Source organism: Rhinoderma darwinii, unplaced genomic scaffold (assembly GCF_050947455.1).
Source record: "Rhinoderma darwinii isolate aRhiDar2 unplaced genomic scaffold, aRhiDar2.hap1 Scaffold_517, whole genome shotgun sequence".
In the NCBI taxonomy this organism is placed as follows: domain Eukaryota; kingdom Metazoa; phylum Chordata; class Amphibia; order Anura; family Rhinodermatidae; genus Rhinoderma; species Rhinoderma darwinii.
In genome coordinates, this window is record NW_027464065.1 from 150632 (window position 1) to 222720 (window position 72089).

Consider the following 72089-nt stretch of genomic DNA (forward strand, 5'->3'; position numbering starts at 1 on the left):
AGAATTTATAGAGCACTGAAAGCAGATCATTATGTTTTATCATCTAGAAGAAATTATATTTTCCATCTACTTTGTTAGACAATAAATACATAGTATGCCGCTTTACAAGTTGGTGATAGAATTCAGAATTTATAGAGCACTGAAAGCAGATCATTGTTTTATTATCTGGAAGAAATTAAATTTTCAGGCAACACTGTTAGACAATAAACACATAGTACGCCGCTTTACATGTTGGCGATAGAATTCAGAATAGCTCCTGTTGTAGGTCAATAAATATAAAGGGCTTATGCTGGAACAACTATGAACCTATTGAGGTTGCAGCATATTTGGACTTTTTTTTGTTTTTGCCTCCCAGCCATAACTTATTTTAAATTAATGTCTACTTTTCTATTTGAGGCCTTGTTTTATTTCTGCAGGACAAGGTGTAGCTTTTTGTAGGCATCACGTCCCCGCTAGAAAACGTTCACTTTCCATTAGTACTGTTAGGCCCTGTTCACACAGAGTTTTTTTTGCAGGCATAAAAAAATTTTTTTGCTCGCGAAAAAAAAACTTCTCCACCTCCCATTCAAATCAATAGGGGGCAAACACTGTGGTAAAAACTGTGTGAACAGGGCCTTAAGCTATAATTTATTGGAATACATGCGTATTATTGTTAGAATATTTTTTGTGCTTTTTTAACCTAATAGTTCATCAGATCTGTACCTATAATATGTTGCCCTTCAGGAGTTTTCTCATGAACAATCATCACTTCCACATGTCTCCTGTTAAAGGGACACTAAATCTTAAAAGGGCACAATCAATTAAATAAATCCATATATAAAATTATCACCTATAGATAAACCTGCAAGACTTCCAGCAAACTGCAATAACAAGCGGTTGAAATTTTGCAGGAAAGAAGGAGCCTATTCCTACCGCCCCCTCCATCCATCCATCCATCTGCAATGGAAATGCTAAGAAAATGAAACTTGTGAACACACTCCCTGTTCACACAGAGTTTTCTGCAGGCAGTGATCTGCCTGCACACTGTTTACCGCGTTTTTTGCTCGTGCCCATTGAACGCCACGGGCAAAAACGCCATTAAATACGCTTTCTCTGCTTCCCATTGATGTAAAAAAAAAACTCTGTGTGAACAGGGCCTAAGCCCTTATTCACACTACAGGGTTTCCCGGCCGGGTGACGGCCGTTCATAAATCGGCTGTCACACGTCTGCATTAGGAACAATAGACCCCTAATGGGGCTATTCACACGACCGATTTTTTTGACGGCCCGGGAAACCTGGCCGTCAAAAAATGGGACATGCCCTATTTTCGTCCGTTTACCCGGCCGCCCGGCTCCCATAGAAGTCTATGGGGCTGGGTAATACACGGCCATCACCCGAATGTGTCCCGAGTGATGGCCATGTATTCCGTCGCTCGCACTCTCTCTCCTCCCCCTTCTCACAGTGCAGAGTGCATGTGAGGAGGAGGAGGGTCTTTTTTTGCTCCCTGTAGGAGTCGGAATCCCCAATCCTACTGTCCATATATGGACACAGCGACGTCACTTACTTCTGAAGCGGAATCCCCGACCCCGTGGCCGGGGATTCCGCTACAGGAGAAGTGAGTGACTACACTGTCCATATATGGACACAGCGACGTCACTCACTTCTGAAGCGGAATCCCCGACCCCGTGGCTGGGGATTCCGCTACAGGAGAAGTGAGCGACTACACTGTCCATATATGGACACAGCGACGTCACTCACTTCTGAAGCGGAATCCCCTACCCCATGGCCGGGGACTCCGCTACAGGAGAAGTGAGTGACTACACTGTCCATATATGGACACAGCGACGTCACTCACTTCTGAAGCGGAATCCCCGACCCTATGGTCGGGGATTCCGATACAGGAGAAGTGAGTAACTACGCTGTCCATATATGGACACAGCGACGTCTCTCACTTCTGAAGCGGAAACCCAGAGCCTCTGGCAGGGAATTCCGCTACAGGAGAAGTGAGTGACTACACTGTCCATATATGGACACAGCGACGTCACTCACTTCTGAAGCGGAATCCCCGACCCTGTGGCAGGGAATTCCGCTACAGGAGAAGTGAGTGACTACACTGTCCATATATGGACACAGTGACGTCACTCACTTCTGAAGCGGAATCCACAACCCTGTGGTGGGAGATTCCGCTACAGAAGAAGTGAGTGACCACACTGTCCATATATGGACACAGTGACGTCACTCACTTCTGAAGCGGAATCCCTGGGTCGGGGATTCCTCTCCAGGAGAAGTCAGTGACTGCACTGTCCATATATGGACATTCAAGTCAGTGACTTCTCCTGGAAGGGGGGGGAGGATGGGTGAAACAGGGGGCTGTGTGGCATTACCTACAAGGGGCTGTGTGGCATTACCTACAGGGGACTTGGTGGCATTACATACAGGGGGCTGGGTAGCATTACCTGCCGGGGGCTGCGTGGCATTACCTGCTGGGGGCTTGGTGGCATTACCTGCAGAGGGCTGGGTGGATTTACCTACAGGGGGCTGGGTGGCATTACCTGCTGGGGGCTGGGTGACATTACCTGCAGAGGGCTGGGTGGCATTACCTGCAGGGGGCTGGGTGGCATTACCTACAGAGGACTTGGTGACATTACCTGCCGGGGGCTGTGTAGCATTACATACAGGGGGCTGGGTGGCATTACCTGCCGGGGGCTGGGTGGCATTACCTGCAGAGGGCTGGGTGGCATTACCTGCAGGGGGCTGGGTGGCCTTACCTGCAGGGGACAGGGTGGCATTACCTGCAGGGGGCTGCGTGGCATTACCTGCCAGGGGATGGGTGGCATTACCTACAGGGGACTTGGTGGCATTACATACAGGGAGCTGTGTGGCATTACCTACAAGGGGCTGTGTGGCATTACCTACAGGGGACTTGGTGGCATTACATACAGGGAGCTGGGTGGCATTACCTACAGGGGGCTGGGTGGCATTACCTGCCGGGGCTGCGTGGCATTACCTGCCGGGGGCTTGGTGGCATTACCTGCAGAGAGCTGGGTGGCATTACCTACAGGGGGCTGGGTGGCATTAAATGCCGGGGGCTGGGTGGCATTACCTGCAGGGGGCTGGGTGGCATTAAAAACAGGGGGCTGGGTGGCATTACCTGCAGGGGGCTGGGTGGCATTACCTGCCAGGGGCTGCGTGGCATTACATACAGGGGCTGGGTGGCATTACCTGCAGGGGGCTGCGTGGCTTTACCTGCCAGGGGCTGGGTGGCATTACCTGCCGAGGGCTTGGGTGGCAATACCTGCAGAGGGCTGGGTGGTATTACCTGCAGAGGGCAGGGTGGCATTACCTGCAGGGGCTGCGTGGCATTACCTGCCGAGGGCTTGGGTGGCAATACCTGCAGAGGGCTGGGTGGTATTACCTGCAGAGGGCAGGGTGGCATTACCTGCAGGGGCTGGGTGGCATTACCTGCAAAGGCTGGGTGGCATTACCTACAGGGGACTTGGTGGCATTACATACAGGGAGCTGGGTGGCATTACCTACAGGGGGCTGGGTGGCATTACCTGCAGGGGGCTGGGTGGTATTACCTACAGGGGGCTGTGTGGCATTACCTACAGGGGACATGGTGGCATTACCTACAGGGGGCTGGGTGGGATTACCTGCAGGGGGCTGGGTGGCATTACCTGCCAAGGGCTGCGTGGCATTACATACAGGGGGCTGGGTGGCATTACCTGCCGGGGGCAGGGTGGCATTACCTGCAGAGGGCTGGGTGGCATTACCTGCAGAGGGCTGGGTGGCATTACCTGCAGGGGGCAGGGTGGCATTACATACAGGGAGCTGGGTGGCATTACCTGCCGGGGGCTGGGTGGCATTACCTGCAGCGGGCTGCGTGGCATTACCTACAAGGGGCTGTGTGGCATTAACTACAGGGGACTTGGTGGCATTACATACAGGGAGCTGGGTGGCATTACCTACAGGGGGCTGGGTGGCATTACCTGCCGGGGCTGCGTGGCATTACCTGCCGGGGGCTTGGTGGCATTACCTGCAGAGGGCTGGGTGGATTTACCTACAGGGGGCTGGGTGACATTACCTGCAGAGGGCTGGGTGGCATTACCTGCAGGGGGCTGGGTGGCATTACCTACAGAGGACTTGGTGACATTACCTGCCGGGGGCTGTGTAGCATTACATACAAGGGGCTGGGTGGCATTACCTGCCGGGGGCTGGGTGGCATTACCTGCAGAGGGCTGGGTGGCATTACCTGCAGGGGGCTGGGTGGCCGTTCCTGCAGGGGACAGGGTGGCATTACCTGCAGGGGGTTGCGTGGCATTACCTGCCAGGGGCTGGGTGGCATTACCTACAGGGGACTTGGTGGCATTACATCCAGGGAGCTGCGTGGCATTACCTACAAGGGGCTGTGTGGCATTACATACAGGGGACTTGGTGGCATTACATACAGGGAGCTGGGTGGCATTACCTACAGGGGGCTGGGTGGCATTACCTGCCAGGGGCTGCGTGGCATTACCTGCCGGGGGCTTGGTGGCATTACCTGCAGAGGGCTGGGTGGCATTCACTACAGGGGGCTGGGTGGCATTAAATGCCGGGGGCTGGGTGGCATTACCTGCAGGGGGCTGGGTGGCATTACCTACAGGGGACTGGGTGGCATTACCTACAGGGGGCTGGGTGGCATTACCTGCAGGGGGCTGGGTGGCATTACCTGCCAGGGGCTGCGTGGCATTACATACAGGGGCTGGGTGGCATTACCTGCAGGGGGCTGCGTGGCATTACCTGCCAGGGGCTGGGTGGCATTACCTGCCGAGGGCTTGGGTGGCAATACCTGCAGAGGGCTGGGTGGTATTACCTGCAGAGGGCAGAGTGGCATTACCTGCCAGGGACTGGGTGGCATTACCTGCCAGGGACTGGGTGGCATTACCTGCAGAGGGCTGGGTGGCATTACCTGCAAAGGCTGGGTGGCATTACCTGCAAAGGCTGGGTGGCATTACCTACAGGGGACTTGGTGGCATTACCTACAAGGGGCTGTGTGGTATTACCTACAGGGGACATGGTGGCATTACATACAGGGAGCTGGGTGGCATTACCTACAGGGGGCTGGGTGGCATTACCTACAGGGGACTTGGTGGCATTACCTACAGGGGGCTGGGTGGCATTACCTGCAGGGGGCTGGGTGGCATTACCTGCCAAGGGCTGCGTGGCATTACATACAGGGGGCTGGGTGGCATTACCTGCCGGGGGCTGGGTGGCATTACCTGCAGAGGGCTGGGTGGCATTACCTGCAGAGGGCTGGGTGGCATTACCTGCCGGGGGCAGGGTGGCATTACATACAGGGAGCTGGGTGGCATTACCTGCCAGGGGCTGGGTGGCATTACCTGCAGCGGGCTGGGTGGCATTACCTGCAGGGGGCTTAGTGGCATTACCTGCAGGGGCTGGGTGGCATTACCTGCAGGGGGCTGGGTGGCATTACCTGCAGAGGGCTGGGTGGCATTACATACAGGGAGCTGGGTGGCATTACCTGCCGGGGGCTGGGTGGCATTACCTGCAGAGGGCTGGGTGGCATTACCTGCAGGGGGCTGGGTGGCATTACCTGCAGGGTACTGGGTGGCATTACCTACAGGGGGCTGGGTGGCATTACCTACCCGGGGGGGCTGTGGCATTATCTACAGATGGCTGTGTGTGGCAACAAATTTAAATGAAATTCATCCGATTTTAAAACAGACAGGGAAAAGAATGGATGCAGAACGGGTCAAAATCGGCCGTTAAAAATGGCAACACGGCCCGGAACGGAATCGGAACGGATGCAAAACGGATGCAAACCGGCCGGGAAAAACGGCCGACACTCGGACCCTGTCGTGTGAATGAGGCCTTAGGGTTCATTCAGACGAGTGTGTATCACGTCCATGTGATGGGCGTTAAAACAACGGCTGTAACACAGACTCATGTATTTCAATAGGGCGTGTGAAGGGTCCGTGAAAAAATAAGACATGTCCTATTTTCCTGCGTGTCAGACATCCCTCCCTAGACTCTAGTCTATGGGGGATCTGTGATAACGCGTCCCTCACAGGTGAACCTCGGACGTGAAAAACTGCACGTTCGTGTGAAGGTCGTTTAAGGCTGAGTCCAGATGCGGCGGTTTTGCGGTGGATTTGCCATGCGGGTTCTGCATCACAAATCCGCAGCAATTTACAGTACAATACAAGTTGATGGGGCAAGCTGCGTATTTTTAAATCCGCAGCATGCTCATTCTGTTGTGCCGAAGCCTCGGATTTTCACTGTGGATTTCAGCCTTTGCATTGCATAGGCTGAAACCAGCAACAAATCTGGTGCTAAATCCGAAACAAAATCTGCATGTAACATATGCAGATTTTCCAAGAATTCATATCAAAATCTGCCGCGTAAATTGTCCGCCAGGTCTGAACGTGCCCTTACGGACTGCAAGTTCCCCAGCCTTCTGGAAGATAAATCTGCCTAGATATAGTGCAATTTGGTAGTGAGGAGGGGCATTTATTTAGTGGGATTTAGTATTCAGCAGATCTCTATTATAGCTCCACATGGGTTGTTACCCAGCTTTCCTGGGATCCTGAAAGGCAAACTTTCTAGCTATGGCACGATTTGTTAGTAAGGAGAGGGATTTATCTAGGTAGATTTAGTATTCAGCAGATCTCTATTATAGCTCCACATGGTTTGTTACCCAGCTTTCCTGGGTTCCTGAAAGGCAAACTTTCTAGCTATGGCACGATTTGTTAGTAAGGAGAGGGATTTATCTAGGTAGATTTAGTATTCAGCAGATCTCTATTATAGCTCCACATAGTTTGTTACCCAGCTTTACTGGGATTCTGAAAGGCAAATCTTCCTAGCTTTGGCACAATTTGGTAGCAAAGAGGGGGATTTATCTAGGTAGGTTTCATATTCAGATGTCTCTATTACACCTTCACATGGTTCGTTACCCAGCTTTCCTGGAATCCTGAAAGGCAAATCTTAATAGAAGCCTGTCAGAAACACTATTTACAGCAATACATTAGTATTAAAGTATACACTGCTAGCGATCCAACGATCACTGGTTCAAGTCCCCTAGAGAAACTAATAAAAAAAGTCAAAATCAGTTACGTTTTTTTTATGTACAAAGAAATATTAAAATATTAAAAATTTTCCAATATTACCCTAAAGCATTGTCAAAAAATAAAATAAACATAATTGGCATAGCCGCGTCCGTAAAAATCTGAACTATTACAATCTAACATTATTTAACAGTGAACGCTGTAAAAAATAAATAAATAAAATGCTAGAACCGCTGTTTTTTGGTCACCTCCTCTCCCACAAAAAATGGAATAAAAAGTAATCTAAAAACTTGCTTGTACACCGAAATGGTACCATTAATAACTAAAGCTCGTCCCACAAAAAATATGCCCTCATATTGCTCAATGGACGGAAAAAGAAATAAGTTATGGCTCTCAGAATTTGGCGACACAAAATACATTTTATTTTTTAGTCAGTTTTTTCTTTGTAAAAGTACTATAACATAAAAAAAGTTATATAAATTGGTATGTTTTTTTTTATTTTCCATCCCACAAATATTTTTTTTCCCGTTTTCTAGTACATTATATGGTACAATAAATGATGCCATGAAAAACGACAACTCGTCCCGCAAAAATGAAGCCCTCATAGGACTATATCGTTGGAAAAATAAAAAAGTTATGGCCAGGGGCGTAACTACGAAAGACTGGGCCCCATAGTAAACTCTTGACCGGGGCCCCCCAACGGCGTGCCATAAGCAGCCCCCCTTATAAATAGTGCCCTCTGTAGAATGTGCCATACAGCCCCCTGTAGACAGTGCTGTATAGCCCCGCCTATGGACAGTGTCACACCCCATTTGTAGATAGCGCCCCCACCTCCCCTTGTCGATAGTGCCATACAGCCCCCCTGCAGATATCGCCATAAAGCCCCCACTGTATATAGCGCTATACAGCTCCCACTGTATATAGTGCCACACAGCCCCCCTCTCTTCTATATAGTGCCACACAGCCCCCCTTTAGTAGATAGTGCCACGCACAGACTCCTGTGGATTGTGCCACACTCAGCCCCCTGTAGATAGAGCCACAGCCCTCCCCCTCTTAAATAGTGCCATACAGTTCCCCCATCTGTATAGTGCCACACAGCTCCCCCTTGTGTATAGTGCTACACAAAAAGAGAAATGTATTACAGAAAGTCGATCTTACCTGCAAACGCTGATGCTGCTGCAGAATCAACTGTAGCCTCTGCTGCCGATGTGGCCGTCACGATGCAGGACCTGTGAGTGACGTCACAGATCTGCACTGTCACAAGCTGGGCGTTCTGAAGAGAAGAGGATGTTACTTCTCTTCACAGTGCCCAGCTAGTAAAAGTATTAAAAACGCCCCGATGTACGCACCTAATACACGCCCACTTGGACTTTTACTTTTAAACACACCCACTTGGACTTTTGCAAGCCTCATTTGCATAATTACAAAAATGGTCATAACTTGGCCAAAAATGCTCGTTTTTTAAAAATAAAAACGTTACTGTAATCTACATTGCAGCGCCTATCTGCTGCAATAGCAGATAGGGGTTGCAAAATCTGGTGACAGAGCCTCTTTAAGAAGGACGTTCCACATTATTAAGCAGGCCACAGGTTTCAAGCAATATGGGAAAGAAAAAGGATCTCTCTGCTGCCGAAAAGCATGAAATAGTGCAATACCTTGGACAAGGTATGAAAACATTGGATGTTTCAAGAAAACTTAAGCGTGATCATCGTACTGTGAAAAGATTTGTGGCTGATTCAGAGCACAGACTGGGTTCGTTCAGATAAAGGCATAATGAGGAAGGTTTCTGCTAGACAAATTAATAGGTTTAGGAGAGCAGCTGATAAAATGCCATTGCAAAGCAGCAAACAGGTATTTGAAGCCGCTGGTGCCTCTGGAGTTCCGCAAACCTCAAGGTGTAGGATCATCCAGAGGTTTACAAGTGTGCATAAAGTTTTTATTCGGCCACCCCTAAACAAGCAGAAACGGTTGCAGTGGGCTCAGAAATACATGAAGACTAATTTTCAAACCGTGTTGTTTACTGATGAGTGCCGTGCAACCCTGGATGGTCCAAATGGATGGAGTAGTGGATGGTTGGTGAATGGCCACCATGTCTCAACAAGGCTGCGACGTCAGCAAGGAGGTGGCGGAGTCATGTTTTGGGCTGGAATCATGGGGAGAGAGCTGGTAGGCCCCTTTAGGGTCCCTGACGGTGTGAAAATGAACATAGAGTTTATGACTGACCACTTTCTTCCGTGGTACAAAAAGAAGAACCGTGCCTTCCGTAGCAAAATTATCTTCATGCATGACAATGCATCATCTCATGCTGCAAAGAATACCTCTGTGTCATTGGCTGCTATGGGCACAAAAGGAGAGAAACTCATGGTGTGGCCCCCATGTTCCCCTGACCTCAACCCTATTGAGAACCTTTGGAGCATCGTCAAGCAAAATATCTATGAGGGTGGGAGGCAGTTCACATCAGAACAGAAGCTCTGCAAGGTTTTTCTGACATCCTGCAAAGATATTCAAGCAGAAACTGTCCAAATACTCACAAATTCAATGAATGCAAGAATTGTGAAGGTGATATCAAAGAAGGGGTCCTATGTTAACATGTAACTTGGCCTGCTAAGTTTTTTCGATTGAAAGAGGTTTTGATTTCTGTAAATATGACCTCCTGATGCTGCAAATTCAACAAATTACCATTTTAGTTCTCTTTACAACCTTTAAAATGTATTGATCTCTGTTGTGCATAATAATTTGAAACAGTGCATTTTGAGTTTTTTAATTCTAAAAAAAATCTGTTATCATTAGGAGATTTGTTCAATAAAATTAGCATTATACTCCAACGGTTGATGGCTTGAAGATTATACTGACTGTCTTTTGCATCGACTATTTAGGAAAATCAGCGAAAAATAACATTTGCATAATAATTTGGAACGCGGTGTATACAGTACCACAACCAAGCTCAGTACATAAATACAGCAGTAGAACCAAGCTCTGACATATATACAGCACCACAACCAAGCTCAGTACATAAATACAGTACTAGAACCAAGCTCAGTACATAAATACTGCACTAGAACAAAGCTCTGACATATATACAGTACCAGAACCAAGCACATATAGCTCCCCCTGTATATAGTGCCCCACATAAAGACCCCCCTGTAGATAGTGCCCCACATAGACGCCCCTGTATATAATTGCCCCCATCCCCACATATAGACTCCCCCTTGTAGATAGAGGCCCACATCCCCACATATAGACCCCCTGTATATAGTGGCCCACATATAGACCACACCTGTATATAGTGGCCGACATATAGACCCCCCTGTATATAGTGGCCCACATCCCCACATATAGACGACCCCCCTGTATATAGAGCCACCACTATAGATAATGCCACTCACAGTTTTATTAGAGAAAAACAAAAAAAACGTTACATACTCACATGATCCCGTTCCCGCACTGTCCAATGGCAATGCAGACCTGCTCTATTCTGAGAAGGTCTGCTGGAGCTGAGCGACGCGTCGTTCAATAACGCTGATTGGCAGGGCAGAATGATTTTCCCCGTCAATCAGCGCCTTAAAAGCACGGAAGCGGCGCGATGATGTAATTGCGCTGCTAGCGTCGTTGAAAGGCGCTGATTGACAGGGCAAGTAATTTTGCCCCACCAATCAACGTCATTGCAAGGCGCTGAATGGTCGGGCACAAAACATGCCCGTCCATTCAGCGCTAATGCATGTATTTTCTGTCGCTAGCACCTGGGCCCCCTCCGGTGCTAGCAACGCCTACGGGCATGAGAGGGCCTGTGTCGTCCCGGCCCATACTTGTTGGAGCCTTGGCGGCGCGGGCCTCGTAGTAGCGGTTCCATCCGCTGTAGCAGCCATAACGGCTGCGAGCGGCGCCACTTGGCATATGGGGGGGCGTGTCGGCTGGCGGTACAGACCCCCTCAACCAGCGGGCCCCGTAGCGGCCGATACCGCAGTAGTTGCGCCACTGGTTATGGCTTTTGGAAAGTGGGGAGAAAAAAATTAAAATCTGAAAAATGGCTGTGGTAGGAAGGGGTTAAAAATGTGGCAAGCCTGGATTTCATATGTTTTTTTCGTCAGTGCAGTAATTTACACTTCTATAGACTAAGTTTTGAATTTACATAGGTGCACATTTTAAGTATTTTACACTGATTTTATTGTACTAGTTTAAAGAGGCTGTCACCAGTTTAAAACTGCCCTATCTTCGACCTGATCTAATAGATAACTTATGGTCCGTGTCATACACTTCTCTTTACTACGCCCACTTGGTGAAAAGTAAAAAAAACGCCCACTTGTTCATTAAGAACGAATTTGCATAACACTTAAAATGCTCCTCTTTGTAAAAAATAAACGTTTTTTTTAAAAAAAACAACACAAAAAACGTTACTTATCTACATTAAAGCGCCTATTAGATTAGGTAGAAGACAGGGCAGTTATAAAGTGGTGATTGATAAAATTATTATATTGACTTCTTCCTTCATAGGGGAGCAGGTTGGCGATAAGCTAGAATCGGTCCTGTATATAACTGTTTAACAAACAGCATGGCTGAAAACTTCTGGAGTCTTAAAACTCTAGAGAAGATGAAAAGTTACGTAAAATATACTGTACATAGAGACACGCTTGTTAATATGAAAAGATCAGGACTAGAACTTGTGTATTTACTGACTGAGGAGCTGGTGTACGAGCTTGGATTACTTCAAACGCATCATACATTGTCTCACCATGGCGACAGTCTGCTTGGTTTAAACACGTTGAGCATATTTAGACCCAATCAAATCTGTCCGTTTACAGTCGCTCCACCCCCTCACGCAAACGTGCCGTTCTCTACAGACGATTGGCTGCTGTCGGCTAACGTACTGAAGATTGGTGATTGGTGTATGGCTGTCCAATCCGTGGTCAGGTGACATTTGCCGGGCTGCCTGCTAATGTACGGGACATGGCGCACTGGACCCGCTATGAAAGAGAGCAGGAGAAGGATGTCAGGAAGCTGATCTCCAGTCTGACCGGCCTGGACGATGAGAGCGGCAATAACTACCAGCTAGCGCTGCAGTACGCCGGGTCCAACTTCAGGTCTGTGCTTATTGGTAGCACACTATCCGCTGCTGTTGTGGAACTACAAGTCCCAGCGTTCACGTCATTAATAATGGGAGGGGAGACGGTGACTTGCTCCTAGTTCTGTATCACCTCCTTCTGTCTGTTAAATGAAGTGTTATTGTTGTAAACAGTTCTACAGCTTTATAATACCATTTGTATTTCAATTCCGAAATATTTTCAAGATCTCTGTTTGCTGTCCGTAAAGTGGAACGATATTGTTGCTGTGTTGCTCTCTGATGGCCTGAATGGTGTAGTTTTCTACACTATTCATAAAATTGGCCACCCGATGGACCCATGAAGTCAATAAGATCCATTAGGATCCATTCCGCAGTGAATCTATCATTGAAATACCGAACAGAACCTGATAATTCCCACAGCTGAAGGTTTGCTGCAACGCATCAGCAGCACAAATCACCTTCCTAGTCTTGTGTTTTGCTACAATGTATACTTATAGAATATCGCCAAGACTTGATGTATTGGGTCTGTATGCGGTTTCTTCGCATGAATGTATGGCCCCATTCACAAGACCGTACCGTAACCACCCACATTTGCGGGGCCACACTCCCATATAAAGTATGGGAGCACGGTCCGTAAAAACCAAAAAAATACGACATGTCCTATCTTTTGCGGAGCCTTTCTATTGCATGAACGCCTTCCCGTAAATATATGGGAAGGTGTCCGTCAGCCATAGAATTGAATGGGTCAAAATTTACTGCTATGTGCATGGAGCCTAAGACTATGTTCACAAGACGTTTTTGCCTATGTTTGATGTACGTCAGGAAAAATTACCAACGTATACGCTAAACGTGGGCTTTGACAAATGCCTAACAATGGCATCCATTACCATAGAGTATAATGGTATTAGTTAAACGTATACGTCAAGAACTGGGGTCCTGATGTATCCATTATACGGGTATTGTTCTAGTCTATGAGTGACGCATGCCACTATTAGGCTATTATGGTATCCATTTAATATATTGAAAAGCACATGACATATATGTTAAATGTATACCTGTGACATGTCATCCAGTGGCATACGTCACCCATAGGCTCCTATTTTTAAAAAAAAACTTATTTAGTATACATATGTAGTATCAACCCGTGTGCATGGGGCGTACAAAAATAAAGCAAAAAGTTACTTAATAATTATATGCACCCCAAAATGGAGAAAATAAAAACTACAACTTCTCCTGCCAAAAATAAGTAATTCTACAGCTGGGCCAACAGGTAAACCAAAAAGTTATGGCTCTCGTAATGTGGCAATGATAAGGTCCCAAAATAGGCTGGACCTTAAGGGGTTAAGGAAGACCTAGACACAAAGATTTGGCCACAATCAGATGAACGTTTGGATATCGGAAGGTCAGACCCTTTTAATATGTCCATATATTTTGCCAGCTGGACAAACCCAGAGATCTAGGTTGTGCCTAGAAATTTACTTTTTTTGTTTATATGTTAATATTCCTATGGGGCAGATTTCCAATGCATTAATGCCAGCTGTCTGACAAAATTACATTACAAAGAATGGAAGACAAATGCTAGATGTTTCAGGGTCTGCTGACCTTTCCTCAATGCAAACCCCAATTGTATATCCTGGTGATGTTCAGCATCATACAGCTCCTTGGGTTATATGACGCATGGCACACTGTAAAATTAGGTGGGTGAACCCAAGAGTAGGTCTGCAGCATTTCTAGAAATCTGACTGTATTATAGATATTGATGACTAATGTGCCACGATGTCCTCCTGTGATCCTACTCTTTAAGGCCTCATGCACACGACCGTAAAAACTCCCGTTATTACGGGTCGTAATTACGACCCGTAATAACGGGCTCATAGACTTCTATTGGCCACGGGTACCTTCCCGTTTTCTTACGGGAAGGTGCCCGTGCCGTTGAAAAAGATAGAACATGTCCTATTTCAGGCCGTAATAACGGCACGGGCAGCCCATAGAAGTCTATGGAGCTCCCATAATGACGGGTGGCTGCATGTGTGCACCCGTCATTACGGCAGCGTTGCTAGGCGACGTCAGTAAATAGTCACTGTCCAGGGTGCTGAAAGAGTTAACTGATCGGCAGTAACTTTCAGCACCCTGGACAGTGAATTCCGATCAGAATATAGAGCAAACTGTAAAAAAAAGACGTTCATACTTACCGAGAACTTCCTGCTTCCTCCAGTCCGGTCTCCCGCCGTTGCCTTGGTGACGCGTCCTTCTCGACATCCGACCCGACATCCCTGGATGACGTTTCAGCCCATGTGACCGCTGCAGCCAATCACAGGCGAATCACATGCTGAAGCGGTCACATGGACTGCCGCGTCATCCAGGGATGTTGGGCTGGATGTCAAGAGAGGGACGCGTCACCAAGGCAACGGCCGGGTAAGTATGAATGTCTTTTACTTTTACCTCGGAAAGGGCTGCCCCTTCTCTCTATCCTGCACTGATGGAGAGAAGGGGCTGCCGATTAGTGCAGTGCAATTTTGCATAGAAAACGTGCCCGTAAATACGGGTGGAATACTGGTGATTCCGGAACCCGTATTTACGCCAGTATTTACGGGTGGGAAAAAATACGGTCGTGTGCATGAGGCCTTAGGTATAGAAGAAAGGTCCATAGACAGATGTCTCGTTCAGTGCTGGTGGGACATCTCCTGTGCAGATCTTTCTCTAGGAAGCTACTTCCACTGGTCCTATTCGTTTGGGTTCATCACAGGTCTTGCAAAAGGGTGATCATATGGATGTTACCCATAAATATTGTACACCTCTGCATTGTGACTGACATGTAAATAGTTTCTCATCTGTATGTCTTCATTTCTTTGTAGATTCCATCATTATCTTGATGTAAGCAGCCACAACATACACAGGACCCTAGACGGGTAACTTTTTATTTGTTATAGCGTGCATATACACTGCTATGAAGGAGCATAAAAAATGAGCTTTGTTTACAGGATCTATGAAAAGTTTGTGATCCATTCAGATCTGAGTAAAGCTGAGAGCTGGAAGCGACTGACAGGGGAGTTCTTGAATCTTCCTCTTCCCAGCATAGAGGGGACACAGGTAACTCCCATTGTGTTGTCTTCTGTTTATTTCCTGAATTTCAATGACACAGACAGACAGATGTTTAGGAAAAAAATGAAATGTGTTATTTTGTGGAGCTAATGTGATTTGTTCTTCAAAAAGACATTAACGATAATATATAATAATAATATAAAGCAGTGTAGGGCAACAAATATAGACATAAACGGTAATCTGCCACCCATTGATCCTGAAAATCCAGCCCTGGGAAAACATTGTCCTAGTACCTGGTTAGTGGGAATTGACCTGATATTTTATCACTGTGGTGTTCCTCCCTCTCTTTGTATTTTTTGTATATTTCATCTGTTCTTTTTTTTATTTTTCTCAGACAGATGCTCATTATGCCATACTGTCTCTTCTACTTTGTTTTACTTACTCACCCAAAAATGGCTTTATTGAATTAAAAAGCAGATAATTGGAAACCACTTTTACCCTTTCACCTATGACAGCACCCCTGGAGAGACGTCCCATCCGCTGGACAGGAAACCTGAGGATATAAAAAGGACACACCTCTCCACACACACCAGTCAGGTTTCCTGTCCTCCGGCTACCTCTAGCCGGATAGTTCCCGATTCCTCAGCTGAGGAGGATCCTCAACTAGGAGAAGGGGAGTACAGCTCCTTAGATTCCTCAGGTGAGGATGAGGGAGAAAGAAATTTGTTCCCAACAGAGGACGTAGACTTACTCCTTAAGACGGTAAGGGCTACTATGAACATAGATGATCCTAAGGAACCTCGGTCCGTCCAGGACATAATGTTTCAAGGCATAGGACCTAAGAAGAATTAAACCTTTCCCATTCATAGGAACATAACTAACCTCATTAAAAGAGCATGACAAAATCCTGATAGGAAAGCAGGTATTCCCAAATTCCTCAAAAGGAAGTATCCCTTTGAGGACGAGGTATGTAAGGACTGGGATAACACACCTAGACTCGATGCTCCAGTAGCTAAGATTTCAAGGAAACACTCCTTTCCCTTTGAAGATCTAGGCTCCTTGTCTGACCCTATGGATAGGAAGGCCGACTTCTTTCTAAAAAAAGACCTGGGAAGCTTCTACGGGGGCCTTTAAACCAGCCATTGCAGCCACCTGTGTGGCCAGATCTCTGAAAATTTGGCTCGCACAATTAAAGCTTCATCTAGAAGACCAGACCCCTCGGGATCAAATCTTATCCTCCCTTCCAACACTTTCCAAGGCCACAGATTTCTTGGCAGATGCCTCAGTAGACTCTGTACGCCTTTCCGCCAGATCAGCAGCCCTGTCAAATTCGGCTAGACGAGCTATCTGGCTGAAAACCTGCAAAGGGGACACCGGATCCAAAGGGAACTGTGCGCTATTCCCTGCTCGGGAGATTATCTCTTTGGGCCCCGCTTGATGACCTTCTGGAATAAGCATCAGATAGCAAGAAGGGGTTCACTGCACAAGCAAGGCCAACAAGAGATTCCTTTCGTCCCAAAGGGCTAATAACAAAAGACCTAACCCTAGGGGACAGGACTTTAGATCCTCAAGATTTACGAGGAAAAATAAGTCCTTTCTCTTTAGGCCCCAAAAGGACCCTAAAAATAGGGACCAACAATGACGCCATAGAATCCATGGTGGGGGGGGTCATCTTTCCCGGTTTTTCAGGGATTGGCAGAAGATTTCAGCGAATCCTTGGATTCTAGGAATCATAAAAATGGGGTACGTGACGCTTACTACGACGTACCCATATGTCTTCATCATCAAAGATATCTGAGGGTAGCAGCGACAATCAACGGGTCCTTAATTCACCTACAATACAGAGCCCTCCCCTTTGGCATCTCACAAGCCCCAAGGGTATTTTCAAAACTAATAGCGGAAATTACCTCTTACATCAGGACGAACGACTTCCTCCTGATCCCATACCTGGACGACTTTTTGTTGGTTGCAGAAACATCTCAAAACTTGACCCTCCAAATACAAATAGTTTGCGCTATACTAGCAAAATTAGGATGGAACATAAATTTAAAAAAATCAAATCTAAACCCATCAAAAAGATGTGTATTCCTAGGAACTCTGCTGGACTCCTCCAAGCAGATGTCCTTCCTTCCAGAAGACAAAATCAGTCCCCTGATAGGATATCCGAGATCTACCTAGTCCATATGACCTCTTTCAGGAAAGATGTCTGTCCTGGGCCTCATGACATCATGCATCCCAGCTGTACTATGGGCTCACTTCAGATCCAGGGCCCTTCAGTGGGACATTTTAAATCAGTGGGACAGGAGCAGTCTCTCCCTAGATCAACCCCTACACATCTCATCCGCAGCAAGGCTGTCTCTCAGATGGTGGTTGAACAGAGAGAACCTCATGCTGGGTATTCCATGGAAGCTAACCCCTACTCTCAACATTACCACAGATGCGAGTCCTTGGGGATGGGGAGCTCATTACGACTCCTCTTTTCTTCAGGGTCAGTGGGATCAACAGACCATTCAGGGATCCTCCAACTTCAGGGAACTGGCGGCAGTTCTTCAGGCCTTCAAGAGATCCATGCCAGCAATTTTAGGTAGACACTTAAAGATCTATTCCGACAACACGCCCACAGTGTCTTATATAAATCGGCCTCGCTGATGGACCTATCCTCACAGATCTTTTTTCCTGGCAGAACACCACCTATTGACCCTATCGGCTGTCTACCTGAAGGGAAAAGACAACCAGGTGGCAGACTTCCTAACCTTAGAAAGGCTTCGCCAATCAGAATGGTGCCGAATACAACCGTATTTCAGAAAATTATCCTCATATCGGGGACCCCATCAATAGATCTACTCACATCCAAGGAAAACAGAAAGACCCAAAGATTCTTCTCCCTAAACCCTTTAGACCACCCAACAGAAATAGACGCATTCTCACAGTTTTGGAGTCAAGAGAGGGGTTACGCCGAACCTCCTCCCTAGAGTAATAAAAAAGGTCAGGGAAGACAAGGCCAGTGTGATATTAATAGCCCCCTTCTGGCCAAAGAGACCATGGTTCACGTGGTTGAGGAAAATTTCTTCAGACCAACCATGGGTTCTCCCAAACATGTCAGATCTCCTATATCAAGGCCCAGTAATACACCCTGACATTCAGAAACTCCATCTGACAGCCTGGAAACTGAAAGGCTAATCCTTAGGCAAAGAGGATTCTCCGAATCCGTCATTTCCACCCTACTAGCCAGTAGGAAACCGGTTACCTCAAAAATATATCTGAGGTTCTGGAAAGCATTCTTGAATTTTGCAGGCAAGGATATTAATCCTTTAACCAAACCAGATATCCCTTTTAATATTGGATTTCCTCCAGGCAGGGTTAAATAAAAATCTTAGGCCTACTACTTTAAAGGTTCAGATTTCTGCTTTAAGTTCCTTCTTTAATTCTAAATGAGCAGAACACCCCTGGATCAAAAGATTCCTAACCGCAGCCTGCAGACTCAAAAACCAGATGAGATCCCCAGTTCCTCCCTGGGACTTAAATCCGGTTTTCCAGGCTATGATAAATCCACCATTTGATCCAATGGACTCCATCTCCATGAAACTGCTGACACTCAAAATGACGTTCTTGTTAGCCACTACATCAACCTATAGAGTGAATGAGATTCAGGCCCTCTCTGCCTTCCCTCCACATACCCTACTGTTAGACGATAGTCATCTTAAAAACCTTACCAGGATTTCTTCCTAAAGTGGTCTCTCCCTTTCATTTAGACCAAGATATTGTTCTTCCCTCCCTCTGTGATTCCCCAAAAAATCAGAGGGAACAACAGTTTAACTGCCTAGACGTAAGAAAATGCCTAGTCCAGTACCTAGAGATTACCCAGGATCTAAGATCCTCAGAAAATTTGTTTGTCCAGTTTCTGGGTCATAACAAGGGTTCGGCAGCCAGTAAAGCCACTATAGCGAGGTGGATTAAGCAGGCCATACAATTAGCTTACATAAATCAGAAGCTCAAGCCCCCAGAGTTTTTCAGAGCTCACTCCACCAGGGCTGTGTTCACTTCGTGGGCAGAGAAAGCAGAGGCATCTCTAGACCAGATATGCAAGGCTGCCACATGGAGTTCTCCTCACACCTTTTTCAAGCACTACCGATTACAACTGCATACAGCCTCTGACTTGGCCTTTGGTAGAAAGGTGCTATAAGCTGTGGTCCCACCCTAAATACTGATTTCTATTTTACATCTCCAGGGGTGCTGTCATAGGTGAAAGGGTAAAAGATTGATTACTTACCGGTAATCGGTTTTTCAAGAGCCTATGACAGCACCCCGCTGTTACCCTCCCTATGGTATGGTTTGTGGCAAATGAGCCATCATTAGGTAGATCACATTGAGTTAGGAGGTGGCTGGGATTATGTAAACGACGTAGCTTGCTGTGCTATGCTGTTTCTGCAACTCCCATTCGCTTCTATGGGAGTTACGGAACAGCATAGCTTGGCTATTTCCGTACTCTGGCCACCTCCTAACTCATTGGCCGGAGAGCAGCGACAGTGGGAGACGGTATTACGGGGTATTTACATTGTAAAGATAAATGCAGGTAGAAGAGGTGGGACCTGGTTCTATCTTTCGTGTCTATTCCATAAATGTCAGAGATGGGAATACCCCCTTAAAAGGTTTGACCCCAAAATACCCTACAATTATAGTTAAAATTCTCAATTCCCATGCTGTCACTCGACTCTGGTTCACCTCGAGGGCTGGATATGAACGTACTACGTTGCTTCCGTCCATTTGCTACTGCAGGAGTTTGTCACTTTGCTAAATGTCACTGTAGCATGTTGTGATATAAAAGGGTAACTAAACTTTTGAAAAAACCTTTGACTAATGACGTGTCAGAAGTTTTGATCGGTGTGGGTCCGAACACTAAGACACCCACCAATCGCTAAAACGAAGCGGCAAAGTTCTTGGGTGAGTGCTGTGCCGTTTTTGTTTCTGATCGCCTTTCCTTGGAGTGGTGTACGGGCTCAGTAGAAAGTCTGAATCTGTACACCGCTTACTCGTCTTTCCGAGGAAAGCCGATCAGAAACGCAACGGTACAGCGCTCACCCAAGTACTTCTGCTGCTTAGTTTTAACTATCAGTGGGGGTCTCAGTGCTCGGACCCACGCCGATCAAACCTGACCTGTGACATGTTAAAAGTTTAGTTACCCTTTAAGAATTTTAACTACAAGTATGCAATGCCAAATACTTTTGTGTGTATCTACAATATTTTTTGTCTTTTTTGACAAAAAAAGTATTTAACATTGCATATAGTTTCTGGCTAACACGGTACTACACTATTTTTACCTATGAGTAGATTACAAAAAAAAAACCTTTTCTTCTCTTATAGGTATGGATAAATGTCAGACAAACCCTTTTTAATATCTGCGTAATGAATGTTTTGTTTTAATGTTATTTAAAACCTAAAAAACAAGACCGATACTTGAGAATATACAGTCAAATCGATGTAAATCGTTACATTTTCCTGACCTGTTGTGTGGATTAATCATAGAGGAAGAGGAGCCATTTGATTGGGGAAAATACTTGATGGAAGGGGAAGACATTGGTCTCAGTGCAGACGACACACCGGTAAGTTTTATCTCCTCTTATGTCCATGTAGACTTCGTATTGCGACAATATTAGTATGTGCACTCCATTGTTCCATAAAGGTCAATGATAAAAATGTATCACTACACATTCTGCCAACCCCACAAAAAAAATCAGCTGTGCGCTTTGCATGTACTAAAACATTTGTATCCTATGGTAAAGTGGAATTTGTGGACTGACTGCTAGTTAAATATGATTTCAGGAGTGGTCTGATATTAGTGAGGAGGAAGATGATCAAGAGACCCTTAGTAGGGAGGACTCAGGAATTCAGGTTGATAGGACCCCACTAGATGATGGGGAAAAGAAGAGTGCTGCTCCTGTAGTATCATGGAAAGGTAACTATGTGCTATCATTTGGTCTGTCTGTCTGCGCAAACTCCTGTGCCCCTGTCTGCTATTCATCTCATGATATTTTGGATGGTCATCTTATAATTCAAACGGTTATCCCACCACCTGTTCCGCTAATTAAACCTCCTAAACGCGTTATAAAGTGAATTTAATGAGCTGTATTGGCTCCCAAAATACATTTTCCATCTCCTTTTTTTTAGGTTGGTATTTCCCTGGTGATATGCACCACACAATAATCCCATAGTAGCACAGACCCCACTAAAACTTACCAACTAGAATAAATCCGACAACAATTTCTTTGGCTAAAAAATGGCCACGAAGTTTATTAAGGGTAACATAAAATAATAATTAAAAACAGAATAACCATATATTGAAATCTTGAAAACGAAATATCAATATTAAAAACCAATAAAATAAAAAGTTCGCCCAGCATTAGCAGGGTGACAAACCCCTCTAAAAATAACGACAAGAAGGAAATCAAAGACCTGAAGGAGGGAGGGTGGGCGTCGGTCCAAATCTTCAAAACGAACTGCTTGATCACGACGGAACAGCTTTTTTTATGGCCCATTTTCCAGCCTTTGAAATTCAAATGTCCCATCAGCTGGTGCCAGCAGAAATTCTTCCTGGAGATAGAAAGTTCTGGAACCTGCTCATGCAAATGCATAGCTGACTCAGGTCCAATCACCTGGTGTAAAGGATCTGCCAGGCACAGCTTCGGGGTTAACGCCCATAGATAATCAGTCTGCACCTGCTTCTATGTCTGTGAGACTGACTCCATCTTCCACCACTCGGGGTGGCAGGCTTAGGAGTAGGAGAACCTATCACAGCCTGGCCAGACGGAGCTAGCTCCCGCCCTCTGTCTATTTATACCTGCCTTTCCTGTTCCTCCTTTGCTTGTGATTCTTCTCGTGTGGTTTCCTGGCCCTGCTGCAGCTTCTTGTACCATTGTCCTTGCTTCATATTGACCCCGGCTTGCTGACTACTCTTCTGCTCTGCGTTTGGCACCTCGTACTCTCCTGGTTTGACTCTGCTTGTTCACTTCTCTTGTTGATCACGGTGTTGCCGTGGGCAACTGCCCCTTTCTCCCCCTAGCTCTGTGTACCCTTGTCTGTTTGTCTGATGTGCACTTATTGAGCGTAGGGATCGTCGCCCAGTTGTACCCCGTCACCTAGGGCGGGTCGTTGCAAGTAGGCAGGGACTGAGTGGTGGGTAGATTAGGGCTCACTTGTCTGTCTCCCCACCCCCGTCATTACACCTGGAACCAAAGAATAATCTGCCCGGAGACAGAATCATCTGGAACCGCCTCGTGCCACCACCACAGCTTACACAGGGGATGCCAAGACGGTAAGTATCATTCTAAAAATATAGACATGAAGGGAGAAAAGAGGGAAGGGTAAGAGAAAACATACACAAAAACACATCTTTCCACTATAAAACCTTAGGAGGTTCGTGCCACCACGTGTCCCCCAAGCGATAGCTTGTGGGGCCCCTAACAGGATGGATCTTCTGGAGGCACACGTGACGGATCTTGCGAGGCACTTTCCTACAAGCCCTATAATTCCGTTAGTCTGCCTCTGCATCATAGTCCCTTCCCCTGCCGCCATATCGCTGCCGGAGTATGATTCTCCCTCCCTGCTCTGCTCACTACAAACCATTATAAATAATCTCATGACGTCCTGAATATCGGCATAGCAGGGATCCACTACTGCACACAGGATGCTATACTGTGAGAAAGCTCAATCAAAGACACTAGGCAAAGAGCATCTAGTGAATTCATCCGCCGCTAGGTGCTCTCTAGATCCGGACGCACGCTGAAACAGACTTCACATATGTATCCAGCTATAGCATTACTGGACGGAAGTGCACAGCGGCATACTCGCAAAACCGCAAGGGGAGCCATCTACGAAACTAGGTCATGTCTATGGATTAATACAGATTTTGTAATGCGTTTAAATTGATACATAACTAACTTTTTGATATGGGATCGTTTTATTAGCACTTGCTGTGGTGGGACAACCTCTTAGGCCTCATGCACACGACCGTGGTGTTATTCTGGTCCGCAAATTCCAGGACCGTGTTCCGTGGAATGTCATCCGCAGTTCATCCGTATGTAATCCGCAGTTCATCCGTATGTAATCCGCAAAAATGCGGATGAAAAAAAAAAAAAAAGGACTTTTAAACAGGATGCCAAAAGCTTGGTCAAACCCCCTTTAGAAGGTCACATGATCGCTCTGGAGCCATTTCCTGCTGCATTTTTCCTGATCTTTGCTTTGTGCGAGTTCAGTGAGATTGCGCTGCTGATATAGCTGTGGTTTTTGTCAGTTTTACTCACTGCGAACATGTCTTCTGATGATGTGGATGATGTACTCCTGCACTGGCTCCTCTCCAGGCGATTTGGACAGCAACCACCAATGCTGGACGAAGAACCGAGGAGGAGGAGGAGATATTGGGTTCACCCCATTATCTCACAACGGCTTAGGAAGGGGCATTTTAACATGCTGTACTCAGACCTGCGGCAGCACCCGGACAAGTTCCTCAGCTACTGCCGTATGTCCGTGCAAACTTTTGACTGTCTGCTGGCGGACCTTCGTCCTGGACTGATCTTCCAGGACACTACCATGAGACGTTGCATTTCTCCAGAGGAACGCCTGATGGTCACTCTGAGGTAAGAAAACCTAAATCCCCTTCTACGACATGTCTCTACCCTGCAAACAATATTAGTATACTTGTCCCCTGTTCATATTGCCGCCTTGCCACCGTGTTGCAGATATTTTTCCTGTCTGTGCATATTTTGTTATATATGTTTTTTTTTTTTTTTTACAGATTTCTTGCTACCGGCAACTCCTTTGCATCGCTACATTTCCAGTTTCTGCTGGGCTGCTCCACTATTTCGAAGATTGTCAAGCTTACCTGCGAAGTCATCTGGCAGCAACTTCGAGCAGCAGTTATGCCAAAGCCCAAGCCAGAGGACTGGATTCGGATTGCCGATGGCTTCTTCCAATCAGCACAGTTTCCCAACTGTGTTGGTGCGCTAGATGGTAAGCACATCCGCGTAAAAAAGCCTGCTCACTCAGGGTCTCAGTATTTCAATTATAAGCAGTTTTTCTCGGTGGTGCTGTTGGCCTTGGCTGACAGTGACTATCGGTTTATAATTGTCGATATTGGGGCCTATGGAAGCTCTGCGGATGCTGGCATCTTCAGGGCTTCCAGAATGGGTGAACGTCTAGCATCTAACCAGCTCGACCTTCCGGAACCTAGACAGCTTCCAGGATCTACAGGACCACCAGCACCCTTTGTCATTGTGGGTGATGAAGGTTTCGGACTGTCCCCTCACCTGATGCGTCCATTCCCTAGGCGTGGCTTAGATGAACAGAGGCGCATTTTTAACTACCGCCTTACACGTGCAAGACGGTATGTGGAGTGCGCCTTCGGAATTCTAAGCAGCAAGTGGCGTGTGTTCCAGAGCTCCATTCAGATGAATCCTGAAAATGTGACAAAGGTTATACAAGCGTGTGTTGTCCTCCACAATTTTCTGAGGATTCATGAGTCGGCAGTGGACGCAGAGCTGAACCATTTCTCTACTAATTACATCCCTTTGGACTACACACCACATAGAAGACCTGGAGTGTCTGGACTGGCAGTCCGTAATTTGTATACAGACTATTTTGTATCACCTGAGGGAGCAGTTCCTTGGCAAAGGGATGTGCTTCGTCTGCCAAATTAAAATTTGAGAGGGACTGTTGTATTTCCGGTTTATGTTACAAATGTTAGTAGTTAAAGTTGCAGTAGTAGAGTAGGGACTCGCAAGAGAATGAGGACCCTTGACGCGGGTTGCGAGCTAATGTATTTCTGTTTTGTTTTTTTTAATTCTTTATTAATTAAAAAAAAAAAAAAAGCGATTATTTGCATTTGGCAGAAATGCAGACCAATACCTCATTATGTTTTGCAATAATAATAAAGACAAACACATAATTAACTATAAACTTATTTTATTTCTTGCATAAAATAGTGTCAACAAACATAAACAAAACTATGTTATATAAGTAAATTATAAATTGTAGAAGGATTGCGAAGGTGCAGGTTCATGATGTGGTCGTGGAACTGACTCCCCCTGCTGCATGTGCCCATACTGTTGCTGAGAAGGTCCTGGCATGCCATAAACTGAACGATCGTCACTGAATAGCGGCATTGAGTCTACATATGACGGATGCTGGATTCCTTGCGCGGTTGCTGCAGGTGCTGGAGGGACAGAGTTGAAGGTGCTTGCATCACACCCCCGTCTATGAAACTCGATGGCCTGATGCATTGCACGTGGGTCAGGATGTGTCGCAAATATTTCCACGACTTCCATTAGTGCTGTTTGGCACCTTATCTGTCTGGAAATTGGCACTCTTTTAAGAATATTAGAGAGAGCGCGACAGAAGGTGCCCTCTTCAGTTTCAGTAGCTCTTTTCTCCAAGTGCTCTAATACACGCAAGTCGACTTCCTGCCTTGGCTCTGTACGTGTTGGACCTTTGGCAGAACGTCGACGTTTACCTCGGGGTATAATTTCTTCGTCCGCGGCACAGACTGGATTATCCACTGTTGTTGGTTCCGCTGTCACAGGAGTGGAAGTGGACCTAGCAGTCCCCAAAGCTACGTCAGGCTCTTCAATTTGAGTCTCATCAGAGTCTTCTTCTTCCTCCAGATTATCCTTGGTTCTGTTTGAAAATGAAAACATAATGTTAGGGAATTTTTGTAGTAATTTAACGTCATGTCTACAGCTGGCCAAATACACTATGTATGCATCACTACATGCAGAGCCCTAACTAGGAAAGACAGGGCCGCATAGCAAACTTTTGACTGGGGCCATCCCTCCACTGGGTGTAACCCCCCCCCCCTTGTAGATAGTGCCTTTTTTGCTGCCCCCACCGCTGTAGATAACGCCATACAGCCCCACACTGTACACTGTATGGCATTATCTACCGGGGTACTATATTGCGTTATCTATAGGGGGACTGTACGGCGTTATCTAGTGAGGGGGCTGTGTGCCGCTAACGCCATACAGGCCCCCCTCCCCGCCCCCCGGACAAATGCCACCTATAGTGTGTCCTACAAATACATGCCTTATCGCTGGCAGCGATAGGGTGAAGGGGGGACAGAAAGTCCCCTTAAGTTCTGCCGTCTGCACATCTCCCAAAAATTGAAAGGAGCGCTGGTTATGTATGCGCACAAGCACGACTTTGGCTCCATTCATTTTGAGGGAGCTGGCGAAAGTACGAGGTTTGGGATGGAGAAGTTCAGGGTACTTTCTGTCCCCCGTTCTCCCTGTCAATGCCAGCGATCACACATGTATCCCCGATTCAGTGGTTAGGGGATACATGTCTGTTGTTTAATGTCAGAGCGGGGAGATACCTCCCTGCTCAGCCGTAGTGTTCAGTTGCGTCCCGCTGTAGCCGTCATAGCGGCTGCTAGCGGAGCCTCCGGACATGGTGGAGTCCCCTCATGCCGCGGTCCCCGTAGCACTCGCTACGGCTGCTACAGCGGTACTTACACAACTGGCTACATGGGCAGACTACAATGATCAAAGTATATAAGCAATACTTACGGGCCAACCTGCATTACATCAAGAAGAAACGAAAGTTGTTTGGTGTACATGTATGGCTTTTTTTTCAGACGTCCGTCTCCGCTCTTCCCCTTGTCATTTATCTCACGCTTTAATTGGTCTCGGCACGTGTTCCAGCGTGTTTTGACGTTTTCGACTATGATATCAAATAAACCAATCACAGATCAACATTTTAGAAGAGTACATTACTAGATATTAGGAAATGTTGTTTATTATATGAAAATGATGCTGCAAACAAATCTGCACCTACATTTGCATATTTGACAGGTAATTCCGACGTTGCAGAAACTACAGCAGACTTGCCACGTTTTCCATGTGCCCACACGACAGCGTCCGTAACGGCTGAAATGACGTTGCTGGTTTCAGGAGAAAACATCACCCGTAATTTCAGACGTAAAGGCATGTGCTGGCGCTTTAACGCAGCGTCCTTTACGGACGTAATTGATTTTCATAGGAGCCCATGAATAACGGCTCCAATTATGGCACAAGAAGTGACAGGTCACTTCTTTGATGCGGGCGTCTATTGACGCGTAAATATACACGCCGCTTGAACACACAAACGTCAGCCCATTGCTTTCACTGGGCAGATGTTTGTCAACGCTATTGCGGCGTATTTAGCGTGCGTAATAGAGGTCAAACACCCCCGAATTACGTCCGTAATTAGTGTGTGGGAACATACCCTCATAGTGACATGTCACGTTTTGATCGGTGCTGTTCAGAGCCATGAGACACCCACAATCTCACGTGCACTTCTGCAGCTTCATTTCAGCGATTGGTGGGTGTTTCAGTGATCCAACTGCCAACAATCAAAACGTCAGGCATGTCATTATGACATGACAGGAGTACTCAGAAACCGCATCAAGGTGTGAAACTTACCCATGCGCTTCTTTTGCACTTTAGTTGCCTTCTCCCACTCGGTAAGATGCACCTCACTGCAGACCTCCTGCCAGGCAAGATCTTTCATATTCCTGTCTGCATATTCTTCCACCCGCTTATTCCACAGACAGGGCTTGTGCTGGACCAGGATGATTAGTTTCTCAACGTTTATTGAAGCCATGCTGCTCTCTGCTGCTCTCTGCTGCTCTCATGCACTGTCTCCAGACTTCACGACGACAGAAGTCATTCCCGGTCGTCGCCTAGCAACACTTCCGCAAATCCGCAAACTGCGGATGACACACGGCGGTGTATCCGAAATTTCCACGGGCCCATTGACTTCTATTGGCATGTCCGCACCGCATTTGCGGCCCATAATAAGACATGTCCGGAATTTCTGCGGCACGGATGTGCGGACATGCGGAGAGCCGTGAAAACACGGATAGTGGGTATAGCCACATAGAAATGAATGGGTCCGCAATTAACCCGTGGATTTGCGGTTGAATTGCGGACGCAAAAACACGGTCGTGTGCATGAGGCCTTAACCCCTACCCGCACGAGTCAGTAACTATACATCATCGCGGGAGGTTACTTCCCTCACGAGGACGTATAGTTACTGAGTTGGTCGGGATTCGGGAGGTCTGCTGTCACCGACAGCTGATACTCCACTCTTGCCGGCCAGGGGTCCTTTGCTGCTGATTTAGGCAATTAACCCCTTAAATGCGGCGATCGTTTTAGGGGTTTCTAGCATATCGGCAGACCCCGCTCTGAAATCGCGTGGTTTGCCGATCGTTAGCATGGCAAACACGGAGGCCAAACAATGGCCTCCGTGTCTGCCATGCACAGAAGCCTATCAGGACCAACCTTCTGGCTGGTCCTTATAGGCTTCCTCTTAGAGTGACAGGAAGTCACTGTCTCGTTCCTAATGCACACCGTCCCCGACAGCTGATACTCTAGTGTTGCATCGCCGCTGATTTCGGCAATTAACCCCTTAAATGCGTCAATTGCCGCATTTAGGGGGTTTGTAGCACATCGGCAGCCCCCATGCAATCGTGGGGTTTGAAATGTCAACCGGAGGCCCGACAACGGTCTCCGGGTCTGCCATGCATGGAAGCCTATGAGGACCAGCCTCAGGCTTGCTGTCAGAGTGACTATGATGTCAGCTCATTAACATTAGCCCATGTTTTTATGGTATAGAATGAGAGCTTGTCACAGCACTGAGTAGTAATACAACCTTCAGCACTCCAGCTGTTGCGAAACTACAACTGACAATCAAAGGACTTATTATTCCAGACAAAGACTGTCAGGGCATTCTGGGAATTGTAGTTTCACAACAGGCTGGAGTTCCGAAGGTTGCTGACCGCTGTTATACTGTTTTAAGTCTTAACCCACATCGATATTACAGAAAAAAAGTGGGACATATAATAAGATTAAAAACACAAAAAATGGCCATGCTCACAAATTGGGCCGGTATAATCCCAACAGGACGCAGCCAGGTCAAAAATGCTGCTGAAGGAAAGTGCTCAGGTGTGTTAAATAATAGCCACTCCCACTAGAATTGAGGGGAGTGGCGTGTGGTGCATGGGATATGTAGTAAAAAGTAAATGAATAGTGTATCATGTGCAAGTAGTAATAATATGTGTGAAATATAGGGGGCAGTACTGAAAGGGTCAGGAACGTGAGTGATGCATGAAGTGTCGGTGCAGTGTGTAAAACATGGAGGGCTAATGCGTAAATCATGAGGCACAGCCTATATAGCCTGGTAGCAACCTATTTTTTGTGTTTTTAATCTTCTTATATGTCCCACTTTTTTTCTGTGTTTAGCTTCAAGTTTGGAACGAAAAGTTCCAGTTAGGGACTCGCAAGTGTGGGGATCCGTGACGAGGATTGCAAGCTTGCGTTCTTTTTGCCAAAATTACAACCAATACCCCATGTATTTTCCATGTTTACTTGTATTATATTTACTACTTTTTGGACGCAGCCAGGTCTTCAATGCTGGGAGAGCATGGTGTGTTGCGGTCTGGCATAGCAAGCAGGGCAGCCCGCTCTATGTACGACGAAGGCATCCCGCCGAAACGCGCGTCGGGTCTGACGGTCTCTCGTTACAGGGTTATCATTACTATGGGTATGTCATTGTATTTACTTCCCCCATGCTGCTTGTTTCCATGAAATACTCACTTGGAGCATTATTTATTTATATGTCCTTATCTGCATAACAGTCTCATGGTAGATTGGTGTTTGGCAACAGACTTGCTATATACCTGTCATTATCATATATCCGTATCCATGCATGCTACTTGATCACAATATATCACCATTGCTGTATCTTTGTTCTGACTATGTTACTTACTAGTCTGGTTGCCTCACCTTAGTTCATGTTACCAAATTTTGGTCCCACTTCTCTGTATTTACATTCCCTGTAATCTTTGAACGTTTTTATCCATGCTTTGCATGACTAATTTTTTATCATTGTTATATATGTCAATAAAGTTTGATTATTCTGCTCTATTTTTTGTGTTAATTGTACCCCATTCTTTGTAGGTGTTATATCAGTTGTTGAGGGTCAATGCACAAGTTACACTTGGTTTTACGTAAGATCTTGTGTTTAGCACTGATGCTATGATTTTTTACATTCATTAAACAAGATCATTTCCTGTCTGTACGAATAGGTTTTCGTTGCATATATACAACAGCAGAACCAAGCTCAGTACATAAATACAGCTCCAGTACCAAGCTCTGTCCATCTATACAGCACCAGAACAAAGCTCATTGCATATATACAGTACCAGAACCAAGCTCGGTACATAAATACAGCTCCAGCACCAAGATCATTATATATATATATATACAGCACCAGAACAAAGCTCAGTACATAAATACAGCCCCAGAACCAAGCTCAGTACATATATACAACACCAGCACAAAAACAGCTCAATTTAGTGCAACCCCTGCCGTATAGGTTTGCACTAAATTTGTTTCCAGCTCCCAGCATGACCCGAACAATGGTAAGGATATGCTGGGAGTTGCTGTTTCACAAAAAAAAAAAAATCATATCATACAACCCATCATCTCGCTACAGATCATACAGTGACTAGAGTACTGATTAGAGGCAAAATAAATATTTACATTAAGTTACTCACCGGTGACGTCTCAGATTCTAGTTATTTTTCTCCATCCGGTCCAGACCTCTATGATGACTTCTCCCGCTCACAGCCCATTTCTGCAGTTTGCCGCTCAGATGTCTTCAGCTTCTCACTTTTCAAACATTTCTACACCTATAAACAAAGATAAAGATCTCATAGCCCACCCCTGTATATAGTTCTCCGCATACAGCCCACCCCTGTATATAGTGCGCCACAGATAGCCCACCCCTGTATATAGACCCCCTTTAGATATAGCCCACCTTTGTATAGAATTAAAAACACAAAAAATGGCCATACTCACAAATTGGGCAGGTATAATCCCAACAGGACGCAGCCAGGTCAAAAATGCTGCTGAAGGAAAGTGCTCAGGTGTTAAATAATAATAGCCACTCCCACTAGCCTTGAGGGGAGTTGCGTGTGGTGCATGGGATATGTAGTAAAAAGTAAATGAATAGTGTATAATGTACAAGTAGTAATGATATGTGTGAAATATAGGGGGCAGTACTGAGTATAGTGAGTGGTGAATAACGTGTAAAATATAGGGGGCAGTACTGAAAGGGTCAGGAACGTGAGTGATGCATGAAGTGTGGGTGCAGTGTGTAAAACATGGAGGGCTAATGCGTAAATCATGAGGCACAGTCTATATAGCCTGGTAGCAGCCTATTTGTAACGCCATAATAATACATAGAGCAGGCTGCCCCCAGCAGATAATGGCACGTACTTTTTTTTTTTATTAGGATAAAAAAACAAACTATGCAAACTCCCCTTAATCCCGTTCCCGCGCCGCCCGACAGCAATGGAGACCTGCTCTCTTCTGCGCATGTCTCCTGGGGTTAAAACTACGCTAGCAGCGCGATGACATGATCGCGCCGCTTACGTCTATGAAAGGTGCTGATTGGCAGGGCAGAATGACTTTCCCTGTCAATTAGCGCCTTTCAACGACGCAAGCGGCGCAAAGTATCGCGCTGCTTCACTCGTAGAAAGGCGCTGAATGGCCGGACATGGAACGTACCCGGCCGTTCATTGCTTCTAATTGTACCTGTGTGCTATAAAAGCAGGTACAATTATAGTGCAGGAGGGGGTGGTGGCGGCTTGTTTCAGTGGCGCCACCAACCCCTCAGAGAGGCAGCAGGCCGCCGTCATGGACGGTGTGGCCCTGGCGCCCCCGTCTAATTTGCGCCCTGGGCACATGCCCCGCCTGCTCCCCCCCCCTAGCTGTGCCCCTGTATAAGGTAACACATACTGTATATGACCTTGTACTGAGGTATAAGGTAATACTATATTGTATCCAGCACATACTGTATATGACCTTGTACTGAGGTATAAGTTAATATTATATTGTATCCAACACATACTATATATGACCCTGTACTGTTACAAGAAAAATTATATTGTTTCCAGCACATACAAAGCCTTATACTGAGTTATGAGGTCATATATATTGTATGTAGTGTATACGCAACCTGTTACTGAGTTATAAGGTTATACTACTGTATATTGTATGCAATATATACACAGACTTGTACTGAGTTATGAGGTTGAAAAAGGACTCAGTATATATAACTATATATATAATGAATACTCACTACACACTCACCCACGTGTGTAAAAGTGCTGGTATAATAGCTGGGTTTCACCTACTTTGGTCGCCCATTATTACTACCCCCTTTATAATCGGGGTCACACGGGTTATGACTAGTTCCCCTACCTTTTTCTTATACTAACGTCTACTTGCTTTGCTTCTACTCAACGGAATAAGACTGTACAATAAATACAATTGTATAGTAAATAAAGGGTACTATTTATTACTAACAATAATCACACTTACATATAAAATACACCAAACTGAACACAGTAACTGATCACCGTATAGTATCCGTATACCCCAATACATATAACACGTTAATATATACTGAGTATACTCCCACTATACGTAGTACAGTATAACCACGATATCACAATCCTAATTATACCGCCACCCACTTATCTAAACATACATATGAATACAGTTACGTTAAAATACAATACACGCTACCTAATATCACTTTCCCTATATTCTAAGGGTTCAGCAATGGGTTAACAAGGGGAATGGGTTGCTGTGTAAATGGTAGGAAAGGGTTAAACAGGTAAAGCGGGGCTAGCAAGTTACTCAGGGCAGCAAGGGTAAACAGGAACTCAGGGCTACAAGGGTTGAAGTAAGGAGGGGGGAGAGCATAACGTGTAGCTGCTGCTACACGTGGATACTTAGCAGTCCATGTGGTACAAGTTGGTGAGGTCTCTCAGGAAGGGCCATGAGGCAAGAGCAGGCCAGGAGGGAAGAGGAGACCCTTAGTGGAGCCAGGTAGCAGGAACAAGAGAGAGAACTTTGGGACCGTATGTCCTTTTAAACCTCCCCGTGCACACCTGTGTGACATCACCGGCTCATGTACGAAAAAGGGGGGGCCTGGGCCTCATGGAATACCATTATCTAGTAGGGGGATGGGTATACACCTTTCTGGAGGGACAAATCTATATATATCTACACTCGCATGTATATAGATATAAATATATAAAACGCTTCCCTTTACAGAGGTCATACCATATTCTATGCAGTATATACACTTCCCTGTACTGAGTTATAAGGTTATACTACTGTATGAAGTATATACAGACTTGTACTGAGTTATGAGGTCCTGCTATATTGTATGCAGTATATACACGGTCTTGTACAGAGTTACAAAGTAAAGTTTATTGTATCCAGTACATACACAGATTTATGCTTCCTTTTTATAACTTTCCTCTCCCTATTTAATTGTGCATTTTTTAGAGGGAGTAAGGCTGTGTTCACATCAGTCTGTGTTCCGCTGAGGGGTTCCGTCAGAGGTTTCCATTGGGTTAACCCCTCACCCCATTGATATTAATGGTGAGGGAAACGGAAGCTTAGGTTTCTATTTGCCTTTCTGTTGAGGGGTTAAACCGACGGAAACCTCAGTCGAAACCCCAAAACGGAAGGGCAACTGTGATGTGAACAGGCCCTAAGGGGGACATTACTGAGCATTTGGCCAATGACAATCATGTGTATAGCTGCCTTAAATATTCTGTCATTTACACATGCTGTGTGTCTTCTCAACTGCTCCTCTTGTTTTGTTGGTCTAGGTGCCTTGGCCTGTTGATATCGTTATCAGCTCAGAGTGCCAAAAGATTTATAATTAGATCTTTCTACTTTTGTTACTAATAAAATGGGCGAAATACAGTTTGGATGTCGTGCAATTTAATGGTAAGTACACTCTCATTCTGTTAAGAGTAAAGGCTATGAAAACCTTTTGATATCGGTTCTTTTTTTTTTTTTATGCAATGTATCTGTTTTTGCATACTAATCATTTTTCTAATATAGTTTTATTAAAATGTTTCATTTTAGCAATGCAGCGTCTATGTACCCACTATACATAGAAGCTGCATAACGCCGCAGTAAGCCAAGTTTTTCAGTCAGCTGCACTGTTTGCTTGTCTGACAGCGGCTTCTGTGTGGCTCTAACACAAAATCTTACCCTAAGGGTATGTGCACACACACTAATTACGTCCGTAATTGACGGACGTATTTCGGCCGCAAGTACCGGACCGAACACAGTGCAGGGAGCCGGGCTCCTAGCATCATACTTATGTACGATGCTAGGAGTCCCTGCCTCGCTGCAGGACAACTGTCCCGTAGTGAAAACATGATTACAGTACGGGACAGTTGTCCTGCAGCGAGGCAGGGACTCCTAGCATCGTACATAAGTATGATGTTAGGAGCCCGGCTCCCTGCACGGTGTTCAGTCCGGTACTTGCGACCGAAATACGTCTGTCAATTACGGACGTAATTAGTGTGTGTGCACATACCCTCATACCGATCACATCTAAGTTGTTCAACGTAGAGCTGATTGTTATTCGGGTTAGATTGTGTTTCAGAGGTGCACAGGAGATGTTGTCAGTCCAAAAAGAAATCCAATAACTACCACCAATTTGATATTTATTTATTTTTCTGTTGGAAATGCCTTGTTTTGTTTAAAAACTTTTAGGATTTAATAAATTAAAGTATAATGAATTAAAGGATTTTACGATGATGGCCTGTCCTGAGGAATAGGTAATCAGCGGGGGTTATAACACATGGGACTCCACTGATCATCAGAACGAAGGGGTTATGGCGCTCGCTGGAGCACAATGTCCCTTTCACTGTAGTACTCAGCACATTTAAGCAATGGCATTAATGTAAAATCCTGGAAATCCCAGTGAAGACTGAAAATTTCCGGTGGAGCCAGAAAAAATAATAATTTTCCAGTTTTGACCATTTACTATTCCTGGAGCCTTTATTTGTAACTTCAGCAGGGAGGGAGCACAGTATTTGACTGTATTGGCAGCTATGTTTGCTGTACCCATAACTTTGTTGCTTTTTGTCTTATTTTTGGTATGCTTGTAATGTTTTTAATTACCAATATTTTCATAGAACTTGTAAGCACAGCTGAGAAGGAATCTCTAAAAGCGGAGTCTGGATCTGAACCACAACTTCTTCCTCATCTAGTAACTCCAACAGAGCCTAAGGAACAACAAATCCATTGCATGTTTCTCCTCCGAGTCAAGCTTATGCATTTTGTCAACAGCTTGCACAATTACATGATGACCAGGGTTGGCAGTTTTATTTTTTTATTAATTCAATTAAAATGAAAATGATGTGAAGACCCCCATTTTTCTGTGGATATGTCATAAATGCTTAAGATGGGAATACCGCCTTAATATTAATAACTGTATTTGATCATTTTTATATTTAAGAAGAGGAGATAGTAAATCACAATATATCTAAACTTATTTAATAACATTATTTTTTTTTCATAGATTCTTCATAGCACAGGACCGGAGTTTCAACATCAAGTAGAGGAAGCAAAAGATCTGGACCAACTGATTAAAATTCACTATAGATATCTGTCTACCATTCATGATCGCTGTCTTTTAAGGGAAAAGGTAAAGAAAGATTTTATTGAACTTTGACTATCCATTCATACCCTATTATTAAAAGGTCATATAATACCCTAAAACTCATTATAGATATTAAAGAGGCTCTGTCACCACATTATAAGTGGCCTATATTGTACATGATGTGATCGGTGCTGTAATGTAGATTACAGCAGTGTTTTTTATTTAGAAAAACGAGAGAAGTGTATGACGCTGACCAATCAGCGTCATACACTTCTCTCCATTCATTTACACAGCACATAGCGATATAGCTATATCGCTATGTGCAGCCACATAAACACACTATAACGTTACTGCAGTGTCATGACAATGAATATTCATTACCTCCGGCCAGAACGTGATGTCTATTCCGAATCCTGACACTTCGCTAACACAATCCTGACACTAAAGCACAGCAAGCGTAATCTCGTTTGAAATGACCGTTTACAGCGTAATCTCGCGAGATTACGCTTCCTGTGCTGTAGTGTCGGGATTGTATTAGCGAAGTGTCAGGATTCTGAATAGACATCACGTCCCGGCTGGAGGTAATGTATATTCATTGTCAGGACACTGCAGTAACGTTATAGTGTGTTTATGTGGCTGCACATAGCGATATAGCTATATCGCTATGTCCTGTATAAATGAATGGAGAGATGGGTATGACGCTGATTGGTCAGCGTCATACACTTCTCTCCACAACGCCCACTTGGCCATATAGTAAAACATGCCCAGTTGTCCATTGAGAAACTCATTAGCATAAAGCTAATGTAGGTCATAACTCCGTCAAAAATGATCGTTTTTCTAAATAAAAAAACACTGCCGTAATCTACATTACAGCGCCGATCACATCATGTACAATATAGGCCACTTATAATGTGGTGACAGAGCCTCTTTAAATATGCATCTGATGCCTGATCTCTCATTCATAAAAATGCATACTATTTCTGGAGATGCAGAAAGGGTAATGTCAGCAGTTGTCTGCAGTTATATTTCGTGACTCACACATAAACCTGTGGCTGATCCCTTTCAAAATGGAGAGGGAGCAAATTGAAATTCAGAAGGCATATGACTTGAATGGTTGGGCTGCCCCTATACCTATTAGATGGTCCGTCAATCCCACTGTAATAGTCAGGTAATGCTGACATCTAAGGTACAGCTCAACCCTGTTGAAAACAAGACGATCAGTCATATTTATCAAAATGGCGCAAAATGTGATATATTTGGTGTAGCTCAATAGACATGTTAGACACTTTTTTTTTTCTTTTTTATACCAGCTCATGTCTGGTGTCCATAAATACTAATAGTTTACACCCCAAAATTTGTCAGTTTAAAACTGTTAGTGTAGGTGTTAAAGGGGCTCCATACATACTTTTCTGATAGAATTCTGTGTCTGTTGTGTATGGACGCTTCTCACATGCCACTTTGGTCATAAGAAAGCTCCAAAGAAATATGTTTGCTATGTGTTTTAAAAGATGGCATTGCGACTGGTAAGAGACTAAGTATTATACAATAGAAAATAGACTGGATTCTTAAAGCATCTGTCATGGCGACAGACCTTTTATATTAGGGCACTCTCGATCATGTGTTCTGCGAGTGCAGTATCAGGTCTCTTGCCATGACAGATCCTCTTTAACCAATTATAACAATTCCTTTTTTCCAATGAAAATCTCAACAGAAAAATAATGTGATATGCACTGCTCAATAAAAGTCTAATATTTAAAAAAGTCCAATGCCGGTCTCTCGTCTCATTCTGCAGTGAACAATACATATGCCGCTCCTCTCGATGTATACTGATCCATTGATATCTGTAAGGAGGGAAGTAGACTCATGATTTTAATGTTTGAGTCTATTATAACTAAAGTATTTCTTAAGTGTAATATTAATTTTTTCTTTCAGGTGAGCTCTGTAAAAGAAGCAATAATGAAAGTGATGAATGTTGTGCTGATGTTTGCAGACCGCTGGCATGCTGGTTTTGGAGCATGGAAGTAAGTAAGGCAATGTAAACTTGAACCGAACTCCAAAGTTAACCCCTTCGTGACCATCCTATTTTTTTGGGGTTTTTCCATCGTCGCATATAATGAAAGACCTATAACTTTTTTTTATTTTTCTGTCGACATAGCAGAGGGCTTTTTTTTTAATTTTTTTTTTTGCGAGATTAGTTGTATTTGTAATGACACCTATTTGGGGTACATACACTACCGTTCAAAAGTTTGGGGTCACGCAGACAATTTTGTGTTTTCCATGAAAACTCACACTTATATTTATCAAATGAGTTGCAAAATGACTAGAAAATATAGTCAAGACATTGACAAGGTTAGAAAAAATGATTTTTATTTGAAATAATAATTTTCTCCTTCAAACTTTGCTCTCGTCAAAGAATGCTCCATTTGCAGCAATTACAGCATTGCAGACCTTTGGCATTCTAGCTGTTAATTTGCTGAGGTAATCGGGAGAAATTTCACCCCATGCTTCCAGAAGCCCCTCCCACAAGTTGGATTGGCTTGATGGGCACTTCTTGCGTACCATACGGTCAAGCTGCTCCCACAACAGCTCTATGGGGTTGAGATCTGGTGACTGCGCTGGTCACCCCATTACAGATAGAATACCAGCTGCCTGCTTCTTCCCTAAATAGTTCTTGCATAATTTGGAGGTGTGCTTTGGGTCATTGTCCTGTTGTAGGATGAAATTGGCTCCAATCAAGCGCTGTCCACAGGGTATAGCATGGCGTTGCAAAATGGAGTGATAGCCTTCCTTATTCAAAATCCCTTTTACCTTGTACAAATCTCCCACTTTACCAGCACCAAAGCAACCCCAGACCATCACATTATCTCCACCATGCTTGACAGATGGCGTCAGGCACTCTTCCAGCATCTTTTCAGTTGTTCTGCGTCTCACAAATGTTCTTCTATGTGATTCAAACACCTCAAACTTCGATTCGTCTGTCCATAACACTTTTTTCCAATCTTCCTCTGTCCAATGTCTGTGTGCTTTTGCCCATATTAATTTTTTCCTTTTATTAGCCAGTCTCAGATATGGCTTTTTCTTTGCCACTCTGCCCTGAGGGTCAGCATCCCAGAGTCGCCTCTTCACTGTAGATGTTGACACTGGCGTTTTGCGGGTACTATTTAATGAAGCTGCCAGTTGAGGACCTGTGAGGCGTCTATTTCTCAAACTAGAAACTCTAATGTACTTGTCTTGTTGCTCAGTTGTGCAGCCACTTCTCTTTCTACTCTGGTTAGAGCCTGTTTGTGCTGTCCTCTGAAGGGAGTAGTACACACCGTTGTAGGAAATCTTCAGTTTCTTGGCAATTTCTTTCATGGAATGGCCTTCATTTCTAAGAACAAGAATAGACTGTCGAATTTCACATGAAAGCTCTCTTTTTCTAGCCATTTTAAGAGTTTAATCGAACCCACAAATGTAATGCTCTAGATTCTCAACTAGCTCAAAGGAAGGTCAGTTTTATAGCTCCTTTAAACATCAAAACTGTTTACAGCGGTTCTAACATAATTGCGCAAGGGTTTTCAAGTGTTTTCTAATCATCCATTAGCCTTCTAACACAGTTAGCAAACACAATGTACCATTAGAACACTGGAGTGATGGTTGCTGGAAATGGGCCTCTATTCACCTATGTAGATATTGCATTAAAAACCAGACGTTTGCAGCTAGAATAGTCATTTAGCACATTAACAATGTATAGAGTGTATTTCTGATTAATTTAATGTTATCTTCATTGAAAAAAACTGTGCTTTTCTTGCAAAAATAAGGAGATTTCTAAGTGACCCTAAACTTTTGAACGGTAGTGTATAATCTTTTGATTACATTTTATGAACTTATTTTTGGGGGGAATAGAAAAAACAAACCAGCAATTCCGCCATTGCTCTATGCATTTTTAATTTACGCCGTTCACCGTGCGGGATAAATAACATGTTACCTTTATTCTATGGGTCGGTACGATTATGTTTTACTACTTTTGCACAATAAAAACACTTTTGAACTAAAATTATTTGTTTTTGGCATTGTCACGTTCCAAGAGCCATAACTTTTTTTATTTTTCCATCGATTTAGCGCTATGCGGGCTTGTTTTTTGCGGGACGAGACGTAGTTTTCATTGGTACTTGTTTGGGGTACATGGGACTTATTGATTAACTTTTATTACTTTTTTTTGGGGGGGAATGGGAACAAAATAGCAATTCCGTCATATTTTACCTATTCACCTATGACAGCACCCCTGGAGGGACGTCCCAGGAGAGACGTCCCATCCGCTGGACAGGAAACCTGAGGATATAAAATGGACACACCTCTCCACACACCCAGTCAGGTTTCCTGTCCTCCGGATGGAAGATTCTCCTGAGGAAAAAAGCACTTCTCCGGGATTGCAGACCCCCTAGCAAGGTTTACCTTATTCCACTAGGGGTGCTCTGGAAAGGTATAAGTCTCCCCCCTGGGAGCAACCTTAGTCTGGGATAGGTACTCCCGCCTCTCCCGGTCCATCGTCCCCCTCCTGCTGCAAAACAGGATGGTGGTTTAAGGTCCACAGTGTGGGCCTTCCTCTGGCGGAGAGCGGATCCCCGGGGCTCGTTCGGCTTGGGCAAGGGCCGGACCAGACCCAGCGTTGGCGGCTTCCCGGCGCTCTCACTGGCAAGTCCGGTCGCCGCGACACGTCACTTCCGGGCGCGTGCAACACTCCAGGGGGCGGTGTTCTGGTGGCCCACGTGGGGAGGTGGTGCTCCAGCGTCCGGAGCGAGGGCCTCCCAGCCAATCCTTGGCCTATTTTAGGCCAGTAACAGCAGGACTCGCTCTCCTGCTTCCACAGTCATGGAGTCGCCAGGAGAAGCTCCAGGACGCACTGAACGCTCGGATGCCAAGTCCTCCAGCCCGGTACTTGAGGACGCCAGAGCGGGGTAAGAGAAGACACCTCCCTTACTTAATGCTGTTCCCCTTTCTCTTGTACATATGTTTAGGCCAGGGATTGTCCTAGGAAAAAGCAGGATAAGGCCCATAACAAGGAATGTGCGATATGTAAAAAGAAACTCGCTTCTTTCCTGTCAGAAATGTCTAGATAATATTATATCAGAAGAGTCCACAAATTTAGCCACAAGCATTAAAGATATTGTAAAGGCTGAAGTGAGGAGCTCACTAAAGTCCCTTAGAAAGAGAAGAGATCCTCCGGTCGCCTCTTCTAGCAGTACACTAATGAAATACCAACAGACAGAATACAATAAAAAATAATGCTCAAGAGGGACACCAATGAACTGTTAAGCACCGTTGCTAACTGTATTAAATGCACTATATTGATTCCTGAATATTTGACCAAGAAATACTTGGTGCATCGATCAACAATTGACTTGAGATTAAACCAAGAAAATATGATCGACTGAAGCACATGAGATTAGAGAAAATATACAAATTTTATTGAATAAAAACATGAAACAATTAAAAAATGGAATAGGGGATGAGTCACACAATAAAAAGACGTTGAATCAATCAAAAACCAGGTATGATTGTTAAGTCGACATGTAAGCAATGTACATGTTGTAGCAGCAAAAGAGGATATATATAATCACATACAGAACTGTGTCCAGTGGAACCAAAGCAAATTGTAACAAAGTACATCCAATGAAATCCGACAGAGATATGGCAAATGTAGAGATGTGTTAATTATGGGGGTGGCGATTTCTAAGTAAGTATACAGAATTAGTATAAACCGCAACCAATTATATGAACAATATAGGGCAGTGCTGAATGCCAATTGCACTTTGGATCAAAGGACGACCGAGAATGACAAGTGAGGCTTAATCACAGCTGCTGAGCAAGAAAAAAATGTGAAACATACCGGTAGACATAATGGAGGCGTGGATGGGACGTTTAAACGCTGATTCCAGATTGGTATCTTTGTAGTACACCCAGTCATAGAGGGTTCGCAACCGAATCAGGACTTGGAGTAATTGTTTAATACACACGGTGGGGCTTTTCACAGTGGTGATTGTACCCCTGTTTTTAGAGAGTTATGAAATAAAGATATATATTTTACTCATATATCACTTCAGTGAATTTACAATTTTTTCATATTTTGTTACATAGTTACATAGTTAGTACGGCTGAAAAAAGACACATGTCCATCAAGTTCAACCAAGGGAAGGGAAAAGGGAAGGAAAAATTTCTACACATAGGAGCTAATATTTTTTTGTTCTAGGAAATTATCTAACCCTTTTTTAAAGCCATCTACTGTCCCTGCTGTGACCAGCTCCTGCGGTAGGCTATTCCATAAATTCACAGTTCTCACTGTAAAGAAGCCTTGTCGCCTCTGCAGCTTGAACCTTTTTTTCTCCAGACGGAGGGAGTGCCCCCTTGTTTTTTGAGGGGGTTTTACAAGGAACAGGATTTCACCATATTTTTTGTATGTGCCATTAATATATTTATATAAGTTAATCATGTCCCCCCTTAGTCTTCTTTTTTCAAGGCTAAATAGGTTTAATTCTTTCAATCTTTCCTCATAACTTAAATTCTCCATGCCCCTTATTAGCTTCGTTGCTCTTCTTTGTATTTTTTCCAACTCCAGGGCATCCTTTCTATGAACTGGAGCCCAGAACTGAACTGCATATTCTAGATGAGGCCTCACTAATGCTTTGTAAAGTGGCATTATTACATCCCTGTCCCGCGAGTCCATGCCTCTTTTAATACACGACAATATCCTGCTGGCCTTTGAAGCAGCTGATTGACACTGCATGCTGTTATTGAGTTTATGATTTACAAGTACACCCAGATCCTTCTCAACAAGTGAATCCGCCAGTGTAGCGCCCCCTAGGACATATGATGCATGCAGGTTGTTGGTACCAAGATGCATAACTTTACATTTATCTACATTAAACTTCATTTGCCAAGTGGACGCCCAAACACTTAGTTTGTTTAAATCTGCCTGTAATTCATGAACATCTTCCATAGTCTGAACTATATTACATAGCTTGGTGTCATCTGCAAAAATAGAAATAGTGCTATTAATCCCTTCCTCTATATCATTAATAAATAAGTTGAATAATAGTGGTCCCAGCACTGAACCCTGGGGTACACCACTTATAACCGGGGACCATTCAGAGAAGGAATCATTGACCACAACCCTCTGGATACGGTCCTTGAGCCAATTCTCAATCCAATTACAAACTATATTTTCTAAACCTATAGTCCTTAATTTACCCATTAGGCGTCTATGGGGGACAGTGTCAAATGCCTTTGCAAAGTCCAAAAACACTAAATCCACAGCGGCCCCTCTGTCTAGACTTCTGCTCACCTCTTCATAAAAACAGATTAGGTTAGTTTGACAACTTCTGTCCTTAGTAAAACCGTGCTGGCTGTCACTTATAATGCTATTTATTGTCACATAATCCTGTATATAGTCCCTCAATAGCCCCTCAAACATTTTCCCCACGATGGATGTTAAGCTTACTGGTCTATAATTACCCGGGGAAGACCTAGAGCCCTTTTTGAAAATAGGCACCACATTTGCCCTGCGCCAGTCCCTTGGCACTATACCAGTCACTAGAGATTCTCTGAATATTTTGAAAAGGGGGACAGAAATAACTGAACTAAGCTCTTTAAGAATTCTAGGGTGTAACCCATCTGGTCCCGGAGCCTTGTGCACATTTATTTTATTTAATTTAGCTTGGACCATCTCTACATTCATCCAATTCAGTATATCAACTGATATATTAACAGCACTGGCACCGGCTACATCAGCTGCTCTTTCTTCTGTTGTATATACAGAGCTAAAGAACCCATTTAGTAACTCTGCCTTCTCTTGATCCCCTGTGATCAACTCCCCATTACCATTATCTAGGGGTCCTACATGTTCAGACCTTGGCTTTTTTGCATTTATATGCTTGAAGAATTTTTTAGGATTTGTTTTACTATCCTTGGCCACCTGCCTTTCATTTTGGATTTTTGCTAATTTTATTACATTTTTACAGATTTTATTAAGCTCTTTATATTTTACAAAGGATACAGCTGTACCCTCAGATTTGTATTTTTTAAATGCCCTTTTTTTGTCATGTATTGCCCCTTTCACAGAAGGTGTAAGCCATGTGGGGTTTAATTTGAGTCGTTTATACTTATTACCTGTAGGAATAAATTTTGCACTATAATAACGCAAAGTAGATTTGAAAATCTCCCATTTATCATTTGTTCCATTATTTGACATTAGTTCTTCCCAGTCTATATCCTGAATTGCAGCCCTCATCCTGTGGAAATTGGCTTTCTTAAAATTAAATGTTTTTGCCCTCCCAGCCTGCGTTTGTTTTTTACAGTATAGGTAAAATGTAACTATATTGTGATCACTGTTACCGAGGTTTTCACGAACATTGACATTCCCAACAAGATCTGCATTATTAGAAATGACCAGATCCAACAGAGCTTCACCTCTAGTCGGGTCTTCCACAAACTGGCCCATAAAATTTTCCTGCAACAGGTTGAGGAAATGTCTCCCCTTTGCAGTTGAAGCCGAACCATGACACCAATTAATATCCCGGAAATTAAAATCTCCCATTATCACTACAGTACCCGCCTGTGCAGCCCGCTCCATCTGTTTATATATCTGACCTTCCATCTCCTCAGTTATATTGGGGGGTCTATAGATTACACCAAAAGTAATTTTTTCAGTGTTTACCTCCCTTTCTAGTTCCACCCACAAGGTTTCAACCTCCTCACAGTCTTCACCCACTATTGTCTCTTTCACACTCGCCTTCATATCACTTCTCACATACAGACATACACCACCACCTTTCCTATTTGTCCTGTCTTTCCGAAAAAGTGTAAAACCCTGTAGATTTACAGCCCAGTCATGTGAAGAGTCCAGCCATGTTTCAGCAACACCAACTATATCTATATTTTCTTCCAGTATCAAGGCCTCCAGCTCCCCCATTTTGCTTGCTAGACTTCTGGCATTTGTGAACATACACTTTAACTTGCCTGTCAGTTTTTCACTTTTATTATCAGAAATGTGATTTGACATTAATCGGTCCTTTTTATTTACACTGATGTTTTGTAACGAAAGGATCTCCTTATCTTGTTGTCTAGTCCTCTCCCCACATTCTGTTTCTCCCCCCACCAATATAGTCTGACCCCTCTCTAACCTGGCTACCCCTTTTTTTTCTACATTGACCTCCCTCCTCAGCCCTAGTTTAAATACTCCGCCACCCCAGCTAGAATTCTCTCCCCCAGCACAGCGGACCCCCTTCCATTTAGGTGCAAATCATCTGCAGAATACAGTTTGTACCCCAATGAAAAGTCAGCCCAGTGCTCTAGGAACCCAAATCCTTCTCCTCTACACCAAGACTTCAGCCATGCATTTAACTCCCTAAGCTCCCGCTGTCTTTCCTGTGATGCGCATGGCACAGGCAGTATTCCTGAGAATACAACCTTGGAGGTCCTTCCCTTCAGCTTGTAGCCTAGTTCTTTAAAATTATTCTTAAGGCTCCTCCACCTACCATTTATTCTGTCGTTGGTACCGACATGGACCACGACAGCTGGATCATCACCAGCCCCTCCCAGCAATTTGTCCACCCGTTCCACCACATGCCGAACCCTGGCACCAGGGAGACAGCAAACCATTCGGTTGAGGCGGTCTTGGCGACAAATTATTCTATCCGTCTTCCTGATTATAGAATCCCCTACAACTATCAATTGTCTTGGCTTGCCTGCATTACCATCCCGCCGACTACTAGCTGGGCTGTTCTCCCGGCTGTTAGGGAGATCAGTATCCACTAGGGCTGCCTTTTCTGAGACTGACACCCTCGCATCATCACCCAACCTGGCAATTTTGCTTGGAATGCCAGAAACCGGATCGGCCTTCCTTGTCTTTGACCCCTTTCTACTGCCCCTAACTACATTAACCCAGCTACTTACCTGATCCTGCTCACCCATGTCTTCACCCTCCAGTTGTAACCCACTAACTGCATGCTCTGTGAGCAGCAAGCTCCGCTCAAAATTGTCTATCCTCCTCAGTGTTGCATTCTGCTCCTCCAGATCTCTAATACGAGCTTCCAGGTGAACAACATGCTCACATCTGCCACAGAGATATTCACCCTGGAACTCCGGCTCCAGTCGTGTATACATATGACAAACTGTGCACTGAAGAAAACCTCCAATCTTGCTATCCATTATCCAAGTTACACCAAAACAGCGAACAATTGTCAAAGAAAAAGAAGAGTACTTACTGGGGCTTCAACTCCTCTTTTCAACTCCGGTTTTAGAACTCCACTTAGTTCACAAGCCACTTAAACCACCAAGCACAGAAAGAGCAAGCTCAAAATGAGGTCTGCTGACTAATTTATACCACCTGTGTCCAGTTAACCCCTTCCCCCTCGTCAGCTGTTCAGCTGGAACGAATTTAGTTCACAAGCCACTTAAACCACCAAGCACAGAAAGAGCGCAAATCATATGTATCGTTCAATACAGTGAATTAATACGAATTTATACAGTTCATTATATAGTATATTATATCTGGGTATGGCAGTCTTTGCACTCTCTGATTTAAGTACAGAAGGATGGATGAGTGAGGCCAAAAGCGTCTTCTCTGAGTGTGAACTTGTGCATACAACGCAGGGTGCGTCCCTTAAATCCACCTTTAAAAACCTCACTAGATTACATAAGGACTATACAAGGAGTTGGTGGGAAATTCAGAGCCTGGAGAACTATCTCAAGAATAAAATAGTACCGAGAGGACAGAGTTCCTATTGCTCCAGCCTCCAGATTAAAGACACCTAATATAAAAGAGAGGTGAGAGCAGGAGATCACAGGGAGTTCACTGAGACTAATGCAAATTTTGGTTGAGGAAGAAATAATCCAATTTGATCATATCAGTGTTGAATTGAAAAAAGAAATTGAGACGGTCAAGACTCTGGTAGATACCCCAGGTTTTGATAAAAAAGACAAAATCTTACAACAATCCTTGGAGAGGTTTACTAATCATCTAAAAGAGCGTAAGCACTTCCAGTTCCAGAGAGATCTGCAGGAGTTTAGGGAGAAAAAAGCTTACGATTTTGTTAATCAACAACAACCGCAGCACCAGCAGTTAAATAGGGGTTTAAGAGAATCTGACCCCTCTACATCTGAGAGTGAAACAACAGACTCTGAAAGAGTGGGCCCTTTCTTTGGGACTGGTGGTGGTAGACAGAAATATAGGGGAGGTGCCAGAGGTAGGAATAGAGGCCGGGCTAGAGCTTCTTCCAACAGTGGCAGTAATTTTTTATCCAACAATCCCCCCATTTCCCGCTACATGCTGAGGGGACAAAAGGATTAAGAAAGGGAAGAGGAACGGATAAGTTACAAATTATTAATTTATCTGAATATAATCGGAGTGCATCTGAGATCATGCTTTTAGAGAAGGGGCTTTCATTTGTCCCCACAGTGAAGTTTGATTCATTTACCTGGATCAAGGATTTAAATTTATTTGCTCGGAAATTAAAATGGATTAAGTTTTTCAAACATCACAACCGCAAAAAATGTATGGAAATGGGTTTAGAAGTATCTGATTTGGAAGGCCCAGAAGCCTTGGAAGGGTTGCTTGAGGAAGCAAGTAGAGCCCCAGGACTAGGCCCTTTTACCAATCTAAAAACTAAAAGTAGGAAGTTGCCACCATTGGGAGATTTTACAAATGTGGATTTGTTTGTTGACATGGTGGGAGATGAGATTAACCCCTTAGGGTATGTTCACACGTAGTCAACCAAAACGTCTGAAAATCCAGAGCTGTTTTCAAGGGAAAACAGACCCTGCTTTTCAGACGTTTTTTACCAACTCGCATTTTTACCAACTCATTTTTTTACCAACTCGTTTTTGGAGCTGTTTTCATTGGAGTCTATGAGAAAACAGCTCCAAAAACGTCTGAAAGAAGTGTCCTGCACTTCTTTTGACGAGGCTGTATTTTTACGAGTCGTCGTTTGACAGCTGTCAAACGACGACGCGTAAATAACAGGTCGTCTGCACAGTACGTCGGCAAACCCATTCAAATGAATGGGCAGATGTTTGCCGACGTATTGTAGCCATATTTTCAGACGTAAAACGAGGCATAATACGCCTCGTATACGTCTGAAATTTGGCCGTGTGAACATACCCTTAATGACCAGCCTATTTTGGACCTTAATGACCAAGCAATTTTTTACGTTTTTCAATCATCGCATTCCAAGAGCTATAACCTTCTTATTTTTGCGTCGACATAGCTATATAAGGTCTTGTTTTTTGCGGGACAAGTTGTATTTTTTAATAGCACCATTTTTAGGTACATATTATTTATTGATTAACTTTTATTAACTTTTTTTTTTGGGGGGGAATAGAAAAAAATCTGAAATTTCGCCACACTTTTTTGCGTCCTAAATCTACGCCGTTTACCGTGTGGTATAAATAACACAATAACTTTATTCAGCGGGTTGTTACGATTGCAACGATACCAAATTTGTATAGTTTTTGTATGTTTTACTACTTTTACACAGTAAAAACGCTTTTTTTTCAAAATTATTTGTTTTTGTGTCTCCATATTTGAAGAGCCGTAACGTTTTTATTTTTTCGCCGATGCAGTTGTATGAGGGCTTTTTTTTTGCGGGACGACTTGTAGTTTTTATTGGTACCATTTTGGAGTAGATGCGACTTTTTGATCACTTTTTATTACATTTTTTTAAAGTCAGGATTCACAGAAAACAGCAATTTTTCCATAGTTTTTTATTAATTTTTTTTACGGCGTTCACCGTGCGGGTTAAATAATGTCATAGATTTATAGTCGGGGTCGTTACGGATGCGGCGATACCAAATATGTGTAACTTTTTTACTTTATTTTGTTTTTTTAATAGTAAAGCAGTTTGTAAGGGGGAAAAGCTGTTTTTTTTTTATTTTTTTCACATTTTTTTTTTTAATTAACTTTGTTAAACTTTTTTTTCACTTTTTTACTAGTCCCATTAGGGGACTATAATATGCGATTCTCCGATCGCTATTATAATACACTGCAATACTTCTGTATTGCAGTGTATTACTGCCTGTCCGTTTAACACGGACAGGCATCTGCTAGGTCATGCCTGCGGCATGATCTAGCAGGCATTCACTTCGGGCAGCCTGGGGGCCTTTATTAGACCCCCGGCTGCCATTAGAGACACAGACACTCGGTGATCGTATCGCCGGGTGTCGGTGCGGGAGAGAGGGAGCTCCCTCCCTCTCTCCAAAACCACTCAGATGCGGTGCACGCTATTGAGCACCGCATCTGAGGGGTTAAACGGGTGAGATCGATACTGATATTGATCTCACACGGCAGAGCAGGGACGCTCCCAGCCCTCAGCTGCCTCTGGCAGCTGAGAGCAGGGAGATCTGACAGTTCCCTGCTCTGTAAACTTATTCCGATGCCGCAACGTAAAAAGTCTATGGCATTGGAATAAGGCTCGTTAGTGACAGACGTAGAAACACGATGGGCCGGTCACTAACGGGTTAAGGCTTTGAGTCCGGATATGAGGGGCATTGACAACAATCTGTCTTGGTCTGAACGAGTAGCTCTTACCACTTTGGAAAAAAGACAAAATATCGTTTTAAAAGCATCCGATAAGGGTGGGAACATCGTGGTTATGAGCAGAGAAGACTATAAGAATGTGTGAGGACATTTTACTCAATCCTTACTGTTATACCATTTTAAAAGTCAATCCCACAGCACTGTTCAAAAAGGAGCTTTTGGGTATTTTGCGCGATGCAAAGAGCAGGTCTCTGATCAGTGCCAGTGAATTTGACTTTTTGTTTCCACAATTTCCCATCATGGCATGTTTTTATAGCCTGCCCAAAATCCACAAAGGGTATCCTCCCTTACGTGGCAGACCTATTGTGTCAGGCATCAACAATCTAACCCAGAATGTGAGCACATATATAGACCAAGTGTTGCGTCCATTTGTATTGGGCCTTACATCATATGTACGTGATACGATGGATGTTTTAAAACAAATTGAGGGTATCACACTGGAACATAATATATTTTTGGCCAGCCTGGACGTAGAGGCATTGTATTCTTCTGTTCCACATAGACTTGGTTGTGAAGCAGTGGAATATTTCCTAAAATCTGGAGGTACTCAATATGTGGCTCATAACCAGCTTGTTTTGCAATTGCTACATTTTGTGTTAGAAAGAAATGTATTTATCTTTGAAGACCGCATTTTTCACCAGCAACGTGGTACAGCAATGGGGAGTCCGACTGCTCCCACCTATGAAAATTTATTTCTTGGTTGGTGGGAAGAGACAGTAGTATTCGGGGACAGATTTGCTAAATGGACTTCATCAATAGGGATCTGGATTAGATATATTGATGACGTGTTGCTGTTTTGGAATTCAACAGTGGAGGAATTCAATACCTTTGTGGCAGCCCTCAATGTAAACTATCTAGGGCTAAGGTTTACTTGTGAAATCAGTGATCGGGAATTATCTTTTTTAGATCTCAAGATCATCAAAACTAAGGAAGGCACAATACGTACTAAAGTACATCGTAAGGAAACAGCGACCAACAGCTTCCTTCAATGGAATAGTTGCCACCCTTATCCCCTCAAACGAGGGATCCCTAGAGGCCAGTTTATGAGAGTACGCCGGAACTGTAGCTCGATGGATGATTTTGAGATACAGGCGCAGGACCTCACAAATAGATTGAAGGATAGAGGCTTCCCTAAGGGGTTAATCAGAAAGGCCTATGAGGGAGCGAGGGATGCAGATAGGCAGAGTCTTCTTGTCCCTAGACAACGAAAAGAGGAAAGAGTCACGAGACTCATAGGTACTTATGACTCCAAACAATCTGAAATCATGCAAATTTTAAAAAGGTACTGGCGTATCCTAAGTGCTGATGTGGACTTGGCGGATCAGATTACACAATGGCCCTCAGTAACGTTCCGTAGAGGTAAAAACATTAGGGATAGGGTGATGCAGAGTTGCTTTGACCCGATTACACAAAAAAGAACTTGGCTAGACAGGCAGGTACCGGGCACACATAGATGTGGCAGTTGCAAAGCTTGTGATTTTATCCAGAGTGGGAAAAAATTCAAAAGTGTTACTACAAAGGTGGAGTATGATATTCGAGACTTCGTGAATTGTAAAACAGCAGGAGTGGTCTACTTAATAACCTGTCCATGCCCCCTGAATTATGTGGGTAAAACGGTGCGGCAGTTTCGGCGCCGAATTAGAGAACATGTTGGTGATGTTGTTAACTCGAGAGATACTCCTATATCCAAACATGTACATGCTAAACATCAGGGCAGAGCAGAATGTTTAAAATTTCAGGCAATTGAACTAATACGTCGTCCTAAGCGGGGAGGGGATTGGGACAACCTTATTCTGCGTAAAGAAGCCCAATGGATTTATAGATTGGAATGTGTACAGCCTGAAGGGTTAAACGAGCAGACAAATTATGCCTGTTTTATCTAAATATGCATCCTTATCGTTTGTATATCATGAGGGTTTTCTAGGCAGATTTATGGCCGTTGTGCCAAGTCCTTGTACAGCAGCTTGCATTATGTCATTTAATGTTAAGAGGCATGGTTCTTCGTTTCAGTAGGTGATTCAAAATTCCAAAGCGTGGTAAAGATTGTATCGCTCAATCATTCATACAATATGTATCTACAGGGATGGTGCTTTATCGATGGTAGTCCAGTTGCGGTTTTGAGCTGATCTGCAATATTTATCCAAACTTATTATTATTGTTATACTCTATCCTCGATTACAATGAGCTCCTGTGCGGCAATGAGGTGTTCCTACAGCCTCCACTGCGCCTGCGCGGTCGTTCTGATGTTGTCTGTTGCTTCCGGGTATGTCAGATGACAGCCGGGAGTCACATGGTCAGGCGTCACGAATCTGGTGGGTGAGTGTGATTGGCTGGTTCGGAGTGCGCCGCCGAGGCCTGGGGGAGGAGTTATGTGTTATAGTAACTCAGAGTCCCGTAGTGAAGCATGCCGCTGATATCTATGCGAGCATGCATCCGTGGTGTACAGCAGAATATCTGCTGTTGAAGTAATATCGCTGGCATCCTGGCCAGAGTGACCAAGCTACAGACCCCTGATGATAAGTATAGAAACGCGTAGGGTTGGTTTCAAGTGAGGAATTTTAGCGTAGGGAACAGTGGCATTGTTGTGTACCTGAGCATTAGGAGTTTTTGGTGCGGTTATCGCGGGCTCCGGTGTGTTTGAGGGTCTAAACCACTGTTACACCAATGTTTAAACGCTGATTCCAGATTGGTATCTTTGTAGTACACCCAGTCATAGAGGGTTCGCAACTGAATCGGGACTTGGAGTAATTGTTTAATACATTTTTAATACACACGGTGGGGCTTTTCACAGCGGTGATTGTACCCCTGTTTTTAGAGAGTTATGAAATAAAGATATATATTTTACTCATATATCACTTCAGTGAATTTACAATTTTTTCATATTTTGTGGGAGCGCAAATCATATGTATCGTTCAATACAGTGAATTAATTTTTTCATGTTTTTATTCAATAAAATTTGTATATTTTCTCTAATCTCATGTGCATCAGTCGATCATATTTTCTTGGTTTAGCCTCTTCTAGCAGGTTTGATTCGGATTCCTCAGCTGAAGGGGACCCCCAGCTAGGCGAAGAAGGGGAGTACAGCTCCTACAATTCCTCAGGTGAGGAGGAGGGAGAGAGAAATCTATTCCCAACGGAGGATGTTGACCTACTCCTAAAAACGGTCAAGGCGACTATGAATATAGACAACCCCAAAGAACCACGGTCCATCCAGGACATTATGTTTCAAGGGCTAGGACCTAAAAAGAATAGAACCTTCCCCATCCATAGGAACATATCTAACCTTATTAAAAAGGAATGCGAAACTCCTGATAAAAAGACAAGCATTCCCAAGTTTCTCAAAAGGAAGTATCCCTTTGAGAAAGACTCATGCAGGGACTGGGATAACATCCCCAGGCTCGACGCTCCAGTAGCCAAGATCTCAAGGAAACACTCCCTTCCTTTTGAAGACCTAGGCTCCTTGTCTGACCCTATGGATAGAAAGGCCGAATTCTACCTTAAGAGAACCTGGGAAGCCTCTACGGGGGGTTTCAAACCAGCCATTGCAGCCACCTGCGTTGCCAGATCCCTGAAAGTGTGGCTCGCACAACTGGAGGTACATCTGAAAGACAAGACTCCTCGGGATCAAATCTTAGCCTCCCTCCCAACACTTTCTAAAGCATCAGACTTCTTGGCAGATGCCTCAGTAGACGCAGTACGCCTTTCCGCCAGATCAGCGGCCCTGGCGAATTCAGCTAGACGAGCTATCTGGCTAAAGACCTGGAAAGAGAACACCGGATCCAAAGGGAAGCTGTGCGCTATCCCCTGTTCAGGAGATTACATTTTCGGGCCCCCACTTGTTGACATGCTAGAAAAGGCATCAGACAGTAAAAAGGGGTTCCCGGCACAAACAAGGCCAACAAGAGTCGTTTCGTCCCAGAGGGCCAAGTAACAAAAGAGGGGGGTACGCTAACCCTAGAGCACAGGAATTTAGACCCTCGAGATTTCCAAGAAAAAACAAGTCCTTTCTTTTCAGGCCCCAGAAGGACCCTAAAAATAGGGACCAACAATGACGCCAAGGGGGCAATGGGGGGGGTCGCCTTTCCCTGTTCCTCAAACATTGGCGGAAGATTTCATCGAATCCTTGGATTCTGGGAATCATAAAAACAGGATACATACTAGAGTTCACAACCCTCCCCCCAGATAGATTCCTTCCCACAGCCCACAGGGGTCCTAAGGAACCCAGTCCAACAAAAGATCCTAGAAGTAGAAGTTATGTCACTTATAAAAAAAAAAAAAAGAGGTCCTAATACAGGTTCCAGACACAGAGATAGGTCAGGGCTTTTATTCCCCCCTCTTCCTAGTGAACAAACCAGGAGGAAAACACAGGGTCATTCTAAACCTAAAAAAACTGAACTGCTATCTGACCTACAAAAAATTCTGCATGGAGAGTATCACGTCAACTATAAACCTCCTCTCCAAAGACTGCGTGATGGCCTCAATAGACCTAGAGGATGCCTATTATCACGTACCCATATGTCACCATCATCAAAAGTATCTAAGGGTAGCAGTAACACTCAACGGGTCTGTATGCCACCTACAATACAGAGCCCTTCCCTTCGGCATCTCTCAAGCCCCAAGGGTATTTTCCAAACTGATAGCGGAAGTGACCTCATACATCAGGATGAACGACATTCTCCTGATTCCATATCTAGACGACTTCCTGGTGGTAGCAGAAATGGTTCCAACTCTGACCCTACACATACAGATAGTCCGGGATATACTGACAAGATTAGGATGGAACATAAATTTAAAGAAATCTAATTTAAATCCATCGAAAAGATGTATATTCTTAGGAACCCTGCTGGATTCCTCCAAACAGATGACCTTCCTCCCAGAAGAAAGAATCGGGCCCCTGATGAACAGGATATCAGAGATCTACCTGAACCATACGACATCTTTCAGGGAAGCTATGTCAGTCTTAGGCCTCATGACATCATGCATCCCAGCCGTACTATGGGCTCACTTCAAGTCCAGACCACTGCAGTGGGACATCCTAGACCAATGGGACAGGAGCAGTTTCTCCCTGGACCAACCCTTTCACATCTCTTCCACAGCAAGGCTGTCCCTCAGATGGTGGTTAAACAGGGCAAATCTCACAAGGGGTATTCCATGGAGGTTAACCCCTACTCTCAATATGACCACAGATGCGAGTCCCTGGGGGTGGGGAGCCCATTACGACTCCTCTTTTCTTCAGGGTCAGTGGGACCAGCAGACCGCTCTCAGATCCTCCAACTTCAGGGAACTAGCAGCAGTTCTTCAGGCCCTAAAGGGATCCATGCAGGCAATCTCAGGTCAGCACCTAAAGATCTATTCGGACAACATAACTACAGTATCCTATATAAACCGACAAGGGGGTACGAGATCGGCCTCACTGATGGGCCTAGCCACACAGATATTTTCTCTGGCAGAACACCACCTGTTGACTCGATCAGCTTTTCATCTCAGAGGGAAGGACAACCTGGTGGCAGATTTCCTAAGCCGGGAAAGGCTTCACCAATCAGAATGGTGCCTGAACACCACAGTATTTCAGGAGGTCATTCACAGATGGGGAACCCCATCCATAGATCTGTTCGCATCCAAAAGAAACAGAAAAACCCAGAGGTTCTTCTCCCTAAATCCCTCAGATCACCCAACAGCAATAGACACACTCTCCCAGTGCTGGAGTCTAGAGAGAGGCTACGCTTCCCCCCCCACCCTGGACCTACTCCCAAGAGTCCTAAAAAAGATCAGAGAAGACAGAGACAGGGCCAGCGTGATACTGATAGACCCCTTCTGGCCAAAGAGACCATGGTTCACGTAGCTAAGAAAAATTTCATCACACCAACCATGGGTTCTTCCAGACAGGCCAGATCTTCTATATCAGGGCCCAGTATTACACCCAGATATTCAGAGGCTGCACTTGACAGCATGGAAACTGAAAGGATAATCCTTAGGCAGAGAGGATTTTCAGAATCGGTCATCTCCACCCTACTAGCTAGTAGGAAACCGATTACCTCAAAAATATATATGAGGTCATGGAACGCATTCTTAAACTTCGCAGGCAGGGAGGTTAATCCTTTAACCAATCCAGATATTCCCCTAATATTGGATTTTCTCCAGGCGGGACTAAAAAAGAACCTTAGGCCTACTACATTAAAGGTTCAGATTTCGGCTTTAAGTTCCTTTTTCAATTTTAAATTAGCAGAACACCCCTGGATCAAAAGATTCCTAGCGGCCGCCTGCAGACTTAAACCCCAGATAAGGTCCCCTGTTCCTCCCTGGGACTTAAACCTCGTTCTCCAGGCTTTGATAAAACCACCCTTTGAACCCATAGACTCTATTTCCTGGAAGATGCTAACACTCAAAATGACCTTTCTATTAGCCATTACATCAGCCCGTAGAGTGAGCGAGATCCAGGCCCTCTCTGCCTTTCCTCCACATACCCTACTACTAGATGATAGTCATCTTAAAAACCCTACCAGAATTCCTTCCTAAAGTGGTTTCACCCTTTTCACCTAAACCAAGACATTGTCCTTCCCTCCTTTTGTGACTCTCCAAAGAATCAGAGGGAACAACAGTTTAACTGCCTAGACGTAAGAAGATGTCTAGTCCAGTACCTAAAGGTTACCCAAGATCTGAGATCATCACAAAATTTGTTTATCCAGTTTCATGGTCACAATAAGGGTTCAGCAGCCAGCAAAGCTACCATAGCAAGGTGGATCAAGCAGGCCATACGGCTAGCCTACATAAACCAAAAACTCAAACCCCCAGAATTCTTCGGGGCACACTCCACTAGGGCCGTATCCACTTCATGGGCAGAAAGAGCAGATGCATCCCTAGACCAAATATGTAAGGCTGCCACATGGAGTTCTCCTCACACCTTCTTTAAACACTACAGATTACAACTACATACAGCCTCTGACTTGGCCTTCGGTAGAAAGGTACTACAAGCTGTGGTCCCACCCTAGAAATAATGATTTCTATTTTAAATCTCCAGGGGTGCTGTCATAGGTGAATAGGTAAAAGATCGATTACTTACCGGTAATCTGTTTTTCAAGAACCTATGACAGCACCCCGCTGTTACCCTCCCATGTCTGTAGTACATGACCCTCATAAACTGGATCGCTACCCTTAATTTGAGCATCCCTGTAAATATTGTACATATTAAGGTGTGAGGGACTTTCACCAAAAAAAATAAAAAAAAGCACACATACAAACTAAACTACTTCTCATCCTGAGTTCTTCCTAAAGACTGGGTGTGTGGAGAGGTGTGTCCATTTTATATCCTCAGGTTTCCTGTCCAGCGGATGGGACGTCTCTCCTCGGACGTCTCTCCAGGGGTGCGGTCATAGGTTCTTGAAAAACAGATTACCGGTAAGTAATCGATCTTTTTTTGCGGTTCTTTTTTTTACGGCGTTCACCTTGCGGTTTAAATTACAAGTTAACTTTATTGTTTGGGCCGTTACGGTTGCAGCCATACCATATATCTGTACTTTTATTTACTTTTTTACACTTTTACTAAATAAAACTGCTTTTTTTAATGGAAAAAATGTTTTGTTTTTTTACTGTAATTTTTATTTAACATTTATTATGTTTTTTAGGCACACTAGAGGACTTCACTATACAATGTTTAGAACGCAGATATAATGCTTTGGTATACTTCGTATACAAAATTATTATTGCCGGTCAGTGTAAAACTGACAGGAAATCTATTCGGACGTGCCTTTGGCACGGCCTAGTTGGCATATAGCCAGGGCAGACCTGGTGGCCTTTGTTAGGCCCCTGGCTGCCAAGACACCCCATCGGAGGCCCGCGATTGCATTTGCAAGCCGCTGATGGGATAGAGTGGGAGCTCCCTCCCTCTGTAAACAAGTTAAATGCTGCGGTCGCTATTGACCGCAGCATTTAACGGCTTAAACGGGCGCGTTCTAAGTAAACTTCGATTGCTACCATTGGAGCAGGAGCCCGGCTGTCGTCAGAAAATCGGCAGTGAAGCCAAAGGCCCCTTAGTGACCGCCGTGAAAAGGCGCATTGGTGGTAACTAAGGGGTTAATTGTGAAACAAGACATTTTAACAAAAATTATTGTCCCTTAGCATAGAATTGACAATGAATTGCATCCGTAGCTTCACAACTCTTTTAAACTAGTAGTGTAATCTTCAGCTTATTGATTTATCAGTTGGACGTTTTAAAGCAATGGACAAATAAATCCGACTCGTCAGATGTACAGTCTGTGCTAGAAACATGCTGGGGGTAATACATTAAAAGGTTTACGCCCGTTTACTGGCGTTAAATAGTTGCAAATTTTGGCGCACGCCATAGTTGCACTACAATTTGTGACTTTTTACTTCTCTCGCTACTTTCCGGAAGGGGCACAACGGCTTTACCGTAACTTACGCCAGAACTGGCATAAGTTATGGCGCAAGTTTTACACCTGCTCATAGTAGGTGTAGGTTTGCATTTCTGTCACACGAACTGCCAAAGATGTGCACCGCTCAGTAAATTTGGTGTTTCCTACCAACCTACAATGCATTCGGAAAGTCTTCAGACCCTTTCACTTTTTTCATATTTTGTTATGTTGAGGCCTCGTGCTAAAATGGGGGAAAAAACAGATTTATTTTTTTTATCATCCTCCGCTCAATGCCCTATAATGACAAATTAAAAACAGAATGTTAGTGATCTTTGCTAATTTATTGAAAAGGAAAAACATTGCATTGACATAAGTATTCAGACCCTTTACTCAGCACTTCGTTGAAGTACCTTTGGCAGTGATAACATTTTGAGATCTCTCTAGAAATGTTCAGTTGGGTTTAAGTTAGGGCTCTGGCTGGGCCATGCAAGGACATTCACAGAGTTGTCCCTAAGACACTCCTGTGTCGTCTTGGCTTAGGGTCATTGTTGAGTGGAAGGTGAACCTTCAGCCCAGTCTGAGGTCCAGAGCACTCTGGATCAGGTTTTCATGAAGAATATCTCCATTCGTCTTTCCCTCAACTCTGACCAGTCTCCTTGTCCCAGGTGCTGAAAAACACCCCCACAGCATGATGCTGCCACCACTGTAGGGTTGGTATTGTGCAGGTGATGAGCAGTGATGGTTGACCTTCTGGAAGTTTCTCCCATATGCACACATGATCTTTGGAGCTCCGCCATAGTGACCATTGGGTTCTTGGTCACCTCTCTTACCAAGGCTCTACTCCCCCGATTACTTAGTTTGGTGGGGCGGCCAGCTCTAGGAAGAGGTTGTTCCAAACTTCTTCCTTTTAAGAATTATGGATGCCAATGTGCTCTTGGGAACTTTTGAGTGCAGCATAATTTTTTTTGTACCCTTCTCCAGATTTGTGCATCCACACAATTATGTCTCGGAGCTCTACAGGCAGTTCTTTCCTCCTCACGGCTTGGTTTTTCCTCTAATATGCATTGTCAGCTGTGAGACATTCTATAAACGGGTGTATTTCCAAATCATGTCCAATCAAGCGAATCTACCCGAGGTGGATTCCAATCAAAGTGTAGAAACATTTCAAAGATGATCTAGAGGAAAGGAAAGTGCCCAAAGGAAATTTACAAGTGTCATAGCAAAGGGTCTGAATACTTATGTCCATGCTAAATTTTAGTTTTTTTTATTTGTAATAAATTTGCAAAAATTTCTAAAATTCTGTTTCCACTTTGTCATTATGGGGTATTGAGTGCAGAATGATGGGAAAAATATAGATTTTTTTTTTTTAAATTTTTTTTTAGCACAGGGCCTCTACGTCACAATATGTGAAAAAAGTGAAAGGGTCTGAAGACTTTCCGAATGCACTGTAAATTTTATTTAAGACTTGGCCCAGTCTTAATATACTCCCCACGGTGTGCATGTAAAATTAGTAAACCTCTTGTGCTAATATATTTAATGCCGTTTTTTTATTTTTTTATTTTTATCAAGGGCAGAATCTATCCTAAAGATGGAATCTGATTTTACAAATTGTCACAAGTTTCTTGTGAAAGTATTAAATAAAGCAGTCTGCAGAGGGTCGTTTCCACACTGTAAGTATAGAGCATATATTTTGTACTTTATTAAATATTTGCTAGAAAAGTCTGATTTGGTGCCTTATGTCTACATAAGCAGACCTACTTATGGAGACTATTCATCTCTGTATTGACATTTCACTATATCTGTCAAGGTTATGCCTTAATGAGAGACCTATTGTGTATATATGCTCCAATATAAGTCAATCACCAGCCAAAAATCTGATCACTTCTCTTTGGCTAGAGATTGAACCTCTTCCTCCCATTTTTCTTTTGAGAGTCCTTCCAATTCTAAAGCTTGCCATAGACCTTTAGAATCTTTTCTTTCAGGGTTCAAAAAATGTCTGTCACTCTCCTGGGGGAAAGAAGGGTTCAACAGGTTGGATTTTTCATAGTTAGTGGAAATGCTTTTCTCTGTAAACTGGGATAGGATCCGCAGCGGGTGGATTATTTAATGACAGATGACAGGGTTATTATAATTCTGGGGCCTAAATAAGGCAGAATAGCAACACTATACACACCCTTATCTCCCTCTATAACATACAAGCTCAGCTGAGTCAAACTTGCCTGTTTATGGGTAGTCCTGTCTACAGCTATCACATACCTGTGGGTGGAGTTGGTTTGGTCTCTTATGGCAGGTATCCCACTTTAAACCACTTTAAATATTGTAAAACAACCTTTTAGATGCTACAACTGAGTTGTTTTTTTTGTTTTGTTTTTGTCACAGTGGAATCGTTGGCTTTATCTCTTATGGCTGGCATGGAGCAAAGTTAGTCCTGGTTGACTATGAATACGATTTAGTCATGAATGCAAATTAAATTGTGTTTATAGTGTTGTGTGTATAAATTTGCTGTATATAAAACAGTGGGGAGGCTTATAAAATCTAGCCCTAGTGCAAAGGAAAAGTGGTGACGCTTATAGCAACCAGTCACGTCCCAGTTTTTATTTCCAACCTACCTAGTCACTATGGATGACACCACCGTTCTTGTTTGTACTAGTTTTTAGAAATGTCCCCCTTTATGTTATATTGAGCTATCACTGCATAGATGGAATTTGGCACTGTAAATATTATGATTTACAATAATATTTCTGGTTTCATCTATAAAGATTGATGTGTTTTATAAAGCTCTGCTGTATAAACTGTAATGATATACAGATACCAGCTGCTGTAAATTTGAGTTTTATTCATGCCTGTACACGATAAAATTTGTGTTTGCTCTAAATAATGTTTCCTTTTTTTTTTCTGATCTAAATTGTCCATTCAGTATCTCTCACAAAGAATAAATAAAGCTCTTGATAGATTTGTCTTTAGTCCAGAAATGGGCAGTATTGGTTTTCCTGGTCTTGGAAAATTCCAGAGGCTGAATAGTCATTGCTTGAGTTTAGGCTTGCGTCAGGGCTCTGTAGTCGATCCTGTCAAAACTACGGAACCCTTGCACAACCGAGACATACGGAAACCATTGGCACCGATCAGTCACCATTGAAATCAATAGTGATGGAAACGGAAACCTGTGGTTTCTGTTTGTCCGTCAGGTCTCCGTTCCGACGGAAAGCTCCGTCGAAACGGAGCCTTGACAAGGATGTGATCGAAGCCTTAGCTGTTAATAGTGAGCAGCTATTTGCTTCCCAGTAAAAAGAGAAAAAAAAAAATCTCTACAGATTCGAAGTTTTGAGTATTAAAATCCAGGTTTATATGCAGGCTTTTTAGAAATAGCGACACACTTTTGCACTAAAAAAACACTATGGCCAGATGTTAGCTCGAAGTCCATAGGGAATTTTTAGGTCATGTTCACACAACATATTTTCAGGCGTATTTTGGAGTGTAGAATGCTTATATTTCACGCTGAAATACGCCTTCAAACAGCTTCCCGTTGACTTTAATGGGAAATACGCTGTGTAGTTCATATGAAGCGTATTTTTACATTGCTAAATTACAAAAAACACCTAGTAAAAATAAGCTTTGTAAACCAGATGTTTTACAAGCTGATTTTTCCCGTTGACACTTAAAAAAAAATAATAAAAAAAAGCGCTTAGAAAATACGCTTCAAAAACGCTTTTAAAGATAGAAATGCTTTGAAAACTAGCTCCAAAAAATGCTGGGAATCAAAGGCTGATTACATGAGTCTTTTGGGGCCAAAAAAAAGCCGCACAAAAAAGGAAGCCATCACACATAGCGTTTTTTTGTTGTTGTTTTTAAAAAAAAATGCTTTGCAGTGCTTTTTTGTTTGTGCCATTTTCCTTCACTTTTGGTGCATTCTTTGGCTATGTTCACACAGAATTTATTTGCAAGCGGAATTTCTGGCTCAAAATTCAGTTTGGAAGTTTGAGGCAGATTTTCCTCTCCCTGCACGACGATTTTTGGCAATTGAGCGCCGCGGGCATAAAACGCTGTGAAATACGCTGTCTCTGCCTCCCATTGATGTCAATGGGAGGTCAGAGGCGTAAACGCCCAACGATAGTGAGACGGTTTTACCGCTCTTGGGGAAAAAAGACGCCTCCGCCTCCCATTGAAATCAATGGGAGGCATTTTTGGGCCGTTTTTGACGAGTTTTGCAGCGCGGTTTCCACGTCAAAAAACTCTGTGTGAACATAGCCTTTAGGTCTTTGTGGATTTTTAAAACGCAGAGCGCTCTAGGTATGGAGTTAAAGAGGCTCTGTCACCAGATTTTCAAACCCCTATCTCCTATTGCAGCTGATCGGCGCTGCAATGTAGATAACAGTAACGTTTTTCTTTGTAAAAAAAACCTAGCATTTTTGGCCAAGTTATGAGCATTTTTATATTTATGCAAATGAGCCTTTCTTATGGACAATTGGCCACTTCTCTTCGTTACCACCCAGCTTCTGGCAGTGCACAGACACACAGCGTGTCCTCGCGAGATCACGCTGTGACGTCACTCACTTCCTCCCACAGGAACTTCATCGAGTCGGACGAGCGAGGACACGTTGTGTGTCTGTGAACTGCCAGAAGCTGGGTGGTAACGAAGAGAAGTGGATGATGCAGATTCGTCAGCATCATACACTTCCATTCACAACGCCCAGCTAGTAAAACAAGTAAACACGCCCAGATGTAACAAACACAATACACGCCCAGTTGGAAATAAGATTAAAAACGCCCCGTTGTCCATAAGAAAGGCTCATTTGCATAAATATAAAAATGCTCATAACTTGGCCAAAAATTATCGTTTTTGAAAAAGAAAAACGTTACTGTTATCTACATTGCAGCGCCGATCAACTGCAATAGGAGATAGGGGTTTGAAAATCTGGTGACAGAGCCTCTTTAACCCCTTAGTGACCAGCCCATTTTAGACCCTAATGACCAAGCTATTTTAGTCGCATTCAAAGAGCTATAACTTTTTTTTTTTTTTTTTCGTCTACATAGCTGTATGAGGACTTGTTTTTTGCGGGATTAGTTGTACTTTTTAATAGCACCATTTTAGGGTACATATAATTTTTTTATTAACTTTTTTTAAATTTTTTATGGGGGTGATTATTAAAAAAAACGATTACGGCGATACCACATATGTAGAGTAATTTTTATGTTTTACAACTTTTGCACAATAACACTTTTGAACTAAAATTATTTGTTTTTGCATCGTTGCTTTCCAAGAGCCGTAACTTTTTTTTTATTTTTCCATCAATGTAGTGATTTTTTCGACTTGTTTTTTGCGGGATGAAACGTAGTTTTGATTGGTACTGTTTTGGGGTGCATGGGACTTATTGATTCATTTTTATTATGACTTTTTTTGGGGGCAATGGAAAAAAATTGCAATTTCGTCATTGTTTTTTGCGTTTTTTTTTTATGGTGTTCACCTTGCGGTTTAATTTACATATTAACTTTATTAATGGAGTCATTACGGTCACGGCGATGCCATATATGTGTACTTTTATTTATTGTTTTACACTTTTACTAAATAAAACCACTTTTTATGGAAAAAAATGGTTTTATTTATTTTTTTACTGTACTTTTTATTAATAATCTTTATTTCACATTAGTGACTTATTTTATTAGTCCCACTAGGGGACTTTACTGTGCGATCTTCCGATCCCTGCTCTAATGCTCTGGTATACTTCGTATACCAGAGCATTATTGCCTATCAGTGTAAATCTGACAGGCAATCTATTAGGACGTGCCTCTGTCGCGTCCTAACAGGCATATGTTCAAGGCAGACCTGGGGGCTTTTATCAAGGCCCCGGCTGCCATGACACCCAAATCGGAGACCCGCGATTGCATTTGCAGGCCGCCGATGGGTGACAGAGGGAGCTCACTCCCTCTGTAAACAAAGTTAAATGCCGCGGTCGCTATTGGCGGCATTTAACGGGTTAAACAGCCGCGATCGAAGTAAACTTCGATCGCGGGCGTTGGAGCAGGAGCTCAGCTGTCATCAGACAGCTGAGCCCCGGCTCCAGCCTGCACAGGAGACCCGTGCAGGACTTAGACTAGACAAACGTGAAAAGGCGTCAGCCTAGCCTAAGGCCCCTTAGTGAGGAACGTTAAAAGGCGTATTGGTGGTCACTAAGGGGTTAACACGTTACAAATGTATAAATAAAAACAAAACAAATGCTTGAAGGTGACGCATGAAATTCATCCCATTTTTTTACCAGCCTCAAAAACTTTAAGGGTAATGGAAAAAAAACTTTCATTCTGTTCTGCGTCCTAAATTCATGCTGTTTACTGTGTGACATAAATAACCAAATTGGTATAGTTGTTGTTGTTTTTTTTTTTTTTGCTTTTTAAAAAAAACCCTTTCAAACATCCGCCGTATATACTGTATACATTTAAGATGCCGGAATCCCTGGCAAGAACGGAGCCCCTGACATCACTGTCCATATATGAACAGTGATATTTGGGGCCTTGAGGTGCCGGAATTCCCAACAGAGCGCCGGCAATGCTCTGGCCGGCGGAATCTGCTCCCGGAGGAGTCACTGACAGGGATGTCAAGGACTTTCCCTGCTTGTATTGCTCTGGCCGGGCACTCCGCAGTTGAAATCCCGACATCACTGTCCATATATGGACAGTGACGTCAATGGCTTTCCCGGGCTTAACGCTTAAAGTAGCGCTGTGCTCGAGCAGTCCTCGATGACAGACAGGCGTGATGACGTCACTGCATCGCACCTGTCTGTGCCGAGTGGCTCACGCCGCTTCGCACCGTAAATGCTAAAGCAGGGAGCTGACTGTTCCTTGCTTCAGCATTGGATTCAACTTTATTTATTTCCTGATCTCGCTCGTTGATCAGTGCACGTTTGCTCCTTTCACAAGGAGCTATGTATCATTACTAGGATCGCTCATCCCCATACATCTCTATCATGTCAGCAGCACATATTTACACAGGGAGATGTGCTGCCGACAACTATATTTATTTTCGGCTGCATAAACGATACAATCAGCCGATGAATGAGTGCCTGCTCGTTCATCAGCTGATCGTTGCTACGTTTACACAGGGCAATGATCGGGAACGAACGTACTGTGAACTCTCGTTTGCCCGATTATTGGCCTGTGTAAAAGGTCTTTTAAAAGCAGGAGTGTATCGTAAAGGGAGATAAAGTATAAAAGGCAAGATACTACTTCTCTTACTTAAAGAGGCTCTGTCACCAGATTTTGCAACCCCTATCTGCTATTGCAGCAGATAGGCGCTGCAATGTAGATTACAGTAACGTTTTTTATTTTTAAAAAACGAGCATTTTTGGCCAAGTTATGACCATTTTTGTAGTTATGCAAATGAGGCTTGCAAAAGTCCAAGTGGGCGTGTATTATGTGCGTACATCGGGGCGTTTTTTAATACTTTTACTAGCTGGGCGTTCTGATGAGAAGTATCATCCACTTCTCTTCAGAACGCCCAGCTTCTGGCAGTGCAGATCTGTGACGTCACTCACAGGTCCTGCATCGTGTCGGCCACATCGGCACCAGAGGCTACAGTTGATTCTGCAGCAGCATCAGCGTTTGCAGGTAAGTAGCTACATCGACTTACCTGCTAACGCCGATGCTGCTGCAGAATCAACTGAAGCCTCTGGTGCCGATGTGTCCTCGCTCGTCTGACACGATGCAGGACCTGTGAGTGACGACACAGCGTGATCTCTCGAACACGGCTGTGTCTGCACTGTCAGAAGCTGGGCGTTCTGAAAAGAAGTTGATGATACTTCTCATCAGAACGCCCAGCTAGTAAAAGTATTAAAAACGCCCCGATGTACGCACATAATACACTCCCACTTGGACTTTTGCAAGCCTCATTTGCATAACAACAAAAATGGTCATAACTTGGCCAAAAATGCTCGTTTTTTTAAAAATAAAAACGTTACTGTAATCTACATTGCAGCGCCTATCTGCTGCAATAGCAGATAGGGGTTGCAAAATCTGGTGACAGAGCCTCTTTAAATCAACTCCTGGTTTTGGCTCTGAAAACGGCATAAAAAAACCTGAACAAAACCTGCGCATGTGAATACATCCTAAAACTGCGCAAATCTAGAAGGCATTGTATCTGAGCTGTACTCTATTATAGTGATTGTGGGGTACAAACTGATTTTCAGGGTGCACTCTGATACAGATACTGTTGTGTTGTAGTACAAATCCATCACTCACTTTTCTTTTCCCAGGGCTCTAGTTCTTTAGGGGGACAATTCCTGATGCTGCTCAGGAACTCTAGGGGCAGGGGCGCATCCTGTCATCCAGCCACTGAGATTAACTGCTCTCCTGCACATAGGCTGCTATCTTAAAGGGGTTGTCCACTTCTGGACAACTGATTACCTATCCACCGGATAGGAAATCGGTATATGATCAGTGGGGGTCCGGATGTACATGCCGGAAGCAGATAGCTTGGGCCATGGAATAGTGGCCGAGCTTGAAGTACTGCAGCTCTACTCCTATTCAAGTGAATAAGAGCAGAGCTGCAGTTCGGCAGCACGTCCACTATGCAATGTACGGAGCAAACTTCTTCCGACTCCGTACATAGCATACTGTGCAATGACATCTGGTGCCCGGAGAAGCAGCTGATCGGTCCGATTTATCGGACCCGCAACGATGATATACTGATGACCTATGTAATGATGGGGTAGGGAGACAGACCGGTGAGCCCTAATCTACCCGCCACTCAGTCCCTGCCTACTTGCAACGACCCGCCCTAGGCGACGGGGTACAACTGGGCGACGGTCCCTACACTCAATAGGTGCACGACAGACAAGGGTACAAAGAAGCCTGGGAAATGGGGAAGTTGCCCACGGGAACACCGTGAGCAACAAGCGAGGTGAACGAGCCGAGTCAAATCAGGAGATGAGCGAGGTACAAAACGCAGAGCCAAAGAGTGGGCCAGGAAACCAGCAGAGAAGAATCACAAGCAAAGGAGGAACAGGAAAGGCAGGTATAAATAGACAGAGGGCGGGAGCTAGCTCCGTCTGACCAGGCTGTGATAGGCTCTCCCACTCCTAAGCCTGCCATCCTGAGTGGTGGAAGATGGAGTCAGTCTCACAGACATAGAAGCAGGTGCAGACTGATTACCTATGGGCGTTGACACAGAAGCTGTGTCTGGCAGATCCTTTACAGTACCCCCCCTTTTATGAGGGGCCACCGGACCCTTTCTAGGTGGACCTGGTTTATTGGGGAAACTAAGGTGGAACCTCCTGACCAATACCCCAGCGCGAACATCCCGGGCGGTTAGCCAAGTCCTCTCCTCAGGCCCGTATCCTCTCCAATGGACCAGGTACTGGAGGGAGCCTTGGACCATCCTGCTGTCCACAATCTTGGCCACCTCGAATTCTACCCACTCAAGGGTGAGAACAGGGACCGGAGGTTTCCTCGAGGGAGCCAAGGACGGGGAGCAGCGTTTAAGGAGGGAGGCATGAAACACGTAGTGTACTCGAAAAGACAGGGGCAACTCCAGTCGGAAGGAGACAGGGCTTCAATGACCTTGTACGGCCCTATAAACCGGGGAGCAAACTTCTTGGACGGGACTTTAAGGGTATGTGCACACACACTAATTACGTCCGTAATTGACGGACGTATTTCGGCCGCAAGTACCGGACCGAACACAGTGCAGGGAGCCGGGCTCCTAGCATCATACTTATGTACGACGCTACGACTCCCTGCCTCGCTGCAGGACAACTGTCCCGTACTGTAATCATGTTTTCAGTACGGGACAGCAGTTCCACGGAGAGGCAGGGACTCCTAGCATCGTACATAAGTATGATGCTAGGAGCCCGGCTCCCTGCACTGTGTTCGGTCCGGGACTTGCGGCCGAAATACGTCCGTCAATTACGGACGTAAATAGTGTGTGTGCACATACCCTAAGGCGCAAATTTTTTGACGATAGCCACACCAGATCCCCGACCACAAACAAGGGGTTAGCAGAACGTCTTCTATCTGCCTGAATCTTTTGTATGCTCTGGGACGCCTCTAGGTTCTTCTGAACCTGGGCCCAGACTGTGCACAGTTCCCGATGAACGACCTCTACCTCGGGATTGTTGGAACTACCAGGTGAAACGGAGGAGAACCGTGGATTAAACCCAAAATTACAGAAAAAGGGGGAGACCCCTGACGAGTTACTGACCCGGTTATTAAGGGAAAATTCGGCGAGGGGAATGAATGAGACTCAATCATAATGACTGTCAGAGATAAAACACCTTAAATATTGTTCTAGAGACTGATTAGTCCTCTCAGTTTGGCCATTAGTTTCAGGATGGAAGGCAGAGGAGAAGGACAGATCAATCTCCAACTTTTTACAGAAAGCTCTCCAAAACAATGAAACAAATTGTACCCCTCTGTCAGAAACAATATTGACAGGGACCCCATGGAGACGCAGGATGTGTTTGACAAACAAGGTAGCTAACGTCTTAGCATTGGGTAGTTTCTTGAGGGGCACAAAGTGGCACATCTTACTGAAGCGGTCTACTACAACCCACACCACCGACTTGCCTTGAGATGGAGGCAAATCGGAGATAAAATCCATGGAGATATGGGTCCAAGGTCTCTGGGGAATGGGCAAAGAACATAGTAAGCCCGCTGGTCGGGACCTGGGAGTCTTGGACCTAGCACAAACTTCACAAGCGGCGACGTAGGCCTTAACGTCTTTAGGCAACCCAGGCCACCAATAGTTTCTGGCAATGAGGTGCTCGGTACCAAGGATGCCTGGATGACCAGATAGTGTGGAGTCATGATTTTCCCTAAGTACCCTTAGCCGGAATTGCAGGGGAACAAACAACTTGTTCTCAGGAAGGTTCCCGGGAGCTGAACCTTGATCAGCCGCAATTTCAGAGACTAAATCAGAATCAATAGAGGAAATGATTATACCTGGAGGCAAAACACAAGCAGGATCTTCCTCCAAAGGAGGGCTGGCCATGAAGCTACGCGACAGTGCATCAGCCTTAATATTTTTAGACCCAGCCCTACCCTTAGGGAGCTGAGCTCCTGGTACCAAATCAATTGCGCAATCGTATTCTCTATGAGGAGGTAACACTTCGGAGGCCTCTTTAGAGAAAACATCAGCGAAGTCCTGAACAAACTCAGGTAGAGTGTTCACCACCTCGGGGGGAGAAATAGAATTAACAGAAAAACATGATGTCATGCATTCATTACCCCATTTGGTAAGATCCCCAGTATTCCAGTCAAACGTGGGATTATGCAACTGCAACCAGGGAAGGCCTAAAACCAAATCGGACGATAATCCCTGCCTCACCACTACAGAGCACTGCTCCAAATGCATGGAGCCAACAAGGAGTTCAAAAACAGGGGTATGCTGTGTAAAATAACCATTAGCAAGAGGAGTGGAGTCGATACCCACTACCGGGACAGGTTTAGGCAAATCAATCAATGGCATAGATAGAGACATAGCAAATTCCACAGACATAATATTAGCAGAAGACCCTGAATCCACGAAGGCACTGCCGGTAGCACACCTACCACCAAAAGAGACCTGAAAGGGGAGCAAGATTTTATTACGTTTTTATATTTACGGGAAATACCTGTGCGCCCAAGTGACCTCCCCGATGGTCACTTAGGCGCGGAAGTTCCTCCGACTGGTTATTCTTACGCCTTGGACATTTGTTCACTTGATGCTTGTCATCCCCACAGTAGAAGCAGAGACCATTCTTCCTGCGGAACTCTCTACGTTGTTGGGGGGACACGGAGGCCCCGAGTTGCATAGGTACCTACGAGTCTTCCGTGGAAGAACGAAGCAACGGAACCTCGGGAGGCATCATGGGGGAGTCAGAGGAGAAAACACAAAAACGTTCAAGTCGTCGTTCCCTGAGACGTCGGTCAAGTCGTACCGCTAAAGCCATAACCTGATCTAGGGAGTCAGAAGAGGGATAGCTAACTAGCAGGTCTTTCAGGGCGTTCGACAGACCCAATCTAAACTGGCACCTTAAGGCAGGGTCATTCCACCGAGAAGCTACACACCACTTCCTAAAGTCAGAACAATACTCCTCAACAGGTCTCTCACCCTGACGTAAGGTCACCAGCTGACTCTCGGCAAAGGCAGTCTTGAACATCCTTTTATTTTTATAGGATGGGACCAGGCTTAGAACTTTAGCAGCAATTTCGCACATTTTCAAGAAAATGTCAAAAGGCTATTTTGACAGGGGCCATTTCAGTTGTGAAGTGGCTTTGAGGGCCTTATATTTTAGAAACCCCCAATAAGTCACTTTAATTTAAAAAACTGCACCCCTCAAAGTATTCAAAACAGCATTTAGAAAGTTTCTTATCCCGTTGTAAATTTCACCTCTACTTTTCCCTAATTCCTATGAAACTTCTGAATTTCTGTTTTTTTTTGTTTTTTTTTTTGCAGAAATTCAGTTTTAATCCTTTTTTTTTCGAACACAGAAGGTTTAACCAGAGACGTGCAACTCAATATTTATTGCACAGATTCTGCAGTTTTTATAAATAGCCTACATGTGGCCCTAGTGTGCTTATGGACTGAAGCTCAGGCCTCAGAAGCAAAGGACACCTAGTGAATTTTGAATTCTTATTAGAATATATTTTAGGCACCATGTCCAGGTTTGAAGAGCTCTTGAGGTGCCAAAACAGTGGAAATCCCCCAAAAGTAACCCCATTTGGGAAACTACACCCCTCAAGGAATTTATGGGTATGGTGAGCATTTTGACCCCACGTTTTTTTTGCAGAAATGATTGGAAGTAGGCCATGAAAATTAAAATCTACATTTTTTTCAAAGAAAATGTAGGTTTAGCAAACAATTTTTTATTTCCACAAGGACTAAAAGAGAAAAATCACCAATTTTGGACACGCGGTAGGGCTCAGAAGGGAAGGAGTGCCATTTGGATTTTGGCATGGTTTTTGGGTGCCATGTCACATTTGCTGAGCCTCTGTAGTACTAGTTTAGTGGAAACATCCCAAAAGTGACTCCATTTGGGAAACTACACCCCTTTAGGAATCATCTACGGGTAAAGTGAAAATTTTGACCACCAAAGGTTTTTTTGCTGAATTAATTAGAATTAAGCCGTGAAAATGAGAAATGTAATTATTTTTCCCCAATAAGATGTCGTTTTAGATTAACATTTTTCGTTTTCACAAGGAATGAAGAAAAAGCCCCCGAACATTTGTTAAGTAATATCTCCCGAGTATGGTAATACCCCATATGTGTTTATAAACTGCTGTTTACATATATGGGAGGGTTCAGACAAAATGGTGTGGTATTTGACTTTTGCAGCGTAGATTTTGCTGGAATGGTTTGCAAACGCCATGTCGCATTCGCAAAACACCTGATGTAACAATAAAAAAGGAACCCCGTTTTAGAAACGACACCCCCAAAAACATTTATCAAGGGGTGTAGTGAGAATTTAGACCCCACAGGTGTTTTTCAGAAATTAATACGCAGTGGATGATGCAAAGTAAAAAGTTAATTTTTTTCCACTGATATGCCTATTCACTGCACAATATACACAGCACAAAGAAAATAGGCTGCACGGCACTCACCACTTTCCAAAGGTGCTTTTAATTCAGTGAACCGAGGTAGGCATAACACGGGAAACATTGACAAAACAGTTGGCCTATAGCCGTTTCATGTACTCCAGACGCTTTCTCAAGTCATAACACGGGGCTTTCCCGTGTCATGCCTGCCTCTGTTCATTGAATTAAAAGCACCTTTGGAAAGCGGTGAGTGCCTTGCAGTCTATTTTCTTTGTGCTGTGTATCTGCTTATACCTCTCCTACGAGCACTGACCACCATCGACTAAAGGTTATTGGACCACAAATCCCAGCAAGCACATAATCTTGTGATGCCACAAGTGACGGTAGTGCCAATCATTCATTCTCTTATTTTCTGAGTTCACCGCACAATATGTTGTGCCCAGCTTGTGCCACTGGAGAATCTTAGCCCATAAATTGTTAAGCGGGTTCTCCAAGGTATGGTATTGCTTTACTTGTGGACATAAACTGCTGTTTGTGCACACTGTTAGGGCTTATTTAGATGAACGTATAATACGTCCGTGCAACGCGCGTGATTTTCACGCGCGTCGCACGGACCTATGTTAGTCAATGTGGCCGTTCAGACTGTCAGTGATTTTCACGCAGCGTATGTCCGCTGCGTGAAACGCACGACATGTCCTATATTTGGCCGTTTTTCGTGCATCACACACCCGGGTGCCTGAAAACCGCACACGGACGCACTTCCGTGTGCTGCGCGTGATGCGTGCAACCGTGGTCAAAACTATGAATGAAAACCGAAAAGCACCACGTGCTTTTCTGTTTACAAACATAAAAACAGTGTGTCATAATCACGCAGCCACGCATCATATGCTGCTGACACATTGAGCTTTTATGGAACTCGTGTGAACTCGTGTGAATCCGGCCTAAGGCTAACAAGGGAAGGAGCGCTATTTGGAGCATGGATTTTGCTTGG

The 72089-nt window shown here is 44.2% G+C and overlaps 1 protein-coding gene across 4 annotated transcripts; it reads left to right on the forward strand.

Annotated features, from left to right (window-relative positions):
- Positions 1–11897: 11897 nt before the first annotated feature.
- On the forward strand, positions 11898–40860 carry LOC142721333 (uncharacterized). Of its 4 annotated transcripts, none has more exons than XM_075848828.1 (10): positions 11898–12122; positions 14959–15012; positions 15085–15193; positions 20671–20745; positions 20966–21098; positions 29570–29713; positions 35193–35371; positions 35579–35704; positions 37592–37680; positions 40509–40860. In XM_075848828.1, the coding sequence occupies exons 1-10, from the start codon at positions 11989–11991 to the stop codon at positions 40543–40545; spliced, it is 1080 nt and encodes a 359-aa protein (XP_075704943.1). In that variant the 5' UTR covers positions 11898–11988; the 3' UTR covers positions 40546–40860. The 4 variants fall into 4 exon arrangements, with proteins under 4 accessions (XP_075704943.1, XP_075704945.1, XP_075704944.1 ...); XM_075848831.1 differs by having other exon boundaries at positions 12055–12122; positions 14959–14977; XM_075848830.1 differs by lacking the exon at positions 29570–29713.
- The last annotated feature ends 31229 nt before the right edge of the window (positions 40861–72089 follow it).

What these genes read in the sequence shown, in the direction of transcription:
- LOC142721333 (XM_075848828.1), top strand. Translation starts at nt 11,989, where the DNA reads ATGGCGCACTGGACCCGCTATGAAAGAGAGCAGGAGAAGGATGTCAGG. An exon ending in ATACACAGGACCCTAGACGG is followed by an intron (nt 15,013 to 15,084) that starts GTAACTTTTTAT and finishes CTTTGTTTACAG; the next exon opens with GATCTATGAAAAGTTTGTGA. An exon ending in ACAATTACATGATGACCAGG is followed by an intron (nt 35,372 to 35,578) that starts GTTGGCAGTTTT and finishes TTTTTTTCATAG; the next exon opens with ATTCTTCATAGCACAGGACC.